Source organism: Lepidochelys kempii, chromosome 25 (assembly GCF_965140265.1).
Source record: "Lepidochelys kempii isolate rLepKem1 chromosome 25, rLepKem1.hap2, whole genome shotgun sequence".
NCBI lineage: Eukaryota > Metazoa > Chordata > Testudines > Cheloniidae > Lepidochelys > Lepidochelys kempii.
This window is the reverse complement of record NC_133280.1, coordinates 6,193,875-6,265,021: the sequence shown is the minus strand read 5'-3', so window position 1 is coordinate 6,265,021 and position 71,147 is coordinate 6,193,875. Positions and strand designations below refer to the sequence as shown.

At 50.0% G+C, this 71,147-nt stretch overlaps 2 protein-coding genes across 2 annotated transcripts in view; both read right to left on the bottom strand.

Annotated features, from left to right (window-relative positions):
• SCAMP4 (secretory carrier membrane protein 4) overlaps positions 1–17,126 on the bottom strand; it is a 29,588-nt gene extending 12,462 nt beyond the window's left edge. Inside the window, 6 exon segments of the mRNA XM_073324463.1 lie at positions 153–309; positions 4,379–4,507; positions 7,982–8,039; positions 11,857–11,963; positions 16,969–16,990; positions 16,992–17,126. Coding sequence (XP_073180564.1) covers positions 153–309; positions 4,379–4,507; positions 7,982–8,039; positions 11,857–11,963; positions 16,969–16,990; positions 16,992–17,126 — 608 coding nt within the window.
• An 8,880-nt stretch (positions 17,127–26,006) lies between these two features.
• Positions 26,007–63,496, bottom strand: LOC140903328 (nuclear receptor ROR-beta-like). Its single transcript, XM_073324462.1, has 10 exons — positions 63,285–63,496; positions 39,480–39,565; positions 38,748–38,889; positions 37,876–38,289; positions 36,735–36,856; positions 35,508–35,640; positions 31,344–31,451; positions 28,649–28,759; positions 27,632–27,744; positions 26,007–26,588 (listed from the first exon to the last, which is right to left on the bottom strand). Exons 1-10 carry the CDS (start codon positions 63,289–63,291, stop codon positions 26,427–26,429), a joined length of 1,398 nt encoding a protein of 465 aa, XP_073180563.1. The 5' UTR covers positions 63,292–63,496; the 3' UTR covers positions 26,007–26,426.
• Between the last annotated feature and the right edge of the window lie 7,651 nt (positions 63,497–71,147).

Here is a 71,147-nt window from a genome sequence, read left to right as displayed (position 1 = left end):
ATTGTTGTAACTGAATATTCCATTTACTTTCTCCTTAATCTTTGCCCTGACAGATAACAGCTTGCGGGCACTGTCTTCTTGATCAACATTTACTGAACGAACCTCTCAGAGGAAACCCTTTGATCAAAGGAAGAAGATGAGTGTCTACTTACCGAAAACCTTTGTATGCAGGCCGGAACCAGCATATGTAACTGCAGGGGCTGAAGAGAAAAAGCCAAAGGATGGCCAAGCCAAAATTAACGCCATAACCACCACCAATCCACCAGGCCAGGCAGCCAATTAGATTCACCACTAGTGTGATGCAGTAAACTATAAAGAGAGAACAGGAGAGGGCATAAGTAGTGCTGTTTGCTGCCTTCAGAAAAAAAGCAAATGGTTTGTATTATAATACAAGGAGACCTTGTTATGGGAGGAATTGTTAGCACAAGGAAGTGATTGGGGTGGAAGTTATCAACACGCTGACCACAAGGCATGGCTTCTGCTGTAACTTGGAAGAACTGCTGCTAGGGAGGGTCAGTTTTGGAATGGGGCAGATACCAGTAGAGAAATCAAGGGACTCATTTGTGAGCATATGTTAATGGAAGGAAAACTGGGTGGATAATTCTGCAAGTGAAGGGATCAGTGGAAGATCAGGATTTGGACCTCTATTGTTACAAAGTAAAACTGAGTTGCCAGATTTTTAGTTACATCAAGGTCCCTTTATGCCCCAAGCATGGTACAGAAGGGTCTTTAAAGGAGTGGAATCATCCCATTGAAAAAACACCCCCTGCACAAGTAGCTTCCCTGGCTAGCACATGGAGTCCAAGTAAGGGCTCTGTGGTGGGTTTCCCCCACACCACTGTCCCCCATCCTGCCAGGGGCTCTGGGCACCCTATTCTCCTATACCAGGATCTCCCAATTGCCCTCCATGGAAGGGACTCTGTGTGTCCCTATTTCCCCCAACTCCCGTAACAGGATTCCACATCCCTCAATGCCAGGGTCTGCACAGGTCCACTCCCCCCGCCCCAAACATTATTTTACTTCTTCCTGCCTGGGAGATGCATCATTCAAGGTTTCAACATGTTTAACTCTATTGGGAGGATGAGCAGAGATGAGACAGGGTGTTATGCTGGAAAGTTTTAATAGCTTCCATCAAGTGGCTCTTCAATCTAAAGACAATTACAGAGGGCTTGAAGCTGTGGCTATGCTAAACTGATGCCAGGAGCTCAGTGTGATGCCATTTTCCACCTTCCCGCTTTCTGATTCCCCCCCACAATATCAATTGAGTTCTGCCCATTGATACCTGGAAAATTCCCAGAAATTTTAGAACAGATAGGATGGAGCATTAAAAAGTTATATAGAATCATAGGACTGGAAGGGACCTAGAGAGGTCATCTAGTCCAGTCCCCTGCACTCATGGCAGGACTAAGTATTATCTAGACCTCCCTGGGCAATTCATTCCAATGCTTAACCATCCAAACAGAGATGCCTTATACCATCAAGTTGAGTGTCTCGCAAGCTCAGCCAATTATATGTCCCCTCCCAACCGACTTTGGGGACACTGAGTAATTAATAAATGATTGTGTACCAACACATCATACTGGGAAGATACACAGCTGAATCTTTAATACAAGAAGTTTCTAACTGATTATTCAGGCATTTAAGTTAAATGGGAGTTAACATCATCAAAAAAACAGTTTTAATTAAAAAAATCCTTCGCTCAGTTATGCAGGTTTCACTTCCGTGGTATAAGTTAACTGTAAAAGTTTAACAAAAGACTTGCTTTAAATGCCCTGGTTTGCAGATGCCTTAAGATTTAGCAAAGGGAAAACTCACTTTTAAGTTAAATCCTATTTAAAGTGAATAACTGGAGAGTCTAGAATTTTTAGTTTGATAACTCGTGGGCTATAAAAACAAGCAAATAATAAAAACCCTTTAAATCAATGGTGCCTATAAAGCTGTAACGCAAAATGTGATTTACACAGGCATTTGTTCTCCAGCAGTAGGAGCTCTGGGACAGGATTCCCCAAATCTCACTACACCATGTGTTATTAAATGTTCAAATCCAATTAAAATAATGACCCCTCAGCTTTCTAGTATGTATTTATTTTAAATGTTTCTGTCTTCTCTTTGGATCTGTTTCTCTCACCTTTATGCCGCACCCACCCCAGAAACCCAGAATGACCCAAACAGAAAACGTGCAGCAGATGGAAATCTAAAATGCACAGAGGAAAGCCCAGGTCTGCTCAGACATACATGTGGCCCAGTTGCCTAAATGGCTGGCACCTTTCCATTTTTCCACTAAATTGAATGAGGGATGCTTTGTTTAAAAAACAAAAAACAACCCATCCACACACAAAGGCAGCTTTACTGCATGCAACATTTAACTAGTCAGTCTGGAGGAGACAAGCAGTTTCTTCAGGCAAGAAAATTAGAGCTTTTTTCAGCATCTCTGAATAACAAAAGAACAATGAAGTGACAGATCATCCTATTGTTTACACACACACCTCTCTCTCTCTCTCACACAACATTTGGAATAAAACCCACAGCATCAAGTGTGTATTGTGTCCCTCAGTGAGAAAGTTATTTCTGTAACCAGAAGGGAAGCTGGGATGACAGGTATTTTGGGAGGAAAGGGTTGGCAGGGCAAAAGGATTTTTTTCATCTTCAGGAGCAGGGTTTCTCAAAGTGGGGGTCCTGACCCAAAACGGGGTGGGGGTTGGTTGTTGTGCGTCCTTCAAGTTCGAAGATCACTATGATATCACTGATTGGTTTGTTTTCTGTGAACACCTGAGTGGCTGATCAGGCCAATTTGAGTTTCGAACCATCTGTGGCACACTAAATCTCTTTGTCATGAAATTGCAACTTACAAATGTAGTGTTTTTTTTTTTGTTACATAACTGCACTCAAAAACAAAACAATGTGACACTTCAGAGCCTACAAGTCCACTCAGTCCTAATACTTGTTCAGCCAATCGCTCAAACAAACAAGTTTGTTTACATTTACAGGAGATACCGCTGCCTCCTTATTTACAATGTCACCAGAAAGTGAGAACAGGTATTCGCATGGCACTTTTGTAGCTGGCATTGCAAGGTTTTGACATGCCAGATACGCTAAACATTCGAATGCCCCTTCATGCTTCGGCCACCATTCCAGAGGACATGCTTCCATGCTGATGATGCTCGTTAAAAAAAAATAATGCGTTAATTAAATTTGTGACTGAACTCCTTGGGGGGAGAATTTTTTGTCCCCTGGTTGGTTTTACCCACATTCTGCCTTATATTCCATGTTATAGCAGTCTCAGATGATGACCCAGCACACGTTCATTTTAAAAACACTTTCACTACAGATTTCACAAAACACAAAGACACAAAGAAGGTACCACTGTGAGATTTCTAAAGATAGCTACAGCACTGGACCCAAGGTTTAAGAATCTGAAGTGCTGTACAAAATCTGAGAGGGACGGGGTGTGGAGCATGATTTCAGAAGTCTTAAAAGAGCAACACTCCGATGGGGAATCTACAGAACCCGAGCCACCAAAAAAGAAAGTCAACCTTCTGCTGGTGGCATCTGACTCAGATAATGAACATGAACATGCATCGGTCCACACTGCTTTGGATGGTTATCGAGCAGAACCCGTCATCAGCATGGACGCATGTCCCCTGGAATGGTGGTTGAAGCATAAAGGGACATATGAATCTTTAGCGCATTTGGCACGTAAATATCTTGCCATGCAGGCTACAACATTGCCATGAGAAAGCCTGTTCTCACATTCAGGTGACATTGTAAACAAGTAGTGGGCAGCATTATGTCCCGCAAATGTAAACAAACTCGTTTGTCTGAGCGATTGGCTGAACAAAAAATAGGACTGAGTGGATTTGCAGGCTCTAAACTTTTACATTGTTTTATTTTTGAATGCAGTTTTAATTTTAACATAATTCTACACTTGAGAGTTCAACTTTCATAATAAAGAGATTGCACTGCAGTACTTGTAAAAGGGGAATTGAAAAATACTCTCTCTCTTTTTTTTTTTACAGTGCAAATACTTGTAATCAAAAATATAAAGTAAGCACTGTACACTTTGTATTCTGTGTTGTAATTGAAATCAATACATTTGAAAATGTAGAAAACATCCAAAAATATTTAAATAAATGGTATTCTATTATTAACAGTGCGATTAATTGCTTGACTGCCCTAGTTACTTTTGAAGTAAGCTTCATGGGACAACAGGTTAAAATTCAGGCACAAACTGCACCACAGCATCCTAGAAGGAAGATTTTGTTCTTGATAAGTGAACAGAAGTGAAACTCTAAAATGTGTAATACATGGGGATCTACCTCTTTATAGCTGTTGAGCCCAATATGTACAATTTCTCAAAAAATTTCATAATTTCACTTACAGATCCATAAATGGTAAATTCTCTTCACCAAACTCTGATAGTCTATGGGAATTTCATCAGCAAAGTTCTGGTAGAAGCACGGTTTCAGAGGAATAAACTTGGGGAGCGGAGGGAAGTTATTCACTTTCTCTACAAAAACAAAAACATACACAGTTTAGCTAACTCAGACATATTCTCTTAAATTAATGAATCATCATAATGACATGCCCCCTCACCCGCACTTTCCCAGCATGGAAATACTCAGAGGAAGCACAGAGAAGAGTGTGGAAGCTTGGAACTATCCTGAAAAACATGCCCACCATTAGGAGAGAAGAGGATGCCTAGTTCATGGTATCCAGTTTATTTACTCAAATGGGCCAATATCAGCACTTATCTTCACCCTAGATATTTAGGGCTCATTCTCTGTTGTTTTGTAGCCTGTGTAGTCATTTACCCCAGTGCAAACCAGGGGAAAAGCACCACCATTCTGATTCAGTTGTGTTTCACTGGCATAAATGACCACAAAAGGTGCAGTGAAACAGACTCCAGACTCAGCTCACAAGCACAGTAGCTTAGATAGGGTGAGAGAGGCCAGCTAAGCAGGTCACTAGCTGCATCTAGTGGTGGCAGCCCTTGCAAGAGGGTTTTATCTAATCCATTAGGGCACAAAAGCAGTGGTGGATATTGGTTTCCCAGACCAAACAAATCAGATGAAAAGCAGGGATTCTCCCCTCCCACAGGCAGAGACAAATGGAGGTTTGCTTGCAGAAGAGCCTACATTCCCAGTGGAGTTCTTTCTGGCTACAGCAATCAGGCCTTGTGGCCTGCAGCCAATATGGTTTCATGACAATGAAAGGGGTGACTTTAGGAGAACAGTCCTCTACAAATAGGTTATACATAGGTTATATATAGGGGTCGGTTTTGTTCAATATCTTCATAAATGATCTGGAGGATGGTATGGATTGCACTCTCAGCAAATTTGCGGATGATACTAAACTGGGAGGAGTGGTAGATACGCTGGAGGGCAGGGATAGGATACAGAGGGACCTAGACAAATTGGAGGATTGGGCCAAAAGAAATCTGATGAGGTTCAATAAGGATAAGTGCAGGGTCCTGCACTTAGGACGGAAGAACCCAATGCACAGCTACAGACTAAGGACCAAATGGCTCAGCAGCAGTTCTGCGGAAAAGGACCTAGGGGTGACAGTGGACGAGAAGCTGGATAGGAGTCAGCAGTGTCCCCTTGTTGCCAAGAAGGCCAATGGCATTTTGGGATGTATAAGTAGGGGCATAGCGAGCAGATCGAGGGACATGATCGTCCCCCTCTATTCGACATTGAGGAGGCCTCATTTGGAGTACTGTGTCCAGTTTTGGGCCCCACACTACAAGAAGGATGTGGAGAAATTGGAGAGAGTCCAGCGAAGGGCAACAAAAATGATTAGGGGTCTGGAACACATGACTTATGAGGAGAGGCTGAGGGAACTGGGATTGTTTAGTCTGCAGAAGAGAAGAATGAGGGGGGATTTGATAGCTGCTTTCAACTACCTGAGAGGTGGTTCCAGAGAGGATGGTTCTAGACTATTCTCAGTGGTAGAAGAGGACAGGACAAGGAGTAATGGTCTCAAGTTGCAGTGCGGGAGGTTTAGGTTGGATATTAGGAAAAACTTTTTCACTAGGAGGGTGGTGAAACACTGGAATGCGTTACCTAGGGAGGTGGTAGAATCTCCTTCCTTAGAAGTTTTTAAGGTCAGGCTTGACAAAGCCCTGGCTGGGATGATTTAATTGGGGATTGGTCCTGCTTTGAGTAGGGGGTTGGACTAGATGACCTCCTGAGGTCCCTTCCAACTCTGATATTCTATGATTCTATGATACTAAAAGGATGCCATCCAGTCAAAGGGGAAAATGAGTCACACTAACTCTTCATGGACCATCTGCCCTGCAGATATCAGGGATGTTTTTACTGTTATGAAATTCATAAATCATGGCCTTCTTGCCTTCCAAATCCAACATTTCTATTCTCATTCAGCCTTGCCCTAGCAAACCAAGCCATAAATTCAGACACCATTATACAGACAGTAGGGACAGCCACACAAGGAGCAGAGAGATATCTACCTTCTTATATGCATTTTATTTTTTAAACCTCTGATTTTTAAAAAAGTAATAGGAGTCCTTAAATTGTGTAATCCAAACTGCTGTTAGCTGCTGGGAAGATACGTATGTATGAATATCTAATATAACCATGTGTGCATTTCTACATATTTGGGAATATTTGTTCTTGCCTTTGAGTGCTGATTAAAAGTTTGATTCCAGGGCACTGTGACTAATTGTTTCAAGTCCTCAATTTCAGTAAAACAGAATTAAAAACAATCAGAGGAAGAGAAGAAAAATGTCCTGGGAAAACTTCCAAATGGCACAGAAGACAAGACAAGTGTCTTAACATGACCTTTCAGGCCCAGAGAGTTCCCCCCTCTTGCCATCATCTCTGTGTGAGAAGATAAAAAGCTGCTCTGGCAAAATGAACTGCTCTCTATAGAAACACCAGCAATAAGAGCAGCCTCACTGTGATGCTAAAGGAACAGTCTGCCCACAGCCTCTTTATCAGGGTGCTGCTAGCCCCTTCTCTATCCCCCCTCCCAAAATGTAGTTGCAGCTACTTTAGGTTACTGCAGATCCCTCTCTCCTTCCCTCCCCGCAAGGGGGTCTCATTCACCGGCATTTCCGTGACGGCAAGCCACCAGTGCATCTGGCCCATAGATTTCCTTGAAGCACAGGTTCAAACCCTGGCACATTCAGATAAGCCCTCCAGCTCTCTAAGGTAGATACATTTAGTACCATAATGTTTACTTTGCATTTTGCACTGCCTGGAAATTAATGATCCCATGGTAATTGGCTAGAGGCGTTTGTCAGTGGCCAAAATTTTCCTCTATTATTCTCTATTGTTGTGTACCACGCTGTGTGCCAGTTGGCTGCTAACCGCCCACCCCAGAGTTGGCTACATTTTAGGGCTGCTGTGCATATACAATTTTAAACTGTTTGCGGTTTCTTCAGCGGAACAACAGGAATGTAAGAAAATATTCTCTCTCAGATCTGATCACGTGCCCCAGAGATTTCTACAATACTCGCTTTTGCTGTAGGACAAGACTTTTAGACTACAGCAAGCACAATGTTTGCTAAAAAACACTGTCAATTTTAGAGGATGTATAAACTCAGGACTCGTTCCAGCTTGCAGTGAAGTCAATGGGAGTTTTGCTATTGTTTTCAATGGGAGCAGAATTAAGCCCTTGGTTAAAGTTCATAATGCAGCTAGTGGAAGCAGACGTTTAATTTCTGTAGGAAGGGACTGCAGTGACCAATTTCCTCCACACAAGCATCTAAGTCACATCCAGCCTTCTATGGCCAGGATGGGGACCTCAGTTAATGACCTTGAGGACAAACAGTGTAAAATAGGAGTATGCGGAAGGGAGGAAAAGGGGAGCAGCCAGAAGGCTCTACAAGGGATGTGAAGGGCCTATGGAGAGAAGAAGAAAAGCTTATCATGCCTAATCCACTATGCTGATCACTGTACACTGCTGAAACATTATCTGCCATCGTTTTTATTTCTCCGTATTTAGTACTGCTCTTTACCTGCCATTTCTGCTAGAAATGTTCCTTGGAGAAATTTTGAAATCAGACAGCAATGAATCTATTAAAGAAAGAAAGAAATCAGATCAATCGCATATAATTGTAACCCACATTCACAGAAACCCCAATTTTAAAGGCATTTTAAAATTTTCAACGAAGTCCACATTTTTTCAAAAATTCGTTATTCTAGCTCTTGACTGCCAGCATAGCGTTTCCAGTGCACACTGTTTGTTTCTAACTGTACAGAGTGGGCAGGCTCAAACAGTATCACTAAGAGAAATATGAATTACCCCATTTGTATTAATGGGATGCTACATTTGAAGGCTTAATTAATTACAACCTCACGGTCAACAACTTTAGCAGCTTTATTGCTAAATGTACCTGGCACAGTCAGAGGTTGCACAGGAAACTGCTGCCAGAACACATGCACATTCCAGCTGAAGGCAGACAAGTTGAAACAAACGAGCCTGGTTTGGACTCAGGTCCAAGCAAACAAAAACTCAGAGGGGAAGAAACTGGTGCCAGACCAGCAGACATGATTTGACTGTTCCCCAGCTCACCATGGCACTTTCATAACTGTTAGAGTATGAGTACGCTTAAAACGCTACAGCAGCAGCTTCGCCGCCATAGTGCTTTGATGTAGACACCGCCTATGTCTATGGGAGAGGTTCTCCCATTGGAATAGGTAGTCCACCTCCCCAAGAAGCGGTAGCTAGGTTGATGGAAGAATTCTTCCGTTGATCTAGCAATATCTACACCGGGGGGTTAGGTCGGTATACCTACCTCTCTTGGAGGCATGAAAATTACGCGGAGAGAGGTAGTAGTTATACTGATAAAATTTCCCACTGCAGACCAGGCCTCAATTATTAACCCATTGTTTGCTAAGAAAAACATCTCTCCCCTCCCCCAAAAAATCACAGATGCAACACAGAAACTGACAACATAGTTTATCTTCACAGAGAATTCTTTTACATAACAGTTTGGCAAGGAACCAGACTGCAGTACAGAACTCCCAGAGAAGTCACACATTCCATCATTAATTTTTTTAAAAAAAAATCATGCAAAAATATTCAGAGACTTTACAAATAAAGATTATTTAATGGGGAGAGGGTGGGGAACCATTCTTATTATTGCAATTCTTGGAGGACTCAATCATGCAACCCTTATTCTGCTCAGCAATTCCACTGACTTCAGTGGAATTAACTGTGTGAGTAAAAGCTGCAGGTTTGGATCCTGAACCACAGATAGCTGATTCTATCTACTTGATATTTAAAGAACAGAAAACGTGTGCCAATGCTTTCAGTAAATCCCAGTTGAAAACAAAGAATCCTTTAAAAAACAAAAACAAAAAAAACCCTCTTTGTTTTGGCCACAGTTCTAAACCAGAATTTTAAGTACCAACAAAAATAACTAGTAAAATGAAAGAAAAAAGTCAGCCCTTACTTTAATATGACAAACAACAGACACATACAAAGTTCCACCTCACACCGCAGTGTGATCTTGAGACCAGGAAACTGAACTTGAGAGTAAGAAGAACAGCCACTGAATTGTTGTGACTTGAAGCAATTCACTTTACATCTCTGACCCTCTGTTTCTTCTCTCACCCTTTGTCTTGTCTATCACTTGGTCTGCACACATTTTGCACCAAAAACAACGAGGAGTCCTTGTGGCACCTTAGAGACTAAGAAGTTCATTTGAGCATAAGCTTTCGTGGGCTAAAACCCACTTCATCAGATACATGGAGTGGAAAATACAGTAGCAAGTATATATACATAGTACATGAAAAGATGGGAGGTACCTTACGAAGTGGCAGGGCGGGGTGGGTGTCAGTCCAATGAGACAATTCAATTAACAGTAGACTACCAAGGGAGGAAAAATCACTTTTGCAGTGGTAATGAGGGTGGCCCATTTCAAACAATTGACAAGGAGGTGTGAGTAATAGTAGGGGGAAATTCAGTTTTGTAATGTCCTGGTCATTACAAAATGTAATTTCCCTATATTAAGGTGCCACAAGGACTCCTCGTTGTTTTTGCTGACACAGGCTATCATGGCTACCACTCTGAAACCTGTCATTTTGCACCAGTATATCTATTTTGCTTAGTGATATGATTTTTTTTTTGGGAACACTGATCTAGTTATACTGGTACAATCCTTAGGCTATGTCTACAGTAGACACCTTACAGTAACGATGCAGCTGCACTGCAGTAAGATCTCCCATGTAGCCACTCTATGCTGGCGGGAGAGAGCTCTCCCTTTGACATAATTAAACCATCCCAACCCCCATCTCCTGCCAACAGAGCGCTGTCCACACCAGCGCTTCTGTCGGTGTAATTTATGTCGGTTGGGGTCACACCTGAGCGACATAAGTGTTAACAGCAAAAGTTAAAGCTAGTGCTGACATAGCTTTAATGTGGACAGTTATACTGGTACAAAGATGACTCATACTGGTATAGATAATTCCTCTTCCCATCCAGGAAGAGAGATATGGGGTATAAGGCATCTTTATACTGATGTAACTGCATCCTCCCTAGGGAGGTTGCATCACTAACTATACTAGTTAAATTTAGCGTAGACAAGACCTATGTAAATTGTAAGTCTTTTGAGGCCTGACCTGTCCCTTACTATGTGTTTGCATAGTGCCTGGCACAATGGGACCCCAATCTCAGTTGGGGCCCTAAGGACTATCAGAATACAAACAACCAGCCACCACCGCCTCTTCACGCTCCGACAGGCATTTTAAACTTAAAACATGGATTCATAAATTGAGGCTTATTTTTTTGCTTTGCCTTGTTCCTTTTGTATTGTGTAAACAGGAAATAAAGCACGAAGACAGAAGTTCAAATTAAATTTGGCCCTACCACACGCAGCTGCTTTTGACAAAACATAACATTTTTTGGAAAGAACAAGTCACATAATTCAACCAATTACATTAAAATGTCAATAGAAAGAAAAATCTATTACCGAAAGAAAGATCAGTAAACAAATGAGGTCATTTTTTCAGGCCGGAGGGATGCAGATAGTGTGCTACCACGCTAATCAGTCCTTAAAGTCCTAACGGGAGGGGGAACAGTATAGTGCTTAGAGCATGCAACCGAGGAGAATTCCTGGATTATATCCTTGGCATTGCAGAGAGCCATGTCACAACATCCCAGAGTTTCAGTTTCCCCATATGTTGTTTTCACTAAAAAGTGTTATAATTAATTAAAAGCATCTTAGAGAAGATAACTCTTCATCCTCATTAACCTTCCTAGGGTATATCTGCACTATGGGGACTATACCAGCATAGCTATGTCATTATAGCTATGCCAGCATAACCCCTTAGTGTACACACTGTACACTGATGGATGGGATTTTACCATTAGTATAGAGTAGACCACCACCTCCCTGAGCGAGGTCAACAGAAGCAGTCTTCTGTCAACACAGCAGCATCTACACTGGGTATTAGGTCGGCACAGCTATGACGCTCAAGGGGTGGGAATTTTTCATACCCCTGATTGAGGTAGCTATGTCAATCTAAATTTTAAGTGTAGACCAGGCTCAAACTCTTACTAAATTTCACATATGATTTTATACCACTGCACATGAATGAATACAGCAGCCTGCCCTGTTCTGCAACCCTTACTTACTTGAGTAAGGTCACTGAAGTCAGCGTTTTCACTCCAAAAAAGGTGTTTTTTTGAAATAGCAATTTCAATATAAAAAAAACAAAACAAAACCAAAAAACCTCCACCTTTTTGCAAGGAAGACAAAGCCAATGAGCAAGTTAAGTGTTGCAGGACCAGGTTCCACAATTTATTTAGATTCCTCTCATTTGTTCGCTTTGCCATGGACTTCAGTAGAAGCAAGCTCAAACTCTTCGTATGAGGATATGCACTCACATTGTTGGCTTGGACCTTGAAGTACTTTTCTTTAGTGCTCTGAAATGGCTTGGTAATTGAGTCGTTATTACACACTCCCAACTTGTCATTTATTTTGCCAGGGACTCCTGCAAATACATGACTGCGTGTTCGAGGAGAAGACACCTTAGATTTATGATAAAACAGAAGAAAGATCCTGCTCCTGCAAGGTGACAACGTTACTCAGTTCTCACTGACTTGAGCATATATAGCTCATACAATGCTATATTTCTATTTGAAGAAGTCTTAGCCATCAGTGAACTCCAGCTGCAAGATACAAGTGTAGTGAAACAGCTGAACTGCAAATATTGATAAGCAGTTAAGCAAGAAGACATATGGATGAGCATTTACATCTGCACACAGATACCGTAACTGACTTATGTCTTGTGATACAGTTGTATGAAAGATACTAACAGAAACGTAAGTTCTATTGTACATTCATATAGAAACTTTAAGTCAACTGAAAAGAACAGATTAAAAATGCATCACCCCACCACTCTCTGCAGCCAAGACTTTTCAATTAAAATCCATCTTGCTGGGGGGAAACTAAAGGAAACCTGGATGTAAAATGCTCTTCCCTTTTTCACTATGCTCCTAAGCAAACATGAATAACTCAAAGTTTACAGTCCAATTCACATGACTCACAAAACCAAGATGGGGTTCAATGAAAGCTGCTACTGTCTCCATTTCAAAAATACAAAATGCCCTTGTATCCTGTTGAGGGTAACATTTTCTGTTTTAAAAATGCAAGAAACAGGACACTGTTGTCTGCACAGGAAGCAGGCAACAAACTACATTAAAGGGATACATCATGTTTAAAGTCATATGTAATAAATACATGTATTTCTTTACCTATGTTGTAATATCTTAGCTTGTCAGAAGGGAAGGTTTTAAATTGGATTTATTTTTCGCTGTTTGTGCCTTTCATTGATCTTTTGAATTTCTCTTAGCTTGGAGAAGGGACAGTCCGGCTGTTAGGATGCTAACCTGAGACTTTTAGATTCATAATCATAGACAATAAGGCCAGAAGGGACCACTATGATCATCTAGTCTTACCTCCTGGATAACACGTTATAGCACTTCCATCCATTAATTCCTGTTTGAACTAGAGCAGATCTTTTAGAAAAATAGTTAATCTTGCTTTAAAAATGGTCTGTGATGTAGAATCTACCACAATCCTGGGTGAATTGTTCCATGGCTAATTACTCTCACTATTAAAAACTTGCACCTTATTTCCAGTCTGAATTTTTCTAGCTTCAACTTCTAGCCATTAGTTCTTGTTCTAACTAGGTCTGCTAGATTGAAGAACCCGTTATCAATATTTTGTTCCCCATGTAGCTATTGCTTGCCCCAAGATAAGACTCCCCGACAACCTGCAAGTATGGCCTATGCGCTTTGTTCCTAGATTAGAGAGTTACTTGGGAGAGGCAGGTTCAATTCCCTGCTCTGTCAGAAACTGCCTGTGAGACCTTCAGCAAGCCACTTAAGGCCAGATTTTTAAAAAGTATCTAGGCACCACCTAAATCACACTGAAGTCAATGGGAGTTAGGCACCTAACTACTTCTAAATATCTGCCCCTTAGTCTCTCTATGCCTCAGCTTCCCATCTGTACAATGGGGATAAAAGCACAGCCCTACTTCACAGGGCTGCTGTGTGGATAAATACATTAAAGATTGTGAGGCACTCAGATAATGGAGGCCATATGAGTACCTAGAAGAGAAACAGAAAGATGGATAATCAAAATAAATGAATTCAATTTCACTTTTGTTTATAGCCAGTTTCACTGTCAGGCTAGAGAGGGAGCATAGTCTTAACTGACAGGCTTTCACCTTTGCACCCTCCTAATCCTGAGTTGCTGGAAAGATGGGACAAAAACACCCTCTGTCTTCTGTCAATTAGACAGCCTTGAGACTGCTCTATGTTAATTAGATTTCCAAGGATGTCTACGGCTTACAGTCAGGCTCGGAAGGATGTGGTTTTTACTGATAAGTGTCAATTTCACCACACACAGCCAAACTGACAAAAAAATATTTCCATCAAGAATAAGCAAAATTTACAGATCAGAAAGAAAGAAAAACGGTGCTTGAGAATTTATTAGAATTTGATTGAAGGATATTTATTTTGACATGTGATGCTGACAATTTGTGTTTTAATAGTTATAAAACTTCAACTTTTTGAATCTTGATGTTTACTGTCATTAATTATTGCCTGCCCCCCATAATTTCCTGCAACTGTAAAAATTTAAATTGATACAAAGATTTAAAATGCTTAAAATAGACATTAATATTATCTGTCAAAATTATAAAAAAATAAAAACCAAGTTTTGCCAAGCCTACTTACAACATATGCTACTGCTATGCTCCCTCTCAACGCCTATCTGGCACTTGCAGAAGGCAGTTTATGGAAGCCCAACACAACACCTGTTCTGGAGGAATTTACAGCCCCATATCCTACCGCAGTAGATCGAGCAAGATCCCACACTACAAAAACATGACAGACAGACACTGGCTTCAATGGGATTACTCCTGTGAATAAGCCTTACTCACAGGAGTAAGAGATTGCAGCAGAGGGCCCCAGAGGAGAGAAAGACTTGCTTTTCCAACTTGTGTGTTTCTGTGCTCTCACACTGCATTATAACTACTACTCCTGGGGGAACTCTGTGTTAAAAAATTAAAAATTTTATGCACAATATTTTAAAATTCTGCATATTTTATTTGTCAAAACAACGCAATATAATCATGTTGGTTTCAATTATTTAGGTAATTTATTTAAAGTACAACACAGTGGATGGAGCATGGGAGGAAATCCCCAAACCTCCTTGCCTAACAGTAATGTAGCTAGGTTTGACCCTTTATTTCTAGTTATTAGTCAACAAATATATGCAGCCATATGCTCAGTGTTACATCATAGGCAACTGAAGAGCAAGTGAGGGCTGGGGAATCAAACTCACAATTTGTACTGGCTACTAACCATCTCCAGAGAAGTCAGTAGCAAGCAGTTCATAGAGCACATTTTGATAAGAATTCTTTTCAGTCCAATAATTTAGACCAGTTGTAATCAGTAAAGCACCATATGCACTTATAAGGCCATACTGTCCTTTACACCACTCTGACCATATAAAGAAGCCTTAAAACTTTTACACCTGTTTTATACTCCTGGGGGAATTCACAAAGGCAACGGGAACAATTCACTAAGCGGGCAGGCTGCTACGTTCTGCTCTTTCTGAGGGGACAGTCTGCGCCACGCCTGCCGCCTCAGACACACCCTGAAGCCTTGCCCCTCCAAGCCAAGAGTGCCGCAATAGGGAGTGAGAAGGACAGTGTCTCTCTCACAACTTCCCACCCCTTCACACACACCCGGTGGTGATTTTACATCTCTATTGGCTGCTCTAGGCGCTGAACCGACCTGCTTGTGCTGCCAGGAAGGTGTGCGTGGCTGCTCTTGTGGCTTCCCTTTGCTCCCTCATCAGAAGTCATTTTTCTGCAGGAAAGAAAAGAAATCTGCAGGGGGCGGGAACATGAATTCTGTGCACACACAGTGATGCAGAATTCCCCCAAGAGTAAACTACTCAGATTGGCCTAGCTACAAATGGGACCTCTGCAGCAGACAAACACTAACACCCAAAGTAAAATTAAAAACACACACAAAAATAAATCATCAATTATTTACATGTCAAATGTCTACAGCACAGATAAAAACCACAAAGGTCTCATCACTACAGCATGAGAGAAATACTTTTTGCTAAATATATTCTGAAAGTGTTTCGCAGTCAAGAACAAAAAGGGGGAAGGGGGAGGAAAACCATTCCTCTTAGAACTACTAGAGCCCAAGGATACGCTTTGAAAAAACTTCCACCCTTCTTGCAATCACCACACGTGCAAAACCCCCAGGCATTACAGATGTGACTTTCCCTTACGTTCCCTGTACAACCAGCCTCTCCTTGCACCTGCACCACATACAAGACAGCACTCCCACCCTTACTTGCTGTACATTCATAATACAGAATTACCCCAACTGTCATACATGCAAACTGGTCGTTTTCATCCACAAACCAGGAAGTTACACACCCAACTCACCACAAATCACAATGCAACAAGGTGCAAAACTTGGCAGAGAAAATATGGGCGGGAACCTGCCACTGACAGATGGTTGCTGAACAGTCAGACTTGGGGGACAGATCATGGGGGGGCACAGAAGTGTTTCCAATCCAATCAGTCCCCAGTGCCGAGAGGGGGAGAAGAGGTCTGCCTGGTTACACCCCCATTAATTGCTCACTTGGGCTGAGAGGGGGACTGGCCTGGCTACAGCCCCTCCTCCATTAATTGCTCATCTGGGCTGAGGAGGGGGGGTGGCCTGGCTGCACCCCCCTCCCCCATTAATTGCTCGCCTGGGCTGAGGAGGGGGGGCTGGCCTGGCTGCACCCCCCTCCCCCACTAATTGCTCGCCTGGGCTGGGGGGGGGGGCTGGCCTGGCTGCACCCCCCTCCCCCATTAATTGCTCGCCTGGGCTGAGGAGGGGGGGCTGGCCTGGCTGCACCCCCCCTCCCCCACTAATTGCTGGCCTAGGCTGGGGGGGGGGCTGGCCTGGCTGCACCCCCCTCCCCCATTAATTGCTCGCCTGGGCTGAGGAGGGGGGGCTGGCCTGGCTGCACCCCCCTCCCCCACTAATTGCTGGCCTGGGCTGGGGCTACCCTGGCTGCACCCCCCTCCCCCACTAATTGCTGGCCTGGGCTGGGGCTACCCTGGCTGCACCCCCCCTCCCCCATTAATTGCTGGCCTGGGCTGGGGCTACCCTGGCTGCACCCCCCTCCCCCATTAATTGCTCGCCTGGGCTGAGGGGGGGGCTGGCCTGGCTGCACCCCCCCTCCCCCATTAATTGCTCGCCTGGGCTGAGGGGGGGGCTGGCCTGGCTGCACCCCCCCTCCCCCATTAATTGCTCGCCTGGGCTGAGGGGGGGGCTGGCCTGGCTGCACCCCCCATTAATTGCTCGGCAGCGGGGGGTCCTGGTTCCTAACCGGGGCGAGGGGCCGCTCCCGGGCCGCCAAGCCATTCCCCGCAGGGGGTAGCCACCCGCTCGGCTGTTTATCGCCCTCACCTCCGCACCAGCCGCCGAAGCCCTCCGCTCCCTCCCGGCCTTAGCAGCAGCCGCGGGGCACGCCGGGAGTTGCAGTTCCAGGACGGCTTATAGCCGCCCCCGCCAGCCGCGAGGATGACTACCTCTCCCAACATGCCCCTCGGCGGCCACGGCGTCATGTGACCAAGGAGCGGGCCAAGGGGCGCGGCCTGAAGTCAGAGGGCGTGGCCTGAAGCCGGGGGGGCGTGGCAGGCGGATATTGGCCTACGGCGGCCGGCGGGGGACAATTTTATAAGGGAGGGGAGGCGCGGGGGTGCGAACGGCGGAGCCAGGGCTGGCCTTACGCTGGGAGCGGGGGGGGGGGGGGTAATAGGAGCCTGTGTAAGAAAAAGACCCAAAAATCGGGACTGTCCCTATAAAACCGGGACATCTGGTCACCCTAGGTGCCAGACTGGGGGGGGGGGCGCCACTAGGCCCCAGAGTTTAAAAGTTTTGGCCCAAGCCAGGGGACGTGGGGGCGGGGCCGCCGGGGGGGGGCAAGTGGGGCAATTTGCCCCGGGGCCCCCAGGGGAGCTTTCGGCAGCACTTTGGCGACGGGTCCTTCCGTGCCGCCAAACGCACCCAGAGCGAAGGACCCGCCGGGTGCAGCCGGGTCTTCGGCGGCGGGGGCCCTTCCGCTCCCGGTGTTCGGCCAAGTGCCCCGACGACCCGGGGCGGAAGGACCCCCGCCGCCGAAGACCCCAGACCCCCTGAATCCTCTGGGCAGCCCTGCGTGGGGGCGTCACTTGAGCTCCCTGTCTCAGGTGCCGGCCCTGCCTGGGGTCACTGATGGGGCTGGCGTCTGCACCCCCCACCCCCTTTAGGCCTCTGCTCCTTAGCACCCCCACCTGGTCTTCAAAAAAAAGAAAAGGAGGACTTTTGTGGCACCTTAGAGACTAACAAATGTATTGGAGCACCTGGTCTTGGCAGCCTGCCGCTCCGGGGCCGCCACACCCCTGAGCCAACAAGTCAGAGCGCTATAAAATGTAAGTGTAGCCAAGCCCTGAGTTTATGAAAGGAGCTGTTGACACTGAGGGAAATAACTTGGCAGTATTTCAGGTTTCCTGTGTACCCTCGGTTGTGGGGCTTTGGCACATGCTGTGTCTCACATTTGGGTCTTGGTAGACGGACAGGCTTGGGCTGGCCGGATCTCACTGCCCTTTGGCAGCAGTAGGCAATGCACCAACTCCCCTCTGGCACCATGAAAGGAAGGTCTGGCAATTAGCGGCCACTTAAGATCCCTTTTCTTCTCCAGCAATGGCACCTGCCCAGAGCCAGCCATAGGCTTGTTCTTAATTCGGGTTAGCTAACTCAGGTTAAAATAGCAGTGAAAACACTGCAACTTGCCCTTTAACTCAGGTTAGCTGCTCAAGCTGCCAACCCAAATTGCAGTGTCTTCACTGCTGTTTTATCTGAGTTAACTAACACAGGTTAGCTAACCTGAATTAAGAATACACCTTTTTTTGTAGTGTAAAAATACCCAATGAAGCTACTCCAAGCTTAACAAGTACGCAAGGCACAGGAGAATCAGGTCCAATGTCTCACGTCCCTGTGTGAGAATGGCTGAAGCAAAGTCAGGATTTCAGCTCTAAGCCAGCAGAGCTCATTCTGTCTCTAGTACAGAGGTCCCCAAACTGTGGGGGTGTGCCCCCCTGGGGGGCATGGCAGGGCCTAGGCCACCCCCAGCTCTGCTCTGGTCCCGCCTACAGCCACGTCCCTGGCTTTCGGCCCCACACCTGTCCCTGTCCCCGTCCCCAGCCTCGGCGTGGCTCCACTTCTGGCCCTGCACCAGCCGCGGCCCCAGCCCCAACGCCCAGCTGCGGCCCCAGCCTCAACCCCCTTATCCCTGTCCGCTTTCCCCCTCCTTCCACGGAGCTGTGGCCCTGATCCTGCCCTGGCTCCGGGGAGGTGTGACCCTCAAAAGTTTGGGGACTGCTGTTCTAGTGAAGCATCCGAAAACCCAGAAGGCTGGAAGCTTGACTGGGCTGCACTGGGGAAGAAGGAGAGTTACATTGCACAAAACCTATCGCTACCTTTTAATGTGTCCCTGTTTATTGAGGAGCACTTCCACTATAATTAAATTTTTAGCCAGTTTACACACATCTGTGGATATTAAACATTCATAATGGATTTCCAGCTTGTTATATGTAGGGCTGGCTGGCAAGAAAAATTTTCAGCACTTCTTTTTTGATGAAAAAGGTTATTTCAAATGGGAATGAAGATTTTCTGATTTTGAATGTATTGAAATTTCCTGACAGTGTCCATGAAAAATCAGAAACTGAGCAATTTCGATATAAAGTTTCAGTTTTGTAAAACTGAACATTTTTACTGAAAGCATTTTGTACAAAAAAAACCCCCAAAACAAACAAACCCCAAACAAACACACAAGAATGAGAGTCGCTTACTGTTTAAAAGATGGCTTAGTCTAAGTGCTCTAAAATCCATGTGCCAACTCAGAGTGTCTCAAAACGTGCTGGGCTTCATGTGGGCATAAGGTAGAGGAAGTGGTCCAAATTTGGGGTTATTTGAGCCAGGTGTTTGTGAGGTATAGCCCCCTAAAAAGCACATGTACAAAAATCGCCTGGTGTGGAGGGAGGTATTGTTCAAAGAGGGCACAGTTAAGGCTGTGTTGCAGGGGTGAAACGATGTGCTAGGAGTTTTGGGCTGACCCAAGACAGACAAATCCCAGCTCAGACCCTGTCCCTGGACAGCCCCTGCTTGAGCACCCTCCAGCCCCACAGCAGACATGCCTGCCTTAGCTCCTCTTTGATTCTCCTCTCTAAGGAATATTGTCTCTCAGTAGGAAATTCAAACCCTTTTTATTCATGGGAAGTACCACAACCTGCAGATCCCTCATAGGAAAACAGTTCCTCCCCAAAACAAAGTGACAAGGCAGCAGCTCCTCAATCCCATTCAAAGGTCACTTTTCCCAGGTCACCCACCTTACAGTCGTTAATCACTCTGTCCTCGTTCCTTTAGCCCCTGTTCCAGGGCCCCACTCTCCAGGGCATCCACCTGAGAGTTCCCAGACTTGCTTCTCTCCCACAAGTCTTCTCCTGTAGTCCCGAATCAGGTCTCCCATGAGAGGGCTCCCTGCAATATTTCACTCCCCCAGGCCTCCTCCCCTTTGATTGCTAGCCCCTGCTCAGGGGAACCTCCCACAACCCTGCACTCAGGTCTTCTGCCAGAGGGTTCCTTGCAGTGTTTATACTCCCCAGATCTCCAAACCTGACAATCCTCCTACCCCTGCTCGTAGGTCTCTCCCTCTGGAGTCAACCCCTTGCTTCTGGGCCTGCCTTACACTGACCATGCAGGTTCTTCCACTCATTCCTAGGGGACCTGCACAAGCTTCCCTACCATCTGGCAGGGTTCCCCAGCTCTATCCAGGCCTCCTTGCAGGTTTCCTCAGATCTCAGCAGCAGCTCACGTTTCCCTAGATTCATAGATTCTAAGGAAGGATTGTAATCATCTAAGTCTGACTTCCTGCGTAGCCCAGGCCAGAGCACTGCCCCCAAATCATTCCTAGAGCAGATCTGTTAGAAAAACAGCCACTCTTGATTTTCAGCGATGGAGACCATGACTCTTGGTAGATTGCTAATTAAAAACATACACGTTATTTCCTGTCTAATTTGTCTGGCTTTCAACTTCCAGCCCTTGGATTGTATTGGACCTATCTCTGAAAGATTGAAGAGCCCATTATTAAATATTTATTCCCCAGGCAGGTACTTAGGACGGTAATCAAGTCACTCCTTAGCCTTCTCTTTGTTAAGCTAAATACGTTGAGCTCCTTGCGTGTGTCACTCTAAGGCAGGTTTTCTAGTCCTTTAATCTTTCTCATGGCTCTTCTTTGAACCTTCTCCAATTTATCAAAATTCTTCTTGAATTGTGGGTACCAGAACTGGACAGTAACTCACCACGTACAACTTCCCTTCAGCGCTTTCCCTCAGGCAATTTGCCAATTCAACCAGGCACGTAAGCATATGCCCAACTGTAAGGATGTGAATAGTACCATCGGTGCTTAAAGTCAGGCATTGAGTACCTTGTGAATGGGGCTTCAGTGACAGCCTGTCCCAAAAAGCCCCTTGAAATCCATGAAAAGACTCTCCCTGGATTCAAGTGGGCTTTCTGCTAAGAAACAGGAGTCAAATTCAATACTTCCAACACATTTTCCTCCTGTAAAACAGACTTTATTTTTCTTTCCATAAATCTTGTGCAATATACATCTATATCTCTATAGAATCCACCTCATTAAAAGGTCGCCCCCATACATTATAGTACTTTTATGAAAAATCCAAACAAAGCCCCCTCCCCCGCGCCTTAAATGAACATTTCCCCTCCCCCACCCGCCCCTTCCTAGCTGGCCAATTCATAAGAGGAAGTTTAATTATTTTCTAAGGTTTTTTTTTTTCCTTTAAAAAAATAGAAATTACAATCTTACAAGATTCAGAGTAGCAGCCGTGTTAGTCTGTATTCGCAAAAAGAAAAGGAGGACTTGTGGCACCTTAGAGACTAACAAATTTATTTGAGCATAAGCCTTCGTGAGCTACAGCTCACTTCATCGGATGCATCTTACAAGACAGGACATTCAATGAGAACAGAAGTGTTTTCCTAAGTCTAAAAAGTAAAACATTTCCATAAAACCTGTCTGTACCTACAGGTGGTGGTGGTGGGGGTGTGTGTGTTGTGTTAGATGGAAAAATGCTTTGCATTTCTTCCTTTCATTCATATAGATAAAAAATAACATAAAACTGACTGCAATGTTCTATATTTTCTCTTTTGCACCAACATTCACAAGAATATATATTAGCCATTTCTTCTTTTTATACACAGTGTGAGGGGTCTAGAGGTGGAAAAACACACTCAGCTAAATGTTCATATAAAACAATATATTAGATCTTCATCTGGGAAATAGTGAGCTCTCACTTTTTGTTTGGTTCCACAATTCAACTTTTTTTTTTTTTTTTTAAATAAAAAAGGAAAGCAAATGAAAGAAACTCATCCAACTATCTAAAGCCTGCTCAGCCTGGAGCTATGAGTCAGAGATATTTGGTGTGAAATTTTCGAAAGCACCTGACTTAGGCTCTTAAGAGTCATTGGCCAAAATGACGTGGAAGCCTAAGACTCATTGAAAGTTAGAGGCTCCTAAGTACCCAAGTTTCTTTTGAAAACAGCACTTAGGTTCCTAGGCCCCCATTCTCAAAGGGATGTAGACGTCTGACTTCCACCAAAATCTGTAGTATTCAGACCAAGAGCCTCAAAGGTGTTTAAGTGCCTAAGTCACATAGGCACTTTTGAAAATGTTACCTGTGATCTTACCTTTGTATCGCTTGGTGTGTGTGTATGGGCATGTATCCACCAGGTCTGATTCCCACTTACACTGAGCCTCATTTAATCCACTCTGACAGCATAAAGGGGCCTTAAACTGTGTGTAATTGCACTTTAAGTCCACTTCATATTGCCAGAGTGGTGTAAAAAGGCCTTAATCTCATTTACACTAAGGCCCACCATGTATACTGGCATATAAACTGAGAAATGTGTGTATACCCCATTGGTGCAGCATATGTTACAGGCCTTGCCTCTAATCTCTTACCCACATAAGTGGATAAGAGCCATTATTGCTACCAGCCTGTGGAGTTACTCCTTTAGCTCAAGCAATAGAGGTCCCTACTTTCAGCCCTGCAAGTCCCAGTTTCCTTCCCGTATGGGGGAAGGGGCACATTCATTACATTTGTTAGAATGCCAAGACATTAATTTGCGAGGCAGGTGGGTGAAACACTCCTATGCCACTCTAGTACGGTGATTATGATAACCCAGTGACTGAACCTGGGGCCCGATCCCGCAAGGTGCAGAGCACCGTCAAGTGGCATACAAGTCAGTGGGAGATGAGGGTGCTCAGCAGCTAGGTGTATCAGGTCCCACCGGCAAAACTATCCTTGACTACACTGGGAATAACATTGAACAGAAAGGGCAAAGGTGAGAGAAGCAGAGGGAAAGGTGTATAAGGTTCGGAAAGCTGGGGGGTGGGGTGGGGGTGGAAGTAGACAGTGCAGCCAGAACAAGAGTATAGGGAAACTGGCCTACGTGGGACACTGAGCTTTGCAGTGCTAAATTAGGGGGTGATTTATACAAGGGGTTAGCTTATATGCAAGTATATACGGTACACATGTAGGTGGAGATTTGCAATAGCGCCTAGAGGAGTTAGATGTCCAACTCCCATTCATTTCAACATGCCTAAATCCCCTAGGTGGCTTTGAAGATCTCAGCTGTAACAGGTTGTTTAAAATAATCACTCATGCCCTACTCTCGTTCAGCTGTTGGAGGTTGATGTCACTTGTGGAAAGGGCCAAAACTCTATGAGTTTTGACAAACTGGTTTATGTATTAAAAAAAAAAAAATTCATTTCACCAACAATTCAGTGCCTTGAAAAAGAAAAAAGTCCTGCTTCCTGCACGTTGGCAGGTTGGGTTACAATGTCTTATGCTTCCAGTCTCTTGCTTAAATTTCCCTGTGGGCTTTTATTGCTCAGAATCCAAAATGTCTCCCCCTTTGACATATGCTGTGTCGCAAGCAGGGAAATTGCCATTTCAGCGGCGAGGGCTCAGTCTTTCCAGATTTAAGGTGCTCTCTTGGCCTCTTCGCTGATGAAATGAAAATGGCGACTTTCAACCTAGTGCACATTGTCCGGAGAACATCAAAGACACAAGGGGGGGGAGGGGGTTGTGCCTTTTTTTCCAAACATTTCGGAACAGCTGTGGCTATTGCCTTTAAGAAAGGGACTTCTGTCCTCTCGCAGAAACTGACAAAACCTCTTTAACAAAGCACCTCGCTCTGCTTGCCCCCTAAGGTCTGCCTTCCATCAAGAAAGATAGCCGATAAGCAACTGGTGCTGTGGGAAATGAGTTTTAAAAAGGCACAACCCGATGTATGAAAAAGGCAATACTGACTTTTCAAGTCCACAAAGCTCTGGGATCGGAGGGTATAGCAAAAAAAGGAATATTACGTCCCCACCCCGGCTAACACTGCCTTGGAGAACAATATATGGCACTCGATACTGCAAGGGGCTACTGGGAAAGCCAGCAGCCTTCTTCTGAAAGATGAGTGAATTTGGGAACATGCCATCAGTGGAGAAAAATGCCATGATAATAAACGGAGGTGGAGAATTCTGATATGCCCCATGAAAGACATCTAACAGTGGTTAACGAGAAAAGAAATAATGCTCAGCTTTATTTTGTGTATGGTGACTTTAAGGGAAAATAAAGCCCCAAGTTCTGACGCCATTTTTACTCCACCTTTAGTCCGGCAGAGTTTCCACTGACTCCATGGGGAGGTTTGCCTGAATAAGTGCCAAGCATGTTCCTCTCCAGGAGCTGGGCCACACGCAGAAGAAAAACCAGTGACTAGTGCTCGCTAATGGAATTACTTGCTCACCTGAGGAGATGGAGCGGGCTGGACTATAGATATGAAGATAGTAGGTTCAAACCTTCCTGGTGACTTATAGGATGGGGGAGGTTAATTACGTAAGGAATAAGTACGAAAAAGGGCAAGGAGTTGGAACTTTGATTATTTATCAGTAGGAACCACTGTTCCTCTGGCAACCAGGTTTTCTCCTCGTACGATTTGGCATTGACAACAATGGGAGCAGGAGCAGGAACTAAAAAATAATCCACAGCAGGTGACTGTTTAATCTCTCCCGCAGTATAAGCAACCTCTGGGCTGTGTGTGGAAGGAGACGGTATCCCTCCACCCAAATGATTGCACAAGTATAGTCCCTCTTCTTTTTCCTCAGAGGCATCACCTTCTTCCAAAACTGCAACTCTGGGGAGGGGAAGATGCTAGAGGGGGGAATAATAACCTCTGCCCCCATCCCCGCCTAGTAACTTTGCTGTTACTAAAAAGATCCACTGAGAGAGAACCCTGCTTTCTGTTCAACTCAGAGAGCGAATCCTAAAAGCTAGGATCCGAAAAGCTAAAAGCTCCTGAAAAATGGGGTCAAGGATGATTCAACCTCCAGGAACAGAGCAGGCAGAGCCTCCGCTCACTGCTTTTTCCTAATCCTGTTACACTTGGCAGGTACTGCGCTGTGCAGCATATGTTGCCTGGAGAACGAGAACATTAACCGCCCTTACAGGGAGGTACAAGGCTTTGTGTGGGAACCAGCACCGAAGGAGGCCCGGCATGCCTTGGTAACACTGCTTTCCCAGCTGAGTGGTTTGCACTGAGTGGGTTACACCTCTGGGAGAAGAAGGCTTAACATGGCAGCGCTGGATGCAGTTAGGGAGAAGAAAAAGTCACCGGACGTGATCTGAGACGGGGAATTTCATGGGAGAGCGTTAAAAGGGGACTCTATACAAATAAATAAATACGGCAGCCGTGGCTGGAACAAATGACTGCTTACAATGCCAACAGTAAGTGTGGTGCTTGGCACCCCAAAGCACAGACGCTATGTACACACAGCACCTCTAAAATGCAGCTGCCTCTGGGAAGGACAACGCACAGCAGCACTGTACAGGAGCCAGAGAGCGGTATTTGGCCACAGGTCGAGCGGCAAACCCCTTCTCTTAGAGAAAGTGCCTGGGATTGTACAGGGCAGAGAGGGACTTCCCTGAAAGTCTCACATGTATGGCATTCGGAGGGGTGAGAGGAACAGCTGACCCTGCATTCAAACCACTGATCACAGGGAGTCCACCCCTGTGCAGACCCCACTAAAGCATTCCTTCTGGTTAGGTTTGGACACTTACCCTGCTAGGTTCTTCAGAAGGGGATACGACGTTGAATTTCTACTTCCCTGTTTTCCACAGAGCGGCCCAGTCATTACAGGCCTGGTTCTGTCCCCCTTCTCCTTGGGTAGTCATTAACCCCAGGGCACATTAAAAGTAAAATGCTATTTTTGTCTTCTTTTCCCCCACGCTGCAGTCCAATTCAACTCCGGCCTTTATTTCTCCTCAACCCCTGCCTGTTTTTGGTGAGCCACCTATCCCACCAAGTCTGTATTGCCCCTTTTTCATTCCATCTTTCTGGTGTTTATTTCATTTAAAACGAACAAATACATATGAAACAAGAGGAGAACAAGGGCTGGTCCTGGGATGAGTGCTGGCGGCTGGGCTCCTTTGCTGTATTGCATGAGCGTGTGTGTGCCCCATGGTGGTTCATGCATTAAGGAAAGGTATTGATACGGTACTGGAGTGTCTCCTCGAGGGAGTGGAGATTTCACATTCATTTCACCGGTATGGCAAAGTCAGTTCACTTGTCCTTCAAGGTGCATTACATTCAAGAGCTATTGCAAACCACAGTGAGGAGGCGGGGCAGAGGGGCAGATCACCTCACCCCGTAGGGTCTCTCGGGTTTGGTTATTTGAGTTAAATGAACCTCCTCATGGCCCCCAATGTTTCTGTTCCTCTCCAGGCTTTGGGAAATGAAACAGGGTCTGGCGGCTCCAAGCCTTAGCTCTCTCGCGGGTCGCTGTACTGGAGCTCCGAGTTGAATACTTCCTTGTACAGGGGCGGAAAGTTCATGACTGTCTCCGGATGCAGGATCCGGAAAAACTCCAACTTGTCCAAGTGCAGGTTGCAGATGGTTTTCATCAAGGGCAGCTTGGAAATCAACTACAGGGGAGAGAAGCAGGGGAAGGAAGTGAGACTTGGGCTTGCGGTCAGCATTGCTGTGCACCAGTCACGCCCAAGCTTTGCGGTCACTGGATGGGGCTTTGCTAGCCGTGGCGTGGTGTCATGACAGTGATGCGGCGACAGCGGTGTGAAACCCTGAAGATGGCGTGCTGCGTCTGGGTGACTGCCCCTGGGAATGGACCAGGACTGAGAGGCACCAGGTCAAGCCCCGTTTTGAACTGGTGCAATGCATCTATCCTAGGGGCTTGCTGTTTTCAGGGGGAAATGATTTGGCTCCCCCTGGATAACCATGCCTGGGAGAATAAAGGGAGCAGCTGGGCTGGTTTTCAACACCCTGAAAATTCAAGGCTGAGGTTTCCCCCTCTTGCTCACTGTCACGCCTGCCCAATGGTACCATAATCCCTCGATCCTGAGAGTAACAAACGAGCCTTTGCGCTACAGAGGGCTGATACATAAACCTCACCCACACCTGGTACTCGAACCGTAACCCCTCCGTTCTTAACACACAGGCCTCTTGCACTTGAGTGAGAGGAGAACTTCCTTGGCTGGTTCCTGCAGCAGGTTCCACTATAATTAAGCAACAAAGCTCATCCCAGGCTGTGGGAGAAGAACTCTGTGGTGATGCTCTGCCCCCTCCCAGCCCACGCTGTATGTCATGCCAGAATAAAGCCTCGATGAAGCACCGTTAGCCCTTTCACTCAATGCTAGAGGCCTTGTGCTATGCAGGAAGTCAGGTTAGAAAATTCTAATGGCCTTAACATTTATGGAGTGAGACCTATTCCCGTAGGACCTAGTGAATCCAGCCAATGCAGGAGGATCCCTACGGTCTATCCATGAGGGGCTTTGTCCAGTTTAGTTGTAAATGTCCCCAGGAGTAAGGCTACCCTCCCCCACTGAGAGCCAATCCCACAATACAATGGTCCTGGGTATCAGGACCATTTTCCCTTGACGTTCAGCCCTTGTTTTTCCTTAGTGCAATTCCACCCCTGTTCCGCCTGGCTGCTCCCAGTCAGCTCCATTACCTTCGAGAGCTTATCCTCGCTGGAGTGTTTCTTCTGGATCTCGTGCTGCAGGGCTATGTAGATCTTGTCCTGGAGCTTCTGCACCTTCTTGGATTCTGTGAGCCAAGGGCGATCTGCGAATCGATAGCCAAAGCTCACGTCAGCCCTGGGAAATGGATCTGAATCCTGCATAGCATGGCAATGCTGCGGGGGAGGGGGTATTTCCTTAACTGATTTTCTGGCCCTTCGTATGCAGGGAGCTACAGGTCAACGCTTTGCTTTGTGATCATTTGCCACCCCCAGTGATGTGTCTTGGCTGGAGAGGGCTCCAAATTCCAGAGCCGGATCTGGTGGGAAGTGGAGAAAAGGGGTTGCAGGGGGGGGTGGGGGGGATGGGACGCTCAGTACAGCATTTAAGGTTACAAGGATTTTCCACTGGGACGTTGGTCTGACATGCTGCCTCTGTTGGTGGCGAATGCCTGATGCTTGAGAACAGTTTAGCCCCCACTAGTGCCCAATTGTGTACAGGGGCAGTTCTTTCCTGACCCCAGCCGCCATTAGTTTTACACCCTGACGCATGAGAGTTAATTACCCTTGTATACCAGGCTTTGAGGCTTGAAAGAGGAGAGCAAAGTTGGAGAAGGTCAGGATTTTGGAGTGGGATTTCTGTTTAGTACAAGCCTCTTCAACTAAAGGGCTCAGTCCCTCCAGCAAAGAGCTGAACGATATGCAACATGCAAGCAACTTCCCAAGCAACTGCTTTGCCCCTTGAGGGCAACCTCAAGCAGAAGCTCACGCTTCAGTCTTGCTCTCCCTGGGGAGTTTTGCCATGGACTCCATCAGCAGCCAGTTCAGCTCCATGCGCTTAATTTGTTCCACCTGACAATGATCTAGTGGGTCTTCAATTTCTTTAATAAGGTTTCGGGTTAACTCTCCCCAGAATCACAGCCAAAACCCTCTTTCCTGGAGCTCGTGGCTCTGCGAGCTCCTTGAATGGAGAACAGACATTGCCATTTGCCTGTCCCCCTCTGCACCTACCTGGAGCGAGCAGGACGGCTGCAGTGAACAGCGCAATCTCCTCGTCCGAGAGCTGTAGCCGGCACAGGTTCCTCCCCAGCTCAAAGACAGCATTGATAAGGTCGTCACAGCCTAAAGAGAAGACATGGGAATGAGAAGCACATTACGTCCCAGTGCCACAGACCCCTTCACTGCAAGAAATTTGCATCTGTCCACACAGGGCAACTCCTGCTCACAACGACAGCCAAGTCTCCGGGCTCCTCTCCTGAAGCAGGAGGGGGAAGGGAGTCACTTAGAAGGTTCCCGGAGACTAAGCAGGCAAATGGGGAGGAACCCAGCCAGTCTCCAGTAAAAGAATCCCTTCATCACAAGCCAAAGGCACTGGGGTGAATGCCACCTCCACATGGCTGGAGCTCATACCCCAGCCCATCCTCTTTGTTAGTAGAAATAAGACAAGAAGCGTTCTTCCCCATGCAAGCCGCAAACGCCCTTCTGACAGCAGCCCAAGCAGCCAGCGAGCTTCCATCCAAGTTCTGGCCCAGCCTAGCTCAGGAAAGCCAGGAAGAGCTCAGCCCCACATAGGACACGTCTTCGGCAGGACTAGCTCTTCTGAGAATTCAGCCTTTCAAAACCCACCCACCCCTCCACCAGGCGTGCAAGAAGCGCACAGCACCCTGCAGGGCCACTGAGACCAGCATGGGAAAAGCGCCCCCTAGTGGGCCCCAGTGCCACTTTCTGGAGCACCCTGGAGGTCTCCCCCTCTCCCCCTGGGGATTATAGCCCAAAGATGTACGGCTGCAGGCTTTCTGCACCATTGCCCAGGACAGCTCATAATCTGCCTCCCCGCTCCTATTTGCTATGACCCTGTGAATTCCCCCAAGTTAAGCAGGTGCAGGCTAGATCAGTAGCTGGCGGGGAGACCTGCAAGGACACTGAATGGCTGGTGCTCCAGCAAGTGATATTGCCCCATTTGCTCCAGTACAGAACTAGCAGCCCAGGGGGAAGCTGTGCTCTACTTTGAATGAGTCTAACTCCGTGGGCCTGCCTAGCACTAGTCGTTTAACGATCCCCTGGCCCTTTTTGCAAGAATTGGGGTATCAATGCTGACTTGGTCGAAGTCCAACGGTAGTAATTTTGCTCGGCCTCCCTAACCTCTCCTGTGGGTTCAGGCAGAGCCAGCGCTGTTCACTGCCTGCTCTAAGATGTTGTGTAGCATTGCTGGGGGTTGTTCTACCTCAGAGGGAGTGGCACTGCAGTGGTGGGTTAAATAATCCCTAGATATCTGAACCTCGTAAGGGTGTCTAAGGGATCAGAGAACTAGGGCCCGATCTGTCATTGCCCTACATCAGATCAGAACGGTAGCATTTTAAACCCCCTCTCCACGGGTATAACTGACCATCCAGGCTGGGGTTTGCATAGACACATAAGGGAGCTCGATGTCCAACTCCCAGTAACTGAACTCCCCGATGCATCGTCAAAAATCCCAGCCAGAGTGTGCAGGGGAATGGGGAATCAGGCCTGGCTGTCTGCAAAGTACTTGGAGATCCACAGATGGAAGATGCTAGAGGACGACTTTGAGCAGGGGGTTGGACTAGATGACCTCCTGAGGTCTCTTCCAACCCTCATCTTCTAGGATTCTATGACTGCAAAAGAGCTTGTTTCATTTGCTCTTGGGACTTTGCAGGTAGGTGCGGAGCCACAAACTGAACATTACGGGGCACGTGAGAGAGAAGCGGCAGGTGAACGTGAAGTAACCAATGTTGTGGTTTATCTCCAACCTCCCCGCCAGTAAAGAATGGGAGAGAAGGGGAAGATCCCAGGAAGCAGACATGACCTAGGGGCAGTACAGAAGCAGTTACCATGGGTGAGAGGACTCAGGGCTCTTTGGGTTGTGCCTTCTCCTTCTGCCCCATCCGTCGGACCAGGTGCTGCCCAGGAGCCATGCTGCTGCTGACGTCAGTGGGAGATCCTGGGGGTGAGTCAAGGCCAAAGTGTGGCCCATGGGCAATATTTCCCCTTAACTGTGTTTAGTGCACCGAGCTGTCAGCCCTGGAGGACAAAGGGCTCCTTCCCCAGCACGCTGCAGCATGGGCAGCAGCAGATGGATTTTTCCGGACACTGCTCCACTGATGTACCTGAAGGGACTGCCTCTCAGGGCTGCGGGGTTTGGCCTCTGCCACCTGTTTGTGAGATTGCCAACAAGGGAAGCCAGCATGGCTCCCGACCCTGCAATTGCATATGCCCAGGCGGAAGCCCTGCACCGCTGCCAATGCCCATTGAAATCACTACACTTTGTTAGCACACGTCCACTAGGACCCAGACTGAGACCCATCAGCTTGTGGCACAAAGAACAACCAGCCATTAGCTGGAGGCACCCAATCTAGGCTGGGGTCAGAATACAGCCTAGAGCCCATTAGCCATTGTCCCATATGCTAGCCAGTCTCCGAGAATATATACCATGGGATTCTGCAAGAAGAAGCACTAGACAGTTATGGGGAGACAGGAGGACAAGACTCAGTGACTTGCATTGTGTTCCTAAATCCCCTAGGTGCTTCTGATGCTCTCCCCCTTACGCCTTGCCATGAAGTTAATGCAGTGACTGGGACCCTTCCTGTAGGATTCACTGCTGGGTGTTCACCATAAGAAGCTTTAAAGAAGAGTCATAAATCCACCCCCATCACCCCGCGAGGACAAAAGCAAACAAACCAGCTCTTACCAAGCGACTTGAATATCTGCATGCCACCGTATTTCCCCTCGAAGAGCACCGTGTTATTTAAAGGGTTGAATGCCCGAATCATTCGGATCAGAAGCACTTCCAGGCAACCTAATGCAGGCAGAAAGATAACAGACCATGAGGAGGAGGAGGGAAAGGAGGAGGGTAAGGGAGCATTTCCGTCATCCAAGGACAAAAAAAAAAAGAAAAAAAATCCAGACCAACAACCCCACCATCCGCAATTCAAGTGTAAATTCCAAATGATTTTTTAAAAAGAGTTTAAAAAATCCCAATTTTGTTTTTTTAAAGAGCAATTTGTGACCATGATATTTCAACATTTCAGAGATCAAATGGTCAATGTAATGGTGGATTACAAAGAAAGGAGAAGGTAAAAAAAAATTTAAAAAATGGAAGGAAGAAATGAAGAGGTTGGTTAGATTCCATGCACTAAGACATATAAACTAGGCAGCATTTGGTTTTAAGTGAAGCAACCTGCATGGAACTTGGAGGGAGAAGCATGGGTTGCAGGAGGGAAGACATTGGTGGAGGAACCAATGCAGGTTGCTATATAAACAGATGTAGCCAGGAGGTGCCCAGTTATCTGTATTATCTCTCTCAGCCATGCGCAGCGGCAGGGTGGACGTGGGGTGTGCAGTGTGCAGTACTAGATAGTGTGGCCATGCTCTAGGAAGTTGGGTTCCTGTGGGATGACTAACCCAAGATTGCACAGCTTGCAGGTAGCCTGCACTGAAGACACGGCCTGATTCTCCATCACGCCTCCATCACCTTGTGTGGTGGTTTATATTTGGGCAAAATGGACGGATGCTTTTCCCTGGTGTAAATGGCAGTGCAATTGAGAATCAGACCCGGGGGAGCTTAACACCAAATTTTGGCTCCCCAATCCCACAGTCTGATCTGCTAGCATGGACCTGACTGTAGGATCGGGGCCTTCATGTGTGAAAATCTACCAGGAAGGGAGTGTCGGAGACAGTACACGTGGTGCGAGCTCTCAGTGGTAAGTGACCATCAGCATGCAATCAGAAAGCACACAGAAAGCCAGTGAGTACCATCCACTCTCTTAAGTGCACCAAGGGGTTGTTAGAAACCTAGGGGATTTGTTTCTCTGTTTGCTGGTTCTTAAAAAGAACAACTTTTAACCTGGCACTTTCCCGGTAAGATTCACTGCCCTTAAAACAAAACAACAACAAAACAATGGACAGCTGGATGTAAGCTAGCATCCAGCCATAAGGAAGCGCCCCCACCAATTCAAATCGGCTGCTAAGAGTCCATCAACAGTTTTTGTGTGCCACATGGGACCTGTAACATTGGCTGAATGAACAACTGCAGCTTCCTCATTTGGACCTGATCCCATTCGAGTCAATGGCAAAACTCTCCTTGACTTCAGTGGGTGCAGGACTTTCCTTCAAGGGAGTGACCTTGCTGATGCAAAGCAGACCAGGGCCAGCTTTGTGATCTGAGAACCTGAAGGCTTGGAGACAATCACTGTGGCACTTTTGCTACTTGGACCTCTGCCTCTTTGGGGCAGGACAACATCTTGCACAGGGGGAGCCGATCTGTGAGTGGGGCTCGAAGGCCCTCCTGCCACCCACATCAGAAATAATAATAATAAAAGTGGTTTCTCGACTTGGCTCTGGCTGCTGGGATATTTCTAGAGGGGAGAAGGTCAGAGCAGTCGCTTTAGAGTTCAGAGTGGACCAGTAGTTGTAGTAATGGGAAATTTGACCCACCAGCGTGGGGTTAGTGTCTGAGCCGGTCAGGAAAGGAGTCTTAATTCCCAGGGAAACGTAGACAAGAACAAAGAACGTGTCATTTTCGCTGATATTTTTCTTCAAAAGTTTTCTGGGTGTTCAATTAAAAATTTCAGTAACATTCGACAATTCCTAGGGAAATTTCCACTTTGACAAAAAAGCCATTTTTTGTTCGCAACACCCCCTTCCACCATTGCAAAGGAAAAATTCCAACCAGCTTTCGTTAGTGCCTGAGAACTGGAAGGTGAAACTGACTAGAAACCCAGGGCCTGATTCTTTAGTACTTCTGGACAGTTATTTACACCAGTGCCAAGTGCTGCCGGATCACAGTGGGATCATTTTATACCCGCTGTGCGCTGGCAAGAGAGAATCTGTGCTATGCAGGCCTAAAAGTGTATAAAGCAGCCAGCATTGTCACTACAACATTTATACAGTGCTGCAGATGTGTAGGGCACTGCTCGGACGTTCACTAAGTTACCCTCACAACACCCCTGGGAGGTAGGTATGGGAAACTGAGGCACGGAGAGGGGACGCGATTTGCCCCATGAGTCATTGGCTGAATCAGTATTAGAACTCAGGTCCTTTCAGACTCTATGAGGGCAAAGATACCAAAGAGACGGATGCTGTGAGAACGAGCTAGATTCACAGGGGTTTTCAGAAGGGCTGAGGATCTTCAGCACCCACTGACACAGCTCGAGTTGGAGCACTGCTGAAGATCAGGGCCCTAGGAGGCAGAGATGGAAGAGACTTATCAGGTCTCATCCAGGATTATCGGGGCAGGATCGTTCCCTTCTGTCTATTCCTCGGTGGTCGTGGGGTGCGAGGGAGATCCCCAGGGGTTAAGAGGTTTGAGCTGGAAGCTGCAGTGAGACAAACCTGGTGCCCCCCAAGATCCCAACACCCCTGTACTTGTGGGGAGTGGGAGGGCATTGAAAACCAGACCTGGATCCAAAATCTGCCACTTTCTCTGAGCTTCCTAATGAGCCAAAGCGAAACTCTGGATCTGAACCCCTCCAAACCTGGTGGGGCTGAACTCCAGACCTGGACATTAATAGTTAAGCCCATCTACATGCAGGACCTTTAATAAAGGTGGGCCTGGGAAGGGGGAAGCTTGGTGAGCAGGGGGGAATGTGCTTTCCCCTGACTCTGCTAATCCCGGAGCATTCCCAGCCTGGCACCCTGGGGCGCGTTACCTCTGGAGGTTAAGGACCATCAAGGCTGTGGCTCTATAAGATCCTTCACGTTTCCTGTTCTCTCTCCCTTACCCAGCACCACCAGCTTCTGGTTGTGATCAGGAAGAGGCCAGGCAGGAAGATGTGTCTCCAAGCTGCCCAGGCCACCAGGCTGACGGCAGAGAGGCTGCTCACGGCATGGCCCACTCTATGTGTGCGAGACACATCTCGGGGATACCTCCTTCTCTCCAGGAAGGGGAGGGTGCTGGGAGGTGCCCCTACTCCGTAGCTCCTCCCAAGCAGGAGAGCCAGTGAGGAGGCTCTTGAGCTGGGTGCCCCACGCTGTGAGATACCCCCTGGGCCTCCCACTATTACCAGTGGGATCTGAGGGACTCTCCCATTGGCTCTGGGCTCCAGCTCGTGCCAGTTCTTTGGATCCTCCTCCCCATCCACTCCACCTGCCCACAGTGGGAAGTGGGACCTGCATGCGTCATGGGGTGGGAGATTCGGAGGGGCAGCGGGGCTCAGTGTGTGCTAAGAAGATGAGCCATACCCACCTCAGCCCGGAGATAAGAGTGAGGAAGAAGGAGGGATGCAGACGGCAGGGGAAGGAGGAGGGTGGGGGTGAGTAAGAGGGAGAAGTGTTGGTGAGGGACAGAGAGAACGGAGGAAGGGAAAGGCAGAGCAGAGAAGGGAAGGAACGAGGAAGTGGCCCTGTGGACACCCCCATGTTGAAATCCCAGGCTGAGCCTCCAGAAGGTTGGACTAGAAGACCTCCTGAGGTCTCTTCCAACCCTAATCTTCTATGAGGCGCAGCACGGTGGGGAGAAGGCAGCTTTCAGCCATTCTTCAATGTGGGCTGCTCTGGGAATGGCCAGGATGTAAATCAGAGCAGCCCCAAGGGGCTCGAACGTACAGCAGCCTCTGGAGAGCAGCTTATGGGCTTCTCCATAGACCAGAGCAGCCCAGAGTCTCCATAGTGCCCTGTGCTAAATGGCCCTGAAGCCTCCCACACTGGCTCCACCCCCTCCCAACCTAGCCCCGCCCCCACGCAGCACTGAGGTTCCGATGGGGGCATGTAAGAGGACCTGTGCTTCCTGGGAACAAGGCCAGGGGCCAGACTGTCTATCAGTGCCTAGAAGTCTGGGGGGGATTTTGCCACCCCAGCAGGGCGCAGGGAGGAGGAACCTGTCTGCGCGGTGGGGTCCATCTCCCCGCTCTCTCACCTGCTTTGAGGAGGATGATCTGGTCGTTCTGGCAGAGCTCCATGAAGCCGTCGATGCGCTTGGCGAACTCCACCACGTACTGAATGGCGTTGGAGATCTGCAGGGAGCACTGCTGCCACATGGTCTCGCAGCTCTGCGAGCACAACGGGGGAGCATCAGGCACAGCCCGCTCCCTTCCATGCATCACCCCCGCCCAGGCCACAGGGGACCAAGCACGGGGGCTCCTTTTTGTACAGTGCCATCCTGCGGGGTGCGCTGCATGGGGTTCGGCACCCCGCCCCCCAGAATGCACACCTCCACCTGCAAATCTTCATGCATCTCCCTTCCCATGGTGTTCAACTCCCGCTGAAATCCAAGGCGTCCCTGGGCCATTTGCTCCATCCCAAGACAGAATCGAAGCGGGGGTGGGGAAAATAAGCAGTGGTTGTCTCCCAGGTGCCACTCACTAACTAAGCTCCGCCCACTGGTCACCAAAATGAGACTCCACTCGCAGTGGATCTTCATAATATGATGGATCTGCCTCTTTTTTGCTTTGATCAGCCATTTAAATTGGCCATCATTAAACTTCAGAGCGAACGACCCTTTGAAATAGACAGGGGCTTCATGGAGCCCTTAAAGGCAGTCTTTCACGCAGCCTGCAGACTCAAGCAGACATGGCTTCAGCCGTGACACTCGGTTCTGGGACATTACGTCTATTTCACAATATTAAGTGTAAAGGCATCTGGTTCCCTCCCCTCCGCAAAATGTTAGCTTGGATTTTGGAGCTCAAGGAGATAGCTTCCGGAAAGAGTCCTGCCTTGCTGTGACCCAATCTGGTTCATCCCTGTCTCCACTCTCCTGCCCCGCTTGGTGATGGTCTGGAACGCCAGGGTACGTAGTCTGGGGATTCTGCCCCACCAACCCTAGGGCATGTGTACCCTCAGCCACAAATCTGTGCTCCTCCACCCGCAGATTCACGCCAGGGGGTTCTGCCCCTAACCGCAGGGCGTGCTCAGCCCCATGAGGCAGTGACAGCATCCTCATCACAGCCGATATCCCTTCCCCAACCCCATCCCCATCCCCCTCCCGGGGCACCACGTATGATGCAGCTGGCACCATGACGAGCTCCCGTACGTGTGCCCTGACCCGGGAGAGATTAGTGCCGGGGATTGGGTATCTAGAGCAGCCTGTTGTGTGGGGCAGTGAGGCACGGACCCCGGGGACTGGTAGGAAGCAAGGGGAAGTTACCTTGTTCTGCAAGCTCCTGATCTCCTCCTGGGTGTACAGCATCCACGCTAGCGTCTTGAGCTCCTCCGTCGTGTACTGGCAGGTCTCCAGGTGGGACTTGACTACGTTCTGGGCGATGCGGTCTGCCGAAGCAAGCACAAAGCGCAGCTGAGACTCAGGGCCTGGGAGACGGGGCATTGCCTGCTACCGGGGCAGACAGGCTTCCTCGAAGACAGAGCAGCCCCAGGGCTCCTGGTGCGTTGCCAGCATGGCCTCTCAGCTACGGACGTGTTGTGATGAACTGTCACATGTCTATATGTGCCACTGCCTTCTCTTGGGTGGAGTCAGAACTGATCAAGCTGTGTGCCTTAGGCCCTATAGTGACAGCGGGGATTCTCCTTAGCTCAGGTGCAAGGAGCCTTGTGCTTTCAGAGCAGGAGGATCTGGGGTCTACCCTTCTACAAAGTTCTTAGCCGCCTGGGGTTTGTTACAGGATTTGTGTGTTGTGAGTGACTGGAATTCAGGCAGTTGGCTGACCGGGGGGTACGGGCTGGACTGCAGCTTAGCAGGGTGTGGGGCATGTTCTGGGTCTCAAGAACACTACGAGCTGAGTTTGGGGGGACTATTTTCCTCCTGCCGCTGCTCAGTTCTGGTGGGAGTGGGAGAGGACAGTTCCTGCCACAGCTGCCCTATCCCCCCCAAGGGCTTTCCTGCCTCTTGGGAGGACAGGGAAAGGGGTTGAGGGGCTGCAGACCAGTCTTAGAGCTTCTTCTCCATCCTTGTAGCTGGGGCTGCACTAGTCCTGCATGGACACACACTCCCAGAGTGGGGCACTTTAGGTGGCTGGGTGCCAGACTCACGGGGAGGGGACTGCAGGAGGCTCCAGGAGAGAGCAGGACCAGAGACTGGGAGTCCCCACTTTATCTTCCGCTATCAGCATGTAGCCCCCTGTTTAGGGCAGGCCCACATGACATGATAGCCTACTACTGTTCCCCACTAGAAGAAATGCTCCTTTAGCTGAAGCAGTAGAGACCTGCGCTTTCAGTGCTGAAGGTCTGGGGGTCAGCCCTACCTATGGGTGGTTGCTCTGAGCCCTGCAAAATTCAGCTCATGCCTTCTCTTATGACTGGGGTTGCGGGGGGGGTGGGGGGGTGGTACTGACCGATCTCGAGCATCGAAATGTCCGAGGCGAGCTGGCTGCCCTCCAGGGTGCTGTGGGCAAAGAGGCCGGGCTCCAGCATCAGCTCGTAGATGGACTCCTGCTTGATGAGCTTGGCATCGCTCACGTCCACGCTGGACTGGTCGGGCGAGGGCTGGGCCGAGGTCAGGAGGTCGAGATTGTAGTAAGCGCTGCCTCCCTCGGGGGTGAGGGGGAAGTCGAAGAGGAGCCCGTCCGACAGCGGGGAGATGTCGTCCAGGTCCGAGACCCCGCTGCTCACGCTGGTGGGGTAGACCCGGGCCAGGGCCTCGGAGTCGTCCTTGGAGACGCCGTTCTGCTCCTGGCTCTGCTGGTGCTTTTGCACCTCGGCATACAAGCTGTCCCGCTGCTTCTTGGACATGCGGCCGAACTTCACCGCTGGGGAGAAGGAAGCAGGGCCAGTGGGCTTGGGCGAATGGATGGGGCCCAGTGGCCAATGAAGGGTTAACAACAACGCCACTTCCCGCAGGCAGGGGCCAAAGGAGTAGGGGGGGGGCAGGGCAATGCCCCTGAGGCTCCAGGGCTGGGGTGGTTATTTTGGTTCATTCTGATGATGGGATTCTTCCCTCCTTTGGTAAGCAGCAGCGAGCAGAGCCCCCAGCTGGGATCAGGGCCCCCACCTTGGTAGGCGCTGAGCACACAGACTGGGGGACAGTCCCTGCTCCAAGGAGCTTACAGCTGAAACTGACGAGACTTACCGCAGGTCCCTGGCACTGCCAGGGATCCAGGAGTCCTGGCTCACAGCCCTATTACTATTTCCCACTGAGTGGCCCAGCCCGCAACTCCCCGGTCCCCCAGGGGCCCCGCTGCCCCCCAGGCCTTGGGAGCAGACTCACCATCACGCGACATGCCCAGTGCAAGACATTTCTGTAGGCGGCAATGTTGGCACCGGTTCCGGTTGGTCCGGTCTATCAGGCAGTTCCTCTGGCGCGAGCAGGAGTAGCTGGCGTTATTCTGCTGGCTTCTCCGGAAGAAGCCCTGCGTGGGAAGGAGGACGGTTCAAAACTGGGGGAGGGGGCGGGGAATCCCCCACATGGTCTCCACCTGCCTGGGGAGTGATTGGAGGAGGGGGTCTTCCAAGGGTAGGGATGGAAAAAGCCCAGCGGGGACACCTGGCCCAGCCCAAGCTCGTTCCTGGGGTGACGGTCTCTTGCGCTTTGTCCAGCCATGGCCCACGCAGAGGGAACCAGGGGCTGTCACAGAGTGCGGAGGGAGCAATGCCGGACCCAGGGAAGGGGCGAATGGGTGGGGGAGGGCACTAGGCCAGCAATGGTGCTGGTAGGATGGTGACCAGAGCCAGGGAGGTGCCATGAGATTTGTCCCCAAGCAGCTCAACCAGGGTATCCGGCTCCTGCCCGTCAATGCGCCTAGGCTGGGACCTTCAATGGGAGCTGGCGTCTAGCCGGCATAGGCGCTTTTGGAAACCTCTGCCCTGGCACTGGGCGTGCAGACGGCTCATGCCAAAGAGGTGTGTAAACCAAGGCCACCATCCCCTGAATCACTGGGCTGAGAATGCCCAACTCATTACACTTGCTGAATGCCAGGGCCGGACATAACCCATCGCTTACCTTACAGCCTTCGCAGGTGATGACACCATAGTGAATCCCTGAAGACTTGTCTCCGCAGATCTTACATGGGATCACTTCGATTTGGGCTGCAGCAGGGAGGGGAACAAAACAGACAAGCCCAGGTCAGTTCACTGTGGCCTCTCTCTCTAGGGACCAGAGCAGTTAAGACACTTGGCCCCTGTGTGGAGACAGGGTCCTCACAGAGCTTTACAAACAGACATTGACGAAACCTTCTGGGAGGTGGGTAGCATCATCCCCATCTTGAGGGAAACTGAGGCACACAGCAGGGCTGTGACTTGCCCAAGGTCACCCAGCAGGCCAGTAATGGAGCTGGGAACAGAACCCAGGTCTGCCAACGCTGTGCTCTAGTCAGTAGATCCCACTGTCTACACCAGGGGTGGCCAACCTGGGGCTCCGGAGCCACACGCGGCTCTTCAGAGGTTAATATGCGGCTCCTCGTCTAGGCACCGACTCTGGGGCTGGAGCTACAGGCGCCAACTTTCCAATGTGCTCAACCCCTGGCTCTGCCCCAGGCCCTGCCCCCACTCCCCCCCTTCCTACCCCGTCCCCTGAGCCTGCCGTGCCCTCGCTCCTCCCCCCAGAGCCTCCTGCACGCCACAAAACAGCTGATCAGGAGATGCAGGGAGGAGGGGCAGGCGCAGATCAGCGGGGCTGCCGGTGGGCGGGAGGCGCTGGGAGGTGGAGCTGATGGGGGGCTGCTGACGTGTTACTGTGGCTCTTTGGCAATGTCCATTGGTAAATTCTGGCTCCTTCTCAGGCTCAGGTTGGCCACCCCTGGTTTAAACCCTCCGAAATGATCCTCTTAAGAGTCCAGCCCTCCTGCTCCGCGCTCCTGGGAAACGAGCAACACCATCTACTCAGCTGAGCAAGGAGCCGCTCTCTTCCCAGCCTCACGCCAAGCACCGCAAGACCCCGCCTAGGCCCCGTTCCAAGTGGCCACAGAATCCCCTCCAGGTTTTCCTCTTCCTTATTCCTGATGGTGAGTGAGGAGGCTGAGGGACTCATTGACACTTGGCTTGATTCTGTACCTGTACTGGCCGCACTTATAGTCACGGGTGGATCTGAGCACTCAGAAGGAACGGATCTCTGCCTGCCTGGATCCCACACACCTGCCCTGGCTGGGTCTCTTTGCAGGGACTGAACCCTGGAACCTCTGGATCCAAAAGCCCATATTAAACATCCAGACCTGCTCCACCCATAGTGGGAGACAAAGCCACGCACTGTGCTAGCTTGAGGTACACACCCAGGTGCTGTCTGTCTGCAGCACTTAAATGGCCACTTTTCTCCATCTTTTTTATGGCAGGCTGGCAGCCTTTCAAGTATTTGGAGACCTCTTAATCTCCTCTTTTCCAAACTAAACATACCCAGTTCCTTCAGCCTTTGCTCATATGGTTTGCATTCCATCCCTTTGATCATCTTGGTTGTTCACCTCTGGATCCTCTCCCGTTTCTCTAAGTCCTTTCTATACCCTGCTGACCAAAACTGGACACTCTTCTCCAGCTGCGACCTAACCCGTGCCAATTAGAGTGGTACTATCACCTCCCGTGGCTTGCATGCTCTGCCTCTGGTAATGCAACCTAAAATTGCATTTGCTTTTTTTGCAACAGCATCGCATGTCTGGCTCCGGTTGAGGTGGTGATCCACCCCAACTCCCAGGGCCTTGTGCAGCTCTTGCCCTCAACAGCATGGGAGTCTTGAGTGGTACAGATGGACAAGCATTACAGACTGTTGGGGCAGCGTTCTCGGTAGCGGGGACTGCAGGGGATCCAGAACCTGGGTGACCTGCCTATGCAGGATATAATACAAGAGCAGAGGACGAATCAGTACAGTGAAGAGGGCTGCAATTCCCCACATGCTCAGGGGATGGCAGTGAAGTGCTGTTCCCAGCCATTAGGAGCTCTAGGGTGGATTACAGCTGGGTGGGCATGTGAGGGGAGAGGTCTCTTACAGCAAGGCAAAGACAAGGATTTCACAGCTCAGCTGCACAGAGACTCTCTGTCCCCTGACGCCCAACACCCACCCCTCCAGAGCCACATCTGCCTGTGCTGAAACTGGTTCCCCAACCCTCCCCATAGCTACCAGTTCCTGGCACAGGGCTGCCTTGCATGTCCCGGACACGGGCTAGCATGCTAGGTGTGCCAGCAAGCCCTGGTGGTGCTTCAAACCCTAGGCCTCCTTATCCTGGCTGGGCCCCCATTGTGTGCACACGCAGCTAGCAGGGAAGGGTCTGGCAGGGGAAAAAGGGGGCAGGTCCCAGAGGCCATGAGTGTAGTTAGTTGGAGGCACCCAGGGACTGGATATCATCAGTCAAAGGCAACAGAGAATGCAGCAGGGTGGCCCCGTGGAGCAGGAATTCCCACGTCCCCTGTAAGCGTCCCCAGTGTGGCAAGAGGGAGGGCTGGGCTGGGCTGGATCTAAAAGAGCTTGGCTTGTTTAGCCTAAGTAAAAGCAGGCCGAGGGGAGAGCTGATTGCTCTCTATAAATACATCAGAGGGATAAATACCACACAGGGAGAGGATTATTTAAGTTAAGCGCCAATGTGGACACAAGAATAAATGGAGATAAACTGGCCATCAACAAGTTTAGGCTCGAAATCACGTGAAGGTTTCTAACCATCAGAGGAGTGAAGTCCTGGAACAGCCTTCCCAGGGGGGCAGTGGGGGAAAAAAACCCCTAACTGGCTTCAAGCGTGAGATTGATAAGTTTCTGGAGGGGATGGTCTGAAGGGACTGCCTACAATGGCGTGTGGCCCATCGGCGACGGCCAGTAGCAAAAATCCCCAACGGCTGGAGATGGGACACTAGATGGGGAGGGCTCTGAGTTACTGCAGATAATTCTCTCCCAGGTGTCTGCCTGGCAGGTCTTGCCCACATGCTCAGGGTTTAACCGATCGCCATATGTGGGGTTGGGAAGGAATTTCCCCCCAGGTCAGACTGGCAGAGACCCTGGGGGTTTTTCGCCTTCCTTTGCACTATGGGGCCCCGGTCACTTGCAGGTTTAAACTAGTGTAAGTGGTAGATTCTCTGTAACTTGAAGTCATTTAACCATGATTTGAAGATGTCAGTAACTCAGCCAGAGGCTGGGGGTCTCTTCCAGGAGGTTCTATAGTCTGCAATGTGCAGGAGATCAGACTAGGTGATCATGATCGTCCCTCTGACCTACAGGGGAGCCTGGACTGAGGCTGCTGGACACAGACAGACCCTGTGGTCCTCTCTGCCTGTCCAGCAGGCAGCCTAGAGTCACTACACAGGGCAGCCCTAAGGCCCAGCCTGGATTTGGCAGCCACGGATTGGGATTGCTGACTGCACTGTCGTTCCGGGGGCACTGCCAGCGAGCCTGGTCCCCACCGTATGTCAAACTACCCCTTCAAGCCCTTTCTACCTGCAGCCCTTAGTGTCCTGGGGTGCCACCTGGTGTTTGTGGGGGTGGCGCCTTTCATGCCATCTCTGCTGGTTTGCTCGTCACGTGGGTAGAGCACTCGGACTCCAGTGACCTGGGTTCTAGCCCCAGCTCTGCTGCTGGGTGACCTTGGGCAAGCCATCTCCCCTCCTCCTGCCTCAGTTTCCTCATGTGCAAAATGGGGAGAATGATACTGCCCTCCTTGGTAAAGCGCTTTTAGATCTAGAGATGAGAAGTGCTATGCGGTATTTATTTGCACTACAGTAGCACCAGGGACCCTAGTCACAGACCAGGATTCCACCGTGCTAGGCGCTGTACAAACACAAGGAAAAGATGGTCCCTGCCCCAAAGAGCTTCTGGTTGAAATATAAGACAAGAGACAACACATTCAGACAGACAGACAGACGGGGAGCACAAGGAAACAATGAGCCAACAACAATGAGTCATCTCTGCAGCAGCTGGAGTCATTCGCATTTCCCTGGTGAGGTTACTGGCCTGCCCATCGGATGAGCATCGGGATGGGGACTGGTTGCAAAGGTGATGCCGAACAGGCCTGATTCTGCTTTGTACCTTCTGCGCTGATTACCATGGCACTCTTCAGGATTGGGGCCCGCCGCAGTGGGGCTGCATGTCGACCCGCCAAGGCTTTGGTTGTGTGGTTTTAAAACCAAAAGCCCAGGCAGGAGGCGACACGAGGCAGGTATCAAGGCAGCCAGTCAGCAGACTGGCCCAGCTGGGCAGGCCCAGGGCACCACAATCATGACAATAATGGCTGGAGGGGTAGAGGCAGGGATCTGGCATGCAGGAAAGACACCTGGAACTCCCAGTGCCGGGGTCAGTGGGGCCCAGCTGTGTCTAGGGCAGGCCTGGGCTTGTTGCCAGGATACTGTATGGGAGGGGGCTGGGAGTCTTCAGCCAGAACGACTGGGCCAGATTCTGACCTCACACTGGTGTTAAATCCAAAGTATGGTCAACAGAGTCCCACCAGTGTGAGACTCAGGGTGTCTGTGGGCTCGGCCTGTCTACAGCATGTCTGTGTCCCGGGCCCCGCAGCATCATGTGGGGTCATGGAGCGGGGAGGGAATGGAGTGTCCTGTCTGCACATCTCCTCTGCACTCATTCCCCGGCCCCCAAAACTGCCAGGGTGGAGGGCACCCCTGATGAGGGACATCGGGGGTTTGGAAACATTCCTTTCACACAGCTCTGTCTTTGCAAACATCCATGCACTGGGAGAGGGGGCAGAAACAGGCCTCCAGATGGGCTTATCAGAACCTGATTAACAGCTGCATAATAACCAGGCTTTTCATTAGAGCTAAGGCATTGCTGTAGGGAACAGCTGTGTGTAGAGAGGACGGCTGCCTTCAAAGTGTCCTGTGCCTTGGAATAAACCTCTCAGCAAATGCTCAGCTTTGCTCCCTCCTTCCCTTCAGCGCAAAGTAACATCCTCTGTTCCTGGTGTACTAGCGGGATTTCTGAATGCTTTACATGCCACTAGAAAAGCGATCTCTTCACCCAGCACTGCAATGCAGCCAGCTCTGTGACAGAACATGGCAGCTGTTTAACAATGCACAGCACTGGTTTAGCACAGGAAGTAAAGAAAAGCACTGAATCCACCAAAGGGAATGTCTAGAGGGAGACTGAATGGAATGAGCCAAGCTGGCATCTGGCCACAACAGCGGGGTTGTCTCGAGCAGAAAGAGCCATGGGATCCTGAGAGATTATAGTGGTTAGAACCTGGGTTTTACACCTCACTTGTGCAAATGCCTGGCAGAGAAAGGAGCCATGGCAGAGGGAGTGCAAAGAGAAATCCAGTCCAGAGCTTGCTTACAACTGTCCCAGGTGGCACAAGTGAGCTCCAGCCCAGTTTAGAACAGAATAAATAACTGGGGGTGGATTCCCCTGCCCATGTGCAATGGCCTTGAGAGGGAAAATACCCTGGAGTGGCTCTCTCTTCTCCCCTGGGCCCTGATCCAGTGGAAAGTCTCTCACTGACATCAGTGGCCTTTGGAACCAGCCCCTCAAATGGCTCTCTGCCACTAAAGCCCCATGCAGCAGCATGGACGTGCTGAGTCTGGGGCTAGAGAGTGCCTCCCAGCAGCCAGAGCATGGCCCTCTTCCCTGCGGCTGCTGCAGTGGCTGGGTGCCCAACCACGGAAACAACTTGCCAGTTGGATTCTCCATCCCTGCAAATCTGGCAGCATTGCTAGGAGAGCCGCTGTAGTTCACACAGGACAGAACACAGGGAAGCCACATTGGTCCCTTCTGGCTTGGAAACGATGACCCTAAGGGGTCTGCTTGCAGCCCCTTCCCTGTAGCAGGCAGCCACCTGGGACCGATATGGAAAACCGCCTTGGCATTAGGCCCCCCAGAAGCACTGCCCTGCATCCGCTCTCCCAGCCCGGGGGAGGGCTTGGCAGCCATTCCCTGCTCTGCTTGAGCTGAGCTGCTAACAGTCTTCAGCCCCTCCTTCTTCCAGGCTGCCCCAGATCCGGGGGGTGATCTCCAGCCCCCTAACCCAGGCAGCCCTTGGCCTTCTTGGCAGGCATTACACGGGTCCTGGTGCCTGGGAAATAGTACATGCCATTCGGATCAGGCCTTGCTCATTAAATTGCTAGTGACTCAACATCCTGTTGTGGCACTAGGGGGCGCTAGGTCGCCATCTTTTACATGAGACTTAAAACCAAGGTCCTGGTCATTCACTGTCATTACAGATCCCAGGGTGCTTTGGGCTCCACCATGGTCATGCTTAAATCCCCAGCTCCAGTAATTCCATTCTGCCTCCCTACATTCCCCTCAGCATTTCCAGTGGATTCTTCTTTGCCAGCTGTTGCATGGTGCTGCCTCGAGCTGTGTTCCACCCCAGAGGAGGCTGCATTTCAGCGGCAGGGTCAGCGCTGTGTATCGTTATCCCGGGTGTTTTGGGGTCTGTTGAGATGAACGACGTGAGGGAAATCATCACCTTTATTGTTATTGTTATTCTCTGGCTCCAGAGGCTGATTTTGTACAGCTATTTGTTCTCACTCATCTAACCCATGTTTTCATAGCACCTTTCACCTTAGAGGACCCCAAAACAATTCAGAAACTAGAAGTGCTGAGCACCCCCCAGTCCACTTGAAGTCAATGGGCGCTGTGGGGGCTCAGCACCTCCCAAAAATCAGATATTATATCCAGGGATTCCTTCATCCACTGCTGACATGCAGCCACCTCTGGGGTGGAATGAAGCAGCCATCCTGCTCAGCGGGTGGAAGTGAGTCCAAGTAGGAAGAAGGGGTGGGACAGAAGGGGGGGAATACAGCAGGCAAGGAAGCAGAATGGGGGCGGGGCAGGTGATGACATACCAAGGAGATGGGCGTGTTATAAACACAAGGCATTGGGTGGGTGGAAGGGTGTGTAGAGGGCGAGAGAGAAGAGTTGTACACTACGTAACAATCCTGCAATTGTGGGTTGTCGCAGCTCTATTTTCTATATGAATACAGCCCAACAACTGCAAACCAATCAATAAGAATTCACCCAGCACGGGATCTCAGGGCAACTTGCCAACCATCATCGACCAAGTCACACAACCGCAACATTTGACGGAGGGGAAACTGAGGCACATGCTCACGTGCAGCCAGGGCCTCAAGTGTCAGCAGTGGAAATGGGTCCCTGGAGTCTGACCTCCCTCTCACCGTGTGTGCGGAGCTCCTGTTATTTAAAGCCCCGGCAGCAGGGGGCCCTGGCACAAAAGCCCAGCGGTAGGCCTCTTGGTGCAGTTAGTCACACAGTGATATCAGTGAGTGGAGAATCTCCCTCACAGTAACAGTATGGGGAGAATGATCTTTTTCCCTCAGAAAGATCGAGTGACTTACCCCAGGCGCCCGGCCTTGAACCCAGATCTCCTGAGTCACTGGCCCAGGCCCCACTCACAAGAGCATCCTTCCTCCCTACAGCACAGCATTAACCTTGTCCCTTTCTCACGAGTGGCCGACAAGAAGCTTTGGAGACTTCCCCTCATAAAAAGAACACAGCTAGTATGGTGCAGCGGAGGGGTGCCTGGCTTATTATACTAACCTCTGGCTCTTCCACTGCACTTTCCACCAGGAGATCTGAAAGCACGTTACCCAGGAGCCCAGTATCATTATCCCCATTTCACAGATGGGGAAACTGAGGCACAGAGAGGCACAATGACTTGCCCAAGGTCCCCCAGCAAGCTAGTAGCAGAGGCAGGACTAGACCCCAGGGCTCCCCAGTGCAAGGCTCCACTCACCAGGATACCTGCGCCTCTGAGGCCAGCCCCAAGCAAAGATAACACAGCACCGCAAAAGGCAGAGCAGTCCACCGCAAGGCTCATGTCCCACCGCAGGGGGCCCCCATTCCCAGAATGCAATGCTCCTATCATCTGTGTCTCCCGTCACCCCGATTCTCACCTCACCTCTCATTTCCGATGACCAGAAAGATTCTCTTCTCACGTGCACGTGCGTGAGTGTTTGTGTGTGTCCATGCATTTGTGCACGTGTGCGAGCACACGGACTTGTGCATGTGCACTGGTGTGTGTCCATGCATTTGTCTGTGTTTGTGCACACGCGTCGGTGTGTGTCCACATGTTTGCGATGTGTTGGCGCACGCCCCTGCTTTTAGGCGTGGGTCGTTTTGGGCGAGGACGGGGTGGACTGGCTATGGGCAGGAAGTGGCACAGGGGTGCCAGCTGGGCACGACAACAGTGGGATGGGAATGCTGCGGGAGGGATGCACATTTGAACCTCGCTCCCTACCTCAGCCTCTATAAAGGGGGTGCATCCCTCCCACCCCCAGCCTCCCCTCCCCTTCCCTTCCACCAGCAATTCAGAAGGAATTGAGTTTGTCTGAGGACCAAGGTGGGAGACCTGGAAGAGCACCCTGGGCCCAGCTGTGCGGTGAGCCAGGGCACCTCTGAACGGAAGGGGTTGGCAGTCAGGCTGGGAACTCGGAGAGGGACAGACCCTGTGTACTTGTGTGAGCACACGTGGGAGTGCGCAGCTGGAGCTGGGGGGCTCTCTGTCAGCCTGGGGGTGCTGGCAGGAAGAACATGCTGGACAACAGCTGAGACTCAGTGCGTATAAGCCATGAAGGAGTTATTGGGGGAGCATTTCATTCCCTTTTATATCTCTTCTCTTCCCCCATGCCTGGCCCTGCCCCACTGGCAGGTCAGTCAGTAGATCACAGAGCTTGCTTCCAAAGCATCGCCCATTCATACGTGACCCAGGCCCTGATCCTGAGCCCACGCCTCCCACTGGGCCCAGCTTGGCAGGTTCGGTACCTCCAGGGCCCAAAGTAAGCGGAGCCAAAGAACAACAAAACCCACCTCTGCCAAGCTGAACACTGTCAGATCTTTTGCCTTCTAGATTTGCTGTGATGGCATGGCAGGAAACCCAACAACTGGAACAGATGCCAGCAGGCCCAGCCTGTGACATCACAGCCCCACTGCCATGGAGACAGGTATGACTGCACAGGTAAACGTGGATACAGTTACGACAGTACGTCGATACAGTAGCACGTAAGTTCAGCCATCTGCAACAGATCAGACTCTGAAGGCACTTTAATTTCATGGTGTAACACACGGTCAGCAAAGAAGGAGCTATATTGTCCAAAAAGACCTATAAATAATCCACTTCCCGGAAGAAATGGGGACGGAAACACTAGGTCAGAGTTAAGGTTATTGAGGGAATTATACATTTCCAGACTTGCAATCTTTTTTTAAACTTGAATCTTAGCTGAGAATTTTTTGCCTTTCGAGCAGCTATGAAGGAAAAACAAATCAAATGTATTTGTATCACGGTAGCTTCTTCGAGTCCTAATCAGGATCGCAGCCCCATTGCGCTAGGACACACGGGGACAGTCTAATGAGATACTCTTCTTCGGTAACCGACCTAGAGATACATGCTCAACTCAAACTTTGTGGCGCTTGAGAGTGGAAATGGCCTTTAATTGCAATCCTGTTTGCAACTTATCGCGGAATCATTTTAATGCAATCCAGAGCAGAACTCGTCCCAGTTATCCCCACGTATCCTGTTAACCCACACTTGAGAGTAAACAAAAGGAGGGAATGAAACCAACAGCTGGAGCTGGTGACTTCTTGGAAAGGAAAGGGCTCATTTTTAGTATAAATATCAAATCCGACTTTCCCGCAGTGTCAGTTCTGCTGTAGGGGCTACAGCCGTGGGAGAGGTTAGCGTGACCAACGGGCCCGATCCACGACAGTGGGAGCTGGATCGGTGCATTCTCCTGTGGATGTTTAGAGCTCCACTGTGCTCTGAGCCCCTCTCCAGTTGTCAGGTCTTGTCTCCTAATGAGGCACAGAGGAAAATTGTTCTTTGGTCTTTACCTCCCCTCTCCTTACTCCCTCCCCAAGCTCTTTGCTTTCAAATCAACAGAGACATTTGGCAAATTTCACTCCGCAAGGAAAGAGAAGGCAGCGAGGAAGGCTGGCATCGCACGGAGACAGAGTGTGTGGCCTCATACACAGCTCTGCAGTGCTGGACAACAACGAGACTCGTGACTCTGCTGTACGGAGGCAAGGAGCCCTCCAACGCAAGACGGCCCAGTGGGTAGGGTGCTAGCCAAGGACTCAGGAAAGCTGGGTTGAGTTCCTGGCTCTGCCACCCTGGGCAAATCCTTTAGCTTTTTTGTGCGTCTGTTCTCCACGTGTGAACTGGGCGTAGTGGCCCTGCCTGACCTCATCGGGACACTGGGAGGAGAAATACATCATGTTCAGACCGTGATGGCAGCCAGTGGCTAAACCAAGGGGTTTTATGTAACGCAGAGCAGATAGGCGACACCTGGCACCCATCACACTGGCTGTCCTCCCCAGCCCTGGCAGTGAATGAGAGGGCAGGTGCCCATGAAGTGGGTCCCATTAGCCCCTGAGAGGTAGAGAAATTTTACCCCCTTTCATAGACGGTGATCTGAGACTCACAGGGGCTGTGGATCAAGGCCAGCACCCTACCCACCTAACTGGTCAAGGAGGGAATCTGATGGCTACAATAGAGACTGGTGCATCCTCTGGGTCAGTTGCCTGCTCTGCCACAGACATCTCGGGTGACCTTGGGAAAGTTACTTAGAACCAGATCCTCAAAGCATTAGGGACCTAAATATCCCTGCGGAGCTGATCCTTAGCCTCTCTGCGCCTCAGTTCCCCCTCTGTGCCATGGGGAAAATAGCCCACCCCTGCCTGCCAGGGAGCGGTGAGGATCAACACGCTGATGATCAGGAAGCACTCGGAGATGGGGGCCAGAGAGGTGCCTAGGACTGACAGCTGGAGCCTCTTCCAAACACCCAACTGGCGGCGTGTCGACGCAATGAATTATCCTGGTTCTTAACCAAGTGTTTATAGGACAGCAGGCCCTACCCCATCAGTGGGGAAAGAAGGGATCAGAATTAAAAATAAAAGAAACAAAGCCAGCAATTAAAATGTCCCAGCCCTGGGATTTGCTCCTTCCCACTGTCAACACCTCTTGCCTAACTCCCCGCCCCACTGGCATCGTGGGCCTGAAACCGCAGGGGTTATATAACCAGCCTGAGCTCAACGTAACGCTGACGACACCAGCCAGGACCTGCCCCACTTCCGCACGCCCGCTGGGCCAAGAGCCTTGTTTGTTGACTCTGTGCGGGCCGCGGTTGGTCCCTGGACCTGTCAGTCAGGCTTGTGCCAAGCTCATGAAGTCATGCTGTCCTACTAACACACTTTCAGCTTCTAATACCACTTAACAATGTGCTTGTATAAGCAGGGCCGCTCTGGATTAACCCTTCTGAAGCCAGGGGCGCTTTCACTGCTTCCTGCTCGCCTTGCCTTGGCGGACTGGGTCTCTTTCCAGCCTGCCCCTTGCACCAGGGCTGAGCCGTGGAGAATCAGAGTTATTTGGGGACTGGGAATCTCTGGCACCCGACTGCTCCCTGGCAAGGAACTGGAAATCAGTGTCTTTCAGGCCTGGTCCACCTCCAGTGGCTTCTGCAGGGCGACTCCTGATTTACAGTGGCGTAGCATAGGGGAGAAGCAGGCCCTGCCTGTTGTTGCCCGCTCACACCTTGTTCCTATCATTTCCTATCCCCCAAGTGAGAGTGCCAGAATCTGATCTCACCTGCACCAGTGTAAATTGGGAGTCACTCCACTGACACATAGGGAGTTACTCCAGGTTCACACCAGTGTGTGACCCAGACCAGACTCTGTCCCAGAGTCTATATGCCTAACAGGGAAGCAGCCCCAGAGGAGCGTACACATGGCTGAATGCAAAGCGGGGTCCCTGCTACGGTGCAGACGGGCTGGGATCTCCTGGGTGCCTTCCTCTAGGGAAGGGATGTAGAAAAGGTGGATATAGGGTTGCCAACAGTCCCTTATTACAAGGGACGTCCCTTATTTTTTCATCTCTACAACAAGATCGGGAGTTGCCAAGTGTTACAAAAAGCAGCAAGAAAAACCCCAGCAAATCTCACCGAACTGGGTGATTGGACAACAAAATGGCAGATGAAATTCAAAGTAACGCACATTGGAAATGATAATCCCAACTATACATATAAAACGATGGGGTCTAAATTAGCTGTTACCACTCAAGAAAGAGATCTTGGAGTCATTGTGGAGAGTTCTCTGAACACATCCACTCAGCGTGCAGCAGCAGTCAAAAAAGCGAACAGAGTGTTAAGAAAGGGATAGATAATGAGACAGAAAATATGCTCTTGCCTCTATAGAACTCCAAGGTTTGCCCACATCTTAAATACTGCGTGCAGATGTGATCGTCCCAACTCAAAAAAGATATTTTGGAATTGGAAAAGGTTCAGAAAAAGGCAACAAAAATGATTAGGGGTATGGAGCGGCTGCCATATTAGAGGAGATTAATAAGACTGAGACTTTTCAGCTTGGAAAAGAAACGACTGAGGGGGGATATGATAGAGGTCTATAAAATCATGACTGGTGTGGAGAAAGTAAATAAGGAAGTGTTATTTACTCCTTCTCATAACACAAGAATGAGGGGTCAGCAAATGAAATTAATAGGCAGCAGGTTTAAAACAAACAAAAGGAAGTATTTTTTCACACAACGCACAGTCAACCTGTGGAACCCCTTGCCAGAGGATGTTGTGAAGGCCAAGACTATAACAGGGTTCAAAAACAAAGTAGATAAAATCATGGAGGATAGATCCATCAATGGCTATTAGCCAGGATGGACAGGGATGGTGTCCCAGGCCTCTGTTTGCCAGAAGCCGGGAATGGGCAACACTTGATTACCTGTTCTGTTTATTCCCTCTGGGGCACCTGGCATTGGCCACTGTTGGAAGACAGGACACTGGGCTAGATAGACCTTTGGTCTGACCTAGTATGCCGTTCTTATGTTAAATGTAGGTGAATACTGGTTATTATTATTAATAATAATTAATAATATAAGAAGGTGGGGTGGGTGTGTTAAGAAAACAGTCCCTTATTTTGGAAGTACAATGGTGGTAATCCTGTGTGGATACTTTTGCAGGCTAGGAAACACAACGAAGTGTCTACACAACAGGCCCAAGGCCTAGCTAGGAAAGAACCTTTCCTTTCCTGTCTGGAAGAGGTCCCCAGTCTAGGTAACTCTCCCCACAGCACGCACACATGGCATTTCTCCCTGCACTTCCCAAAACCCTGAAGCCAAGAAATCGCCACCCTTCCCAGTCCTGGATGAGGCCCCACTGAATGGGGACGCGCTGCTCGCAGGAGACAACTCCCAAGGTTTTAGCAGAGCGGGCAACGCCCTCATCCAGGCAGGAATTGGCACCGGCACGGGCGACCCAACTGCATTCCTCCCAGGCTGGCAAAGGTAGCAGGGCGTGCCCTCCACCTCATCCTCTTCCTCCCCCCGCTCCCGCCCCCCCGGCTAAACGTCCCCACTCATTGCTGGGATACTGCTATAAACAAACAGGGCGGGGGCCTCTCTCTCCGTGGTGCCCAACCAGAAGTCCCAGAGCCCCACCCTTGGAGCAGCCGTGATGCTCACACATGCCAGTGCTTTGCTACCCAGCAGGGAACACTTGCCTCCCTGGAAGCGGTGAGCTAGTCCTTGCTTGTCTCACTGTCACAGGGAACAGGAACGGAGACACGGCCCCATGGAGAAGGGCAAAGTTCCCTCCAGGAGTTCCAAAGAGTCATCTCCTTGGCGTCGGGACTGTGCTGGAGGAACAAATACAGCCTGGCCTACTGTGTCCCTGAGGGTGACAGATAATGTGGGCGACCAGCCTTCATGCTTCAGGGCATGAGCTGATGGCGGGCTGGGGTCAGGAAGGAACTCCCTCTGCCCAATGTACAGAACAATGGAGTGTAGCACAGAGGTCATCCTGTAGCAGTGTCCAAGGCAGGATACTGGGCGCAATGGAGTATCAGTGTGTTATGCTACATGGAACTTGCCTGGGGGAGGCCATGGTAGAGGGTCCATTGATTTCTGCTGGCAAGATAGGAGGGGCTCCTCATAATTAATCTTACATTACTGAAGTACACGCACATTGGGAGACACAGTCCCTGCCCCCAGGAGCTTACAATCGCTACCGGCCCAAGGGTTGGAGGGGAAACACAAAGAGAGAAAGGGCTCTGCAGACAATCTGGGCTGGAGCTGGGACAAGGCTCCCTGGCAAAGCCTGTGGCCCAGCTCCTCAAAGAGGATTAGGCACCTTTGATTTCACTGGGAGTTCGGCGCCGAGATCTCCACGAGGAGGAGCTGGGCCTGTAATTCCTTCCTGGGCCCTGTGCATTCCCGCTCTCTGGGCTGAAGTAGCACCTCCTGCTGTCATGGCATCCTGCTCTGAGCAGCGTGGCTGGCAAGGGGCTGCGATTGTGTGAGGATGGAGGGTGGGGAACCAGAGAGGAAAGAAGGGGAGGGAGAGCGCCCATTCCCTTCCTGCTTGGGGGGCTGCATTGCCGAGCGGTCAAAGCAGGGGGTTAGGAATCAGGGCTCCCAGCTCGACCACTGATTCACAGCGGGACTGGGGACAAGTTGCTTCCCTGCCTCAGTTTCCCCTTTGACCTGTGTGCATTGTGCTATTGCCTCTCCCTGTGCCCCTGCATCCCCTCCCTTCTGCCCCCTGCCCCGCTGTGGGCCCAGGACACCTCAACTCAAGCACTGCAGCTCCCTGCATCCTCCAACAGAGGTGGAGCGAGAACCAGAAATCCCCCAAAGGAAATCCCCCACGGGCTGGCTGGCCAAACTTCCCACAGACGTTGCGGGAGCTGCTTTGCCATTGCAGGGCTGGCTGGGGAATCAGATGAGTGGGAGACAATCCCAGCAGCTGGGCCCCAGCTGGCTCCCTTTCCCATTTAAATCCCAGCAGAAGTAAAGATTTGTAAAGATTTGGGTCCCCCTGCCTCTCCCCCCGTCACCTCTCCATGTCCCCCATATTTTGTCACTGCCCCACCAGGAATCAATCTCATAAATCCCAGCCACCCGCATGAGGCTTAGACAACCCCAGCGGTCCCGTGGCCACATGAGACCCTTTCAAATTGAATCCCGACTCTCTGTTGTTATTTCATAACTGAACGCCCAGATTGCATGGAGCGGGGCTGGGGTTAATTAAATCAGATGGTGTCTCCGGGGATGATGTAATTACGAAACATCTGGTGGGTGAACAGAAAGGAGGAAAGTTTGTAATCTAGCCCCAGACTCCCTATTGGTTATGAGACACGCATGCAGCGGAGGGGTGCTGGAGGCAACGGCTGTGTGGTCTAGTGGTTGCAGAAGGTGACAGGGAGGCTGGAGGTCTGGTTTATTGTCCTAGCTCTGCCACGGGGATGCTCTGGGATTATGGGGGAGGGAAGCAGAAATCAGGACTCCTGGGTTCTACCCCCAGCGCAGGATCCTCAGCCAGTGCAGTGCTGAGGAGCCAGCCCCTGGGACGCGTCACTGCCCTGTTCTGTGCCTCATCTTCCCCGTCTGTAAAATAGAAAGTTTTTCGCCTTTCAAAAGCGCTTTGAGAGCCTCGGATGGAAGGTGCTAATAATACCACCAGAGCCTCCAGCGTGGGGGATCCCCACTGCTCTCTGATCGCAGGCAGGCCCTACGGGCCCTGCCCTCACCGCTAGACCACTCAGCTGCCCCTTTGCACAGGATCGGTTGCCCTCGGCCCAGCTCCCCCCTTTGCAAGTGCAGTGCCCCGCGCGGATGCGGGGTTTCTCTCAGCTGTGGGATGCATCATTGCGGGGGCTTTGAGCAGCACGGAGCGGACACTGCCATTATCAGACCCTGACCCTCCCTGGCCCCGTTTCCTACTGGAGGAGTCTGGTTAGGGCGTCATGAGCCAACCACGCCACAGGGCTGAGGTACCTGCTCCAGTCCTGGGGGAGCCGGTGCCCAGGCCCCCCGGGAAGCGTTATCCTTCCACCCACCGTGGGGGCAAGCAGCTTTGTGGCTCTGCAGCTAATTACCCAGCAGGCCTGTGGGGAAAGTAGGTCCCTGCCCCATCCTGCTGCGGGGAATCAATGCCTCCGAACAGGGCAGGGGAAGCGAGTGGCAATTAGTGTCTGTTCCCCCCTTGCCTTCATGGATCCCACTGCTGCATAACGGGGCACAGCTCCGGCCAAGGAGACAGCGGGGGCGGGGGAGAAATTGGCTTTAATGAGGAAGACGATGGAGCAGCTCAGTGAGCTCCCTGGGGACGAAGGCTGTTCCGTGGAGGATGCTGTCAGCTTTAGCCCCACGGAAGCCCCACGAGGGAGCTTTGCTCCCTGGAGGAGGACGGGGTCTGGGATGTTGGGTACAAGAGGCCGTGACCAGCCTCCTCTGCTGGCTGGCTCCTCCAGGGTAAATCTTGGAGGCTTAGGTGCGTGGGAAGATGGCTGGTTGGGTTTCCCCGCTGGAGAGCCCAGCCGAGATTCCCCATGTCCCAAGAGGTAACTTCCTCGGCTTCCCTGCTGCCAAGCAGGAGCCCCTGGCTCTTTGCAATCCCACCAGCCAGCCTGGGGAATGCAAATCTGGCTCAGCTCATGCCAAGAGGAAACGGGCCAGGGTCGTGGTGGTGGAGGGCGGGGAGAGAGAGCAAGTTCGTTAGCGAGAGATTGGGGGGGGGGAGGGGGATTCCAAGCCACCACTTCGAACCACTGGAAATCAGGACAGGTGAGGAGTCCTGGCTCCCAGCCCCCTCTGCTATAAGTACTAGACCCACCTCTTACCCAGAGCTGGAAACAGCACCCAGTATCCTGACTCCCACCCAACCACTACACCATACTGCCCTCCCAGGGCTGGGGCTGCTACCTAGGAGTTGTGTTTCCCAGTCCCCTTCTTTATCCACTAGACCCTCCCAGAATTGGTGCTAGAACCCAGGCAGCCTGACTCCCAGGTCTAACCACAGCACTCACATCCCTAATGTGCACGTTGACAGCCATGGGTCCTGCCCTTCGCTGGCAACTGCACCCCAAGAAAATGGGGAGAGTCTGAAACCAGCCCTTAATTCTCTGCTCTTTGCTCCTCCTTAGATCACGTGGGCCTTTTTCGCTGCAATTATTGTTTATCATCATTTGCTGAGGAGCTCAGTGGCCTCAGGGCACAGACGTCCAAGAAAAAATTAAAGTGCTCTGATTAAATATGTTGTTGTTTGTATCTTCTAGGAACCCGATATAGGGGAACTCTGTGATCCCCCATCGACTCCTCTACACTGCATTCCCTATGGTCTCTGAGCATCTGCCTCTGGCGGCTTTCAAGGCTCAGCTGCCCACCCGAGATATCCAATTACATACCAAGAGCAGGCTAATGTGTACATGCCCCACTGCCTTCTGTTGGGTGGGGACTGGACTTCTCAGATGTGTGTCATAGCCCCTACACTGCTACCCCTGCCCTAAGATTCTCCTTTAGCTCAAGTAGTAGGGCCCTGGGCCTTTGGATCAGCAGGATCTGGGTTCTACCCCTACTGTTGCTGGGAAGTTCTGTGTAACAGCCACAAAGTTACTGCTGTAGGTGGGCAGGGCTCTGTAGACCCCTTGGCCTGTATCTCCTCTATCCCACCGCACCAGTGGCCAGATATGGGGCCATCCAGAGATTAGGCTACAGTGCAGCAAGGTAGGGGGCATCTTTCCCCCCAAAGGCTGGTAGTCACCCACCACGTTCCTGGGGTCCCACCTTCATGCTCAGAGCGAGCAAATTCGCCCCCAGTGGCTCCGTCCCTCCCCGGTTCTACACGTATCTTTGAGCTGAGATGTTCCAGGCCGTTACAGATCAATGGGCCATCTACTTCAGCACCCTGCTCCAGGCCAGATGTTCCCTCTGGGAGAGCTCTTGATACACCTAAGTGCTTGGTTAATTTTTAATAGCTGGGTCACGGGGGAAGAGCGACGCTGCACCCCAGTGGAACGCCACTGCCTTCCACTGGGGATGGATCAGGCTGTTTGGGGACTCTTCGCTTGCCATTCAAACTTCAGGCATGGTTAACAATGAAGGCCCGTCCCAGCTGGTTGGGTGGCTGGGGTGGTCGTCATCAACCTGACAAAGTGCAGGAGGAAAACAAAACCTCGAAGAGATGTGGGGGCTGATTCTGAGATGTGCTGCTGCACACCCCCAGCGACTTGAGCACCCCCCAGTGCAGGCTGGGACCCCGCCAGCCAACGGGAGCCTCCCAATCCAAGGGTGCCTCATGCATTCAGGAGCAGCAGAGGCTTGGGGCTTGATGTATGATCCCCCTGCTCCAGGCCCATCTCCCTGCTCCACGAGACTGGACTGAGCCGCTGCTCACGGACCTGTGGCAGGTGCTTCTTCTCTGCCTTGAACAGCTCTTCAGTCCAGGTCAGAATCAGGGGGGTGCTACCCAAAGCAGGCAAGAGCAGCTCGTTTGCACTGCAGCAGTGACCTCCCTAAGTGGTTTACCTAAGTCTGGTTAGAAACCGATTTAATCAGTGCCACCTCTCTGTGTGCGCGCGGTTTCCGAGCGCCCAATACCGATTTAGCATCAGTTGGTTTCTTCCCAGCTTACGTGAGGTATATCTCAGGTGTTCTTCAATCCCTAGAAGACCTCCCTGCTCTGGTGATGCATTCGATGTAGCTAAGTCAGTTTCTAAGTCAGTTTAGTCACATTGGTACCGTTTTCTCGTGTAGACAAGGCCTTCGATTGGAAGCTCCTGGGGGCAGGGACCGTCTTTTCAACACACACGTCTGTGCAGCACCTGGCACACCTGGCTCACGGCTGAAGGACAAGACTTGGAGAGTTGTGTCTGTCCATGTGAGGACAGAACTGAGCCCAGCTGATGTAAATTCACAGCAGAGGGAATCTTTCCCCCTCCCTACTCGGGGTGCCAAGAGGACTGGCTGCCTGGGAATCATCAGTTCATGTTGCCACCGTACTGAAGCTCTGACGCAGTTTGTGAGTCGCGCCCTGCAGCGGGATTGTCAGCTTTTCCCATCTGTTTGACTGGTGTCGCTCCAACTTCCTTGACACCTTGAGTGGAGTTTGGGAGGGACTCTGGAGAGAGTGAGGCTCAGAGGCTAAAGCAGGGAGGACTGGTGATCAGGACTCCTGGGTTCAATTCCAATGACTCGCGCCATGACATTGGACAAGCCTCTTCCCTTCTCTCTGCCTCAGTTCCTCCCTGGGGATGAAGGACCCAGGTCACCTCTCGCACTGGCGAGGAGCCACTCTGCTGAAGTTAACAGAGCTACACTGGCATAAGGGAGCTGATATGAGGCTCAACAGGTCTGACCAAGGGGTAGCCAGGGTTCAAGAATGTGCTTGGAGATCCTCGGCTAAATGTGCTAGAACAGTGGTTCTCAATCAAGGGTACACATACCCCAGGGGTACGCAGAGCTCTTCCGGGGGTCCATCAGCTCATCTAGAGATTTGCCTAGTTTTACAACAGGCTACATGAAAAGCACTAGCCGAGCCGGTACAGACTAAAATTTCACACAGACAATGACTTGTTCATACTGCTCTATGTACTATCCACTGAACTGTAAGGACAGTATTTATATCCTGATGAATTTATTTTATAATTACATGGTAAAAATGAGAAAGAAGCAACTGTTCAGAGCCTAGTGCGTTGTGACACTTGTCCGTTTACGTCTGAGTTTATGAGCAAGTTGTTTTTAAGTGAGGGGAAACTTGTGCGGGACACAAGACGAATCAGACTCCTGAACGGGGGACAGCGGTCTGGAAAGGGTGAGAGCCACAGGGCTAGAACAGAGTCCAGCCGCTGACAGCAGCTCAGACGGGGCTCATTCGTCTCCTGAGCTCACTAAGCAACTGGCTCTCCTTTAGTAACAGAACGGCGCAGCTGTCTCCCATCAGGGCTCACAGTGCTGGGGCAATCGCTGCAGTACAAGGTGTGACCCTCCCTCCATGCAGTATCCCCCCATCTCAGTTAGCCATATGGGAAGGGCAGGGTGGCTGTGACTCCCTGACAGCTGTTTGTGATGACCAGGTGGAGGGGCCCTGGGATAACGGACAGCAGCTCCCTCCTGATGAGCCTCTGCTGGGAAGGGCCTGTGCAGCTCGCCGAGCAAACCTGTGCTCAGCTAACAGTGCCAGAGGTTCGGGGCGGAGGGTGGGGGACATCGGCTCCGATGTTCCATAAGGCACCTGGGTGCAGGTGCCCTGGTGCTGGCTCCCTGACATGTTTCCAGCGAGGCGGTGCCCGGCCAGAACGAAGACCACGATGCCGTGCCTGACTTGCGGATAGGTGGGTGGAAAAACCACTTGTGGTGGCAGGAACTCTGCACAGGGGGCTGGCCAACGCGCATCCAGGCATCGCCATGTGGGGGGCTGGGTAAGGCAGGCCTCACATCAGGTGCAGCAGCCTGGCTCTGAGCACAGCTTCCCCACCTGTCGGCCGCTCAGAGGTCCCCTGCACGGTGCTAGCCAGGGCATGAGTCACTCTGCCCATTAGAGGCCGGCTGTGGGGGTCAGACCCTGTGGGCCTGGGTCACCAGCGCCAACATTTTCCCCGCTCTAGACGACGGGGATCTGAGGCAAAGGGAAGCCCCAGGGTGCAACACACAGAAATGGTCTGTCCTCTGCATCGCGACTTCAGAGGGAAGCGAACCAGCAGGCGGTTTGCTTTAGATAACCGCATCAGTTAGATCCCCGGCACGGGGCTATCGGCTGGAGAGGGACGCACGGTCCTGTTTATTTTGATGCAGCGCAACCTGCTGTTACATTAGGCCCAGATCCAAATTCACCGCAGGGCGAGAGTGAAGCGCATGGAAGCCTTTTCACCACGTCCCAGATTTTACATAAGAGAATCAAGAGGGTGTGTTCAGCTAGGCAGCGTCTCCAGCGCCAGGTGTGCTTACGTACAGTGCACGTGGCTATAAAATGACTCCCACAGAACTGCAAGGGCCCGCACATACCAGCCAGCGCTCAGAGATACTGACAAGGTGCCATCCTTGCGTGGACAGACACGCAGTCCGTATCAGATACCAGCTGGCTGCCAAGGTCAGCCAGCTACATTTCAACCGGGGCCACTGAAACCTTAAATCTGGAGTCCGTTTTCCCAGTGGCTCAGCATTAGCCAAGGAGATATAAACTGCATTCCAGCCCACATAATCCTAACACACACAGACACCCAAATTATACACACACACACACATATTACGTATGCACTGACATGCTACGCAAACACACCTGGCTGTCATGTGAACACACACTTCTTTTACATAAGCCGAGGGCCTGATCCTGACACCTTTACTCATGGGGGTAAGGGTGACGCAGCTGGGCCCTTCAGATGTAAGCGGCTTGGGGCAGGGACTTGGGTCCCATTATTTGTCTGTACAGCCCCATACACACCAGCTGGGGTCTAGAATCACTACTGTTATCTGACATAGTATACCTGAGGGTAGGGGCGTACAAGCTCTTTTGCGAATCCCAGACTAAGGGAATTGGACACTCAAGTCCTGCTGTATTGCAATAGGGGTTGGGTGCTGAATTCTCTTCAGATTTTTTGAAACTTCCAAGCCATCATCATCTTTGCACCCACACATCTCCTGGGTGAGTTTTAAGCCTCATTTGGTGCTGCCCTAACTGGCTCCCTGGCTATTACCCAGTGGGGAGAGTTACTTTCCCATCCTGGTCAGCACTGGGGTCCCGGCACACAAGATCTCTTTCCTAGTACAGGGTGGGTGTGTTGGCTGAAGCACGCCCTTCGTAGCTCCAGGAAGGCCGAGACTACCGACTATTCCACATTGCGTGCAATGCCGGAGTAACTCGAGCTAGGTCCCTTCTCACCCAGATGAGTGTACACATGCTGTATAAATGGGAAAGGAAGCTCCTCCTACCCCCCCCCCCCTTTCCGATTTTCCAATGACAGATCTAGGTCACTAGGACAACTTCTAATACTTGCCAAGCCCACAGCACACTCTTAGCCATGCTGGCTTTCAAAACAAGAGGCCAGGAGCTTTATAAAACCAATAGGATTATACAATGTGAGCCTCACGCGTCTCAGTCTGCACAGAATGCCGTCCTAGCTAGTTGAAACAGGGAAGGGTGAGGAAAGCCACAGAGAGAACAAACAGCTGAGTATAATTAATAGGGAAGGGTATCCGTACACAGGAGGTGGTAAAAAGGCAATTCAGATCAAGACAATTTTTTATTTGAATTCAAACGGAGAACCCAACCTGCACTCGCCAGGTATCTCGGGCCACCCATCCTCCACTGGCGTAAATCAGCGTCACTCCAGACAGCCGAGACAACTAACAACCCCCCAGGAAGGAAACTTCACCCCCCTGCTAATTAATTGCTCAGTGTTTATGCTGTGCTTTGGCCATGCAAAGTGCTACCTAATGTCTAGGCGTTGTTATTAATTGGGAGGGCGTTAACACTCTCCTCCCCGTCAACAAGCCTGGACGTCAGGCCGAGAAAGAAAAGGCAATCGATGGCCACACGGGCCCAATTCCCCATCAGCCTGCGCCCCATGCTGTCAATGTACCCCCCTGCGTGTAGAACGCCATTGCTCTGATGTGGCGACATTTTCCATCCACCTCACGCTGGTGCCAATGGCGACACGGGGCGCAGGGAGATGGAGAAAACGAAGACCTCTGCGGCAAGAGGAAAATCAGGCCAATATGTATCTATGTAAGGAGTTGTGTGAGGTTCGTCACACACACACACACACAGTAACGTCCAACAGCTCCTCAGATAGCCACCCAGGGAACACCGATCCCAGGAAAGTCACCGGAACGTGATGGAAACAGAAAATCACTTGAAAGGAGGAAAGAAGTCGGCACAACACGACCATCACACTCTATACATCTACCGCGGGGGGACCAGCAGGAAGGGTCCAATCCTCAGCCAGTGGCCATCGGACCCTTTCTACGCTTCGGGGGCAGAATCAGTCCTGAGCCTTACAGCTGTATCCATTACTTCCTGCAGGATCGTTCCCAATGCAATCTCTCGCTCCTCAATCTTCACCTCCTTGCACCTAATTCGTTTGATTCCTATTTTCATTGTTTTAAAAAAAGGAAGGCTTTAATAATAACAACAGAAGGGGGATTTGAACTGTCAGATCGTCATGCCAGTGGCTTCTGACCAAGTCAGATATTATCAGACAAGTGTACCCTCAGATGAAGACTAGCTCCCCCCCTCTTTCCTCGAATGAAATCACCTGCTTCAAAACACTTTTGCAGCCTCCCCTTCCATCCCTCCTTTAAAGGAAAATAATCAAAATCCTTAATAATCACCAAAAAAAATCAAATTATAACAGGAGCAACATATTGAAAAGGAGCTTAAGAGCTTTTCCTAGCAGTGAAATCCTAAGTGGGGTCTAAGCTGGTGCATAAAATGGAACAAAACAAATAAGAATTGGATTCATAATCACAAACGATTCAAACCCCCCCTCTCCCCGCAAAAAGTCAGATTTACTCATATGCATCTCCACGCAAATGGACAGTCAGTTTCAAACCCCTCCTAGCAACAAACAACTTTAGCAGTAGAAAAATATTTTCCCTTGTCTGCTTTGCCCAGAGCCTAAAATACTGTGCAGCTCTTTTGGAGTATAGAAGAAAAAAACCCACGATTCTGTGTGTGTTCTGAGCGTCAAGCAATGGGTGGCTGTATCTTTTGTCCAAATCCCACAAAAACAACCCTATTGTCAGGGAAATGTGCACCGTAACTTACAAAAAAAATTACAAGAAAGAAAGTCCAACCTCCCAACCCCTCAGGAATATACATAAACAGGCTAAATCTCTCCAAGAGCTCTCCACACACAGAGACCAAACAATATACATTACAAGTCACACTCTGCAGTGTGCTTTTTCAAATGCACTTTAAAAAAAAAAAATCTTCCAGACTTTTTTAACAGTCACAAAGGATACAGTTCTTGGACTTGGCTATCCAAGTTGAAGTGATGCACAGCTCAGTGTCTCCGGGCTGCTAATAAGAGGAAAAGGGTCATCTGTGTGACCAAGCAAAAGTTGCCTGCACTGTAGACACGCATGCATCATAATAATCTTACCTCGCATCTTGGGGCTTTCTGGTATTAGGACTGTGTTGAGAATATCATGAAAACAGGCAGTGCGGGTGCCTAGGACAGCAGCAATTCCTTCGATAAATCAAGTCTCCAGGATTGGGTCCTTGTTCTGTGGTGGTGTTTTGCTCTCCTAATTATGTGTAAGTGACTGGATCTTCCTCTTCAGCCACTCTAGGTACCTGCCCCTCTCTCTCCCTCTCCCTCTCCTGGGCTGCTAGTCCCTGCTACAGCTCTGTTAACCTACTTTCGGCTGGAGCCTATGGAGCATGTGGAAATTCACATGACAAACCCTGCTCAGACCCCGCCCACCTCAAGTCAGTTTCACTTTGCGCCCCGCCCCCTTCTCTCTCTCTCTCCCCTGCATCCTCAGCTCCCTGTATCCACTTTCTTGGACGTATTTCCTCTTCTTACGCCCTCCCCTCCGATATGAATCAGACCTGGTGGCTGGCTTCTTTTTTAACGCAGGGGAAATGAAGGAACAGGACAACCGGGGAAAGCCAGAGGACCCGGGGCAAGGGCTTGTCATACCAGGCCTGCACCACCAACCACCAGCCACCCGCGCGTACCCCCTTGGATTACACGGAAGGGCCTGACCCTCCCGGCAGTTTCCCCCACAAGTAGGTTTATTCCAGTAGGTAGCCCTGCTGAAGTCTAGGGCCTGTCCCGGGCTTCTCAACTTCTTTTGATGTCACCATGCCTGATCCCTGCCCCATTGGAGCAGAAGGTACTGGGTACGTGTAAAATGATGTGCCAGCCCTGTAAGTGCCTCCTGCTGGCTGGGCATGGCTCTGCAGAGACCTGCCTCAGTTTCCCCTTCTCTCAGGGCCCTTTAAGAACTCCACACAGCCCACAGGTGTAAGGCAAAATTCCCCTGCAGGGGTTTTACTCTATTAAGTCCTGTTAAAGTCTCTTCCGCCCAGACTCAAAATAAAGTCTCCCTGGCCTGTCAGGAGGCTACACAGCTCTGCTTTCTTGGGGCCTGTGTTTCTGTGCTCTCAGCAGCTTCCCCACCTGCTTCCTTCAGGACTCTCCCAGCCGCTCTCTATGTCATTCTTTCCCTGACCTCTTGGGGCTGAGAGAAAGCCACCAGTAGCGGGCCTTGCCTTGCTCCTCTCTTGCCATGTATAAGGCCCAGCTGCCTTCCTGCAAGCCCAGCTAAGCAGCAGGTGATTAGTTCAGGTGCTCTCCTCCCACTCTCTCTTAAAGGGTCCTCCACCCACTGACCGTGTCTCTCAGGATCAGCCTTTCAGCATGGAGCCACGCACGTCAGCCCTAGTGTTTGCAGCTCCAGGCTCTGTAACATGCATGCAAACATCCGCCATCGTCAATTTCTCCCTTCACCTTAAAATCCATGAGGGGGACCTGTCCATCATTAACCCCTGAGACTGACAGAAAGGGAAAGTTGTATTTAAAAAAGCCATGGATCGAGGGCTAAGGAGTGCATCTGTGCCTGCATGTTAGCGGCTACAGTTGTCTTTCTACAAGCTGTGCTCTAGCTGAGCTGCAAGTGATGGGCTCGAGGCAGGAATCAGCTGTGAGATTCTCGGGCCTGTGCCACCAGGTCAGACTAGGCCAGTGGTTCTCAATCTATTTACCATTGTGGGCCGCATATGCAGCTCTCTGTGCGTTGTGTGGGCCACATCCACAGAATATATACACTACCTGGATGGCCCAGAGGATGTCACACGGGCTGCAGCTGTGTGCTGATTGGGCCACTAATGGCCCGTGGGCCATGGGTTGAGAACCATTGGACAAAATCGTCAGAATGGTCCTTTCTGGCCATAGAACCTAGAAACTGCTTATTATTCCACAACGCTTAAGAATGAAACATTAAGAGATTATAATAAAACATTGCTTCCCTGTACTCCCCCATCTGTTGTCTCTTGTCTTACACTTAGATTGGAAGCTCTCTGGGGCAGGGACTGTCTTTTTGTCCTGTATTTGTACAGCACCTAGCACAGGGGGGTCCCGGTCTGGGGCTAGGACTCCTAGGTGCTACGGTCATACAAACAATAAATAATCCTAATCATGAATCTGGGCCTGTATAATTAGTATCTTTGTACAAGAGCCGGGGCTAGCTGCTGTTTCCTAGAGCCAAGAGTGAATGTTGCTTCGGAAGAGACCCTGAAGTGTGTGAGCCTGCAATGCAGCACTGCAGCAGAGGGTACAAGACCAATGGGATCCCATGCTGCATGCGCAATGGCATTGCTCCAACTTTTGCTTTTGTGTGACCTGGTGGGGGTAGCCTCTGGCATCAGTGGCTACTGCTCCGGGACATTTTTATAACCCCGACCCATGCCAGCTGACTGGGACCTGGACACAAAGATCAGACTTTTATTAGTGCTCCTGTGTGCCATTCCTTAAAACAGTGGTGCCAGCAGTGGGATAGCAGAGCGTGAGCAGTCATGTTAAATAGAAACTTGTCATCTAAAGTCCCTGGCAGGCTTGGAAGTTCTGCTGATGTGCTTTGCCATGCTGGGGAGTGAAGTGGGGGGATAAAGACTGAAGGATGAGTTTAATATGCCCTATTCCCCTTGACTCGCTGTACTTTGCCAGGTGCAATGCAAGAATGCTAGTTCCAATGGCAAAACAAGGTGGGACCATGGAAGGCTGGTCTTCATGGCCTGGCCCCAGGTTCATTGCAAAGCTCTGGTAGATTCTGGGGAGCCATTCTTCAAATGCTGCAATGCTTACACTAGTTTATTAGATCATGGGCAGGGGCAGGGGTCAATAGACTTTGAAACAGAAAGGGAGACTGAGTTGCACCAGACAGGGACAGGTGGGGGAGCTGTGAGGGATGCCAGGTGGGGGAGTTCCCATCTCCCTGCTCCTCCTACTTCAACTCCCAGACAGAAAGACGAACACTGTAGTGCCAGCATCTGAGAAACTTCTTTAGCCAAAGAATGACTCACCTGGAAGCTACGCGGCAGGAAACCAAAGCCAAAGAATAACCACATCAAGAGGGACCAGCAGCTCCGCCCAGTGTGAGGGAGAGGGAATGACAGATCCCAGAGGGTGCAAGGCAACCTGCCCAGGTAACAATCCCGGCATCCAGCATAACCGCCCAAGGGCCATTCCTGCAGGATGGAGAGAAGACATCTGAACAGTCTCAAGAATGGGGTTGGGGGAAGCTCTGCCACTGACCTTGCAGGTGACCTTGGACAACTCCCTTGTCCACTCTCTGCCTGTTTCCCCTCCTGCCCTTTGTCTATGTCAACAGGAAGCTCGCTGGGACCAGGGCTGTCTCTCGCTATGTGTTTGCCCCACACATTGCTGGTTGCAAATCCATCTGAGCTCCTCCAAAAGAAGGGCAAACTACTAGCCCAGAGCTGGGGGGCGGGGGTTGGGATGGCTTGGGGCCTGAGCCAAAGCCCAATGAGGTCGACATGAGTATTACCACTGGACCAGGCCTTCAGAGCACTGGAAAATATACGCTGGAGCCAGGAAGCAATGAGACCTAGCAGCCTGCGGAATAATCTCCTTGGAGAAGTGCTGAAAGCTCCACGAGATTGGACAGAGCAGTGGAGAATATGGTGCATGGAACAATCCTGGCAGGGAATAAGTGTCTGAGTCTCTACTATGGCCGTAGGTCTTTCACAGCCCTGGTTTCCGTAACTCTGGTGGCTGGGGACTTTACATTATACCAGCCTCAGTGCGAACCCTGCCCCAGATCAGGCAGCCAGGGCTGTCCCCACCCCTTATATAATCTGTTCCACACAGATTTATTTCACCCGTGACAGTAAAGTCTTACCCAACGCGCTCATCAGCTAAGTACAGCCTGGAATGGGTTTGCCATATGATCATGTGCAGTTCCTGTGCAAAGGCCCTGGGTGCGGCAGGGTGCTGAGGCTTGGAGGGGATAATACCCACAATAGTTTCCTTGGTCAATGGAAGGGAGAGAGAGGAGATTTGGGGGAGGAAAGGAACTTGGGGGCAAAGTGGCTGGGGGAGAGGGGGGAGACAGAGGGATGTGGTAGGTGCGTAGGTGGTACAGGCTTAGACCTGGGTTCGAATGTTGGTCTAGGTCACAAGGTGAGTTTGGTGCATGGACCTCAAACAGCAAACAGCCCCCTTCCCACGCTCAGTTTGACAGCTGCTCGTGGTGAGGACTATGGTCCTGATTCAGCAGAGCACGTGCTTCAAGTTAATCTGTCCTGAGTGAGCACAGGATGGGACTATTCGAGGGCAAGCAGTGTGGCCTAGATTAGGACTCAGGAGCCCCCAGTCCTGGTTTGTCAGCTGGGTGACATGGAGCTAGTCACTGCCTGGCTCCGTGCCTCAGTTTCCCCTTCTGTGAAACGGGGGTGATGATACTGACCTCCCTTTGTACAGTGCATTGAGATCGCCCGAAGAAAAGAGCTAGGCAGTATTACCACTAAAATGGTCCACGTTCTTTGCAGAATCAGGCCCCCGGCAGCTCTCAGACACCCATGTAAACACATATGGGCAATTAACTATCCCCTGACTCCCCACCGGCCCCCAAGGGTTTCCAGGACAGGAAGTGAAACACAAAGTAATGGAAGCTGTGCTGCCCTGGGTGAGTGGAGTACACAGGCGCTCCCAAAGAAGCAGAGCCAGCACAGTGGAGGGAGGGGCATCGAGCCCTGCTGTCCTCAGATGCTGCTGCCTATGATTTTGCTGAGGGCAAATAGGATCCGATTAATTTCTAATGCTGTTCGAATTCGCTCTTTTCCTCCCTCCCTTTCGCCTCCTCCTCGGAGCCTTCTCCGCATGGATAGACACAGACGTAGATGGAGGCTGACACATCCGCTCGGTATTTATAGACTATGCTTCCACCAGAGTCCTGAGAGCGTGTCTCGTGATTCTGGCAAGGTAGTCCTGGCAGCTCAGAGAGAGGGGCATTCCCACCATGGAAAAGCAGTGCTGAGAGCTTTTTAAACTCCCAACCCACCCTGAGAAAAAGCAGGTGATGATCTTCGCCTTTGTTCTGAGAACAAACAACAGGAGAGTCTAAGAGAACAACAAGGAACCAAAGCAGTCTCCATAAGAGAGAGCACAGTGTGTGTTTGCCTTAGCACAAAGTGGCCACAGACAGCAGAGTCCTTAATTACACCTAGCTCTTACATAGCGCTGTCCAGCTGTAGCACTCAAAGGGCTTTACCAAGGAGGTCCGTATCATTTATCCCCATTGTACAGATGGGCAAACTGAGGCCCAGAGCGGGGAAGTGGCTTGCCTAAGTAGGCCAGTGCCAGAGCCAGGAATAGACCTCAGCTCTCTTAGACCAGTGCTTTATCCACTAGACCATGATTATTGTTAATTATTATTAGGGTGGCACCTAAGAGCCTCAATCACTAACCTAGACCTCATTGTGCCAAGCTTTAGAGATGTAAAGGTGCTGTAGACGGAAAACAAAAGCATGAGGGTTACATAACTAAACACGACACACCTGTAATTAAAAATGCCTATTACCAGTAAGCCATTGCATGGTGACCCGGAACTGAAATTTCTATAGCACACTGCACCCCATTGGTATTAAGAGCACCACACTGAGGAAGCCACTTGCAGTAAGAACATAAGAACGGCCATAGTGGGTCAGACCAAAGGTCCATCTAGCCCAATATCCTATCTTCTGACAGTGGTCAATGCCAGGTACCCCAGAGGGAATGAACAGAACTGGTAATCATCAAGTGATCCATCCCCTGTCACCCATTCCCAGCTTCTGGCAAATAGAGGTTAGGGACACCCTTCCTGCCCATCCTGGCTAATAGCCATTGATGGACCAGGAACTTCTCTAGTTCTTTTGTAAAGTGTAAAGTCATGCATTTAGGGATTAATAACAAGAATTTTAGTTATAAGCTAGGGACGCATCAACTAGAAGTAACGGAGGAGGAAAAGGACCTTGGAGTATTGGTTGATCATAGGTTGACTATGAGCTGCCAATGTGATATGGCTGTGAAAAAAGCTAATGTCGTCTTGGGATGCATCAGGAGAGGTATTTCCAGTAGGGATAAGGAGGTTTTAGTACCGTTATATAAGGCACTGGTGAGACCTCACCTGGAATACTGTGTGCAGTTCTGGTCTCCCATGTTTAAGAAGGATGAATTCAAACTGGAACAGGTACAGAGAAGGGCTACTAGGATGATCCGAGGAATGGAAAACTTGTCTTATGAAAGGAGACTCAGGGAGCTTGGCTTGTTTAGCCTACCTAAAAGAAGGTTGAGGGGAGATATGATTGCTCTCTATAAATATATCAGAGGGATAAATACCAGAGAGGGAGAGGAATTATTTAAACTCAATACCAATGTGGACACAAGAACAAATGGATATAAACTGGCCACTAGGAAATTTAGATTAGAAATTAGACGAAGGTTTCTAACCATCAGAGGAGTGAAGTTTTGGAATAGCCTTCCGAGGGAAGTAGTGGGGGCAAAAGATCTATCTTGCTTTAAGATTAAACTCGATAAGTTTATGGAGGAGATGGTATGATGGGATAACATGGTTTTGGTAATTAAATATTCATGGTAAATAGGCCCAATGGCCTGTGATGGGTTTTTAGATGGGGTAAGATCCAAGTTACCCGGGAAAGAATTTTCTGTAGTATCTGGCTGATGAATCTTGCCCATATGCTCAGGGTTTAGCTGATCGCCATATTTGGGGTCGGGAAGGAATTTTCCTCCAGGGCAGATTGGAAGGCCCTGGAGGTTTTTCGCCTTCCTCTGTAGCATGGGGCACGGGTCACTTGCTGGAGGATTCTCTGCTCCTTGAGGTCTTCAAACTACAATTTGAGGACTTCAATAGCACAGATATAGGTGTGAGGTCTTTTTTAGGAGTGGTGGGTGAAATTCTGTGGCCTGCATTGTGCAGGAGGTCAGACTAGATGATCATAATGGTCCCTTCTGACCTAAATATCTATGAATCTATGAATCTATGAATCTTTTTTGAACCCTCTCATAGTCTTGGCCTTCACAACATCCTCTGGTAAGGAGTTCCACTTCCTTTTGTTTGTTTTAAACCTGCTGCCTATTAACTTCATTTGGTGACTTCCAGTTCTTGTGTTATGAGGAGTAAATAACACTTCCTTATTTACTTTCTCCACACCAGTCATGATTTTATAGACCTCAGTCATATCCCCCCTTAGTCATCTCTTTTCCAAGCTAAAAAGTCCCAGTCTTATTGTCAGGGTTCCCTCCCCACTCTGAACTCTGAGTACAGATGTGGGGACCTGCATGAAAGACCCCCTAAGCTTATTTCTACCAGCTTAGGTTGAAAACTTCCCCAAGGCACAAATCCTTCCTTGTCCTTGGATGGTACCACTGCCACCACCAAGTAAGCTAGACAAAGATTCAGGAAAAGGACCACTTGGAGTTCCTGTTTCCCCAAAATATCCCCCCAAGCCCCTTCACCCCCTTTCCTGGGGAGGCTTGAGAATCATATACCAACCAAATAGGTAAACCAGGTGAGCACAGACCAGACCCGTGGGTTTTTAGGACACTAAAAACCAATCAGATTTTTAAAAACAGAACTTTATTATAAAAAAAAAAAGTAAAAGAAGCACCTCTGTAAAATCAGGATGGAAGGTAATTTTACAGGGTAATAAGATTTAAAACACAGAGGATTCCCCTCTAGGCAAAACTTTAAAGTTACAAAAAACCAGGAATAAACCTCCCTCTTAGCATAGGAAAAATTCACAAGCTAAAACAAAACATAAGCTAACGCATTTCCTTGCTATTACTTATAATTTACACACTGACCTCAGCTGAGTTTTCAGAGAACTGTCCACAATGACTTCAACATCTCTTTCTTGAGTGGTAGTCCCCATTTCTGAAATTAAATGCTACAGTGTTGGGCTGCTGTGGTGTTTTCCCCGCCACAGGGATGTTAAATTT

Bases quoted from the DNA above. Each gene is read 5' to 3' on its own strand.
- LOC140903328 (XM_073324462.1), bottom strand. The intron at 38,290-38,747 runs GTGAGTCTGCTC...CCTTCTCCCCAG, and splicing joins ACTGGGCATGTCGCGTGATG to CGGTGAAGTTCGGCCGCATG. The intron at 27,745-28,648 runs GTAGGTGCAGAG...ATCGATTCGCAG, and splicing joins AGCCGTCCTGCTCGCTCCAG to ATCGCCCTTGGCTCACAGAA.